Below are 72,089 nucleotides of genomic sequence, written 5' to 3'. Positions count from 1 at the left end.
CCTGCACAGAAACTAAAGCTATTTGGAATTCCACGCAGAATTTAATCCGTTGAACCTGATTCCAACACGCACTCACTAATTTAGTTCACCCCCTCCTTCAATATACCGAGCCAACTCTGCCACCTATTGCTCAATGGATGTAAATACACTAGCACAGGACAAGATTAATGCTTCAGTTAAAGTTGTTTCACATAGAATGTAGAATGAAGGGCAATAGCTGACTGAATCAAGAGGGAATAAGTCACCAGGTGTACTTTAGATGGCTCTATGAATCATGCCAGGAATGAAACTATTTCAACTCATCTGAAGGTTACAATTTCTATTTTGGGGAACTGCTTGTTTGACAACCTCAAGAACTCTGTTTGCCTAACAGGCTCCAACTGAAGCTCCTGGGGTGTTTGGAAACATCAAAGATTCTATTTGCAAGTTATAGATCATAATGCCTTTCATCTGGAGACTGCCCACATCCTTAGCTAAGCTCAGAAGTTTAACAAAGATGATCAGGACCCAAGGTTTAACAACCTCACAATTATGACCAAAATTCTGCTGATTAAGGATAAGCCGAAGCCTTATAGTATACTATCAAAATTTGCAACTACATTTAACAGCGAATATATTTTCAGGTTTAATTTCACCATTTTGAGAGAATCCATCAATTTCTTGACACCTTCAAGGTTAAGAGGAGAGATTATACAAATTAGGCCTGTTTCCTTTAGAATTTAGAAGGCTATGGGTGATCTGATCAAAGTCTTCATGATGTGAACAGGAAAAGACAGGGTGGATAGAGATAAACAATTCCCATTGATTGGGTATGTAGAACTTGGGGCATAGTCTGAGAATTAGGACTAGACCATTCAGGAGAGATGTTAGGAAGCACTTTTACACACAAAGGGTGAGACAGGTTTGGAACTGTATTCCACACACAGCAGTGGATGCTGGATCAGTTGTTAGTTTTAAATCTGAAATGGGAACACTTTTGTTACACATAGGCATTAAGGAATATGGGCCAAAGGCAGGTATATGGAGATAGATCACATATCGTCTCATAGAATATTGGAACAAGTTTGAGAGGCTGGATGGCCCACTCCTGTTTTTATCTTCATCCTTCCAGTATTTCACAAGTAGAGATATTGTTAATTTTATACAAATTCATGTCCACAGCACTAAGCATCATTCACTGGGAATACATTCACAAAGTTTGGAAGTCTAAGGGCCAACAGATGAGTTTCCTGAAAAGCTCAGCAGGTCTGGCGGTATCTGTGAACGAAAAAACAGAGTTAGTGTTTCAGATTCAGTGATCCTTCCTCAGAACCCACAGAACCCCACAGTTCTGAGGAACGGTCACTGGACCCAAAACATTAACTCTGTTTATTCCTTCACAGATACTGCCAGGCCTACTGAGCTTTTCCAGCAACTTTGTTTTTGTTCCTGATTTACAGCATCTGCAGTTCTTTCATTTTTCGATGAGTTTGCTGTTAGTTTTAATGAAAGGAAAATTTTAATACCTCTATACCTTAATTCCACAGATGTACACTTTGCACCAATGTTCCAAGGCAGAAGTACAGCTTCATATAAAACAATCACTCTATTTGCAACATTCATAACGTTCACTCATTGTGGGTTATATTTCTTCAAATTACTTCGAAATTATAGGTAGACAGTAGCATACTCGTGGCTATCTCCCATAATCCATTCATCTTTACACTTCATTTGCAATGAAGAGACAATGGGCGCAAAAGTAAATCAGCTATGTGTCATTTTTGGTGAGTTTTATGCAGAGTTTATCTCCACAAATACTAGAGTATTTTCTCCTGCTATCTTTCTGAACCCATTGCACAACAATCTCCTATGATGCCCCATTTGTCATGTTTTCACATTCAACACAGATGGAGGTATTCACCAATGCCAAGGTCTCCCAGAATTCCTGGCAATTTTAAAGCCCAGATGTGCACCCAGTCAAGGGCTAAGGCTCCACAGTTGCCCTGCACAGTTTGTTTTATTTGCCTTTCACATGTCAGAAAGAGGGTAATTTGCACCCTGCATTTCCGACAGGGACCTGGAGGTTCTCTGGATGGATGATACATGCAGTTGTTGCCCCCTGATGGAGGTCTGGAACAGCAAGCAGTCAGCTGGAGTCACCAGATAATCACCCCATCATTTTGTTGGGAATTGACACTGTCTAGTTTCTATTGTGGCTTTTGGGAAACTGCATAATAATAATGGAGTTAATACATGTTAATTCAGGTAAGCACAACTTGTACTTACTCATTAGTGAGAATCTAAGGTTTGAAAGTTGAACTTCTTGAATAAATGATATTATTGTCTTGTGTACTTTGCAGTAAGAATACAAAAAAAATGAAAAGCTTTCATTTGTTGCTGCAGTACTGCATCATTTTGAATAATTTAAAAATAAGGGAAAAAATGGAAGATATAATGTAAGGAGAATCCGTCAGTCCTGAGTCAGCTCATCATCAATGATGCATGTGCTATCATCCCTCCTCCCTCCAGTGTCGCCGCTGCCTACATCAGGCCAACCAACACTGGAGTCACTGATTCTTAGGCACTATCTGTCACTGCTGGGCCAATATTTGCTCGCAACAGTCGGATGGTCCTTATGACCAACCTTATGATTTTCCCAGCTTTCTCAACAACTCCACATTATTAAGTGTCCAAAAGGTTTCCACGAAGAATCACTAAAATGATCACAACAGCAATTTAGTTCAAGGGCACTAAAGGCAAAAAAAGCACTGGCCAAGTCACTGATGCCTGTGTCCCATCTACTAACTTAATTAAACCTCTTCCCTTCAGTGAAACAGGAAAAATACAAGGGGTGAACTTCAGCAGTGACCTGACAATATAGCACGACAAATCTCTTTCATCAGATTTATCTGTTGAGCTCATCATCTGGCAAATCTGAATATCCAGACAAAATGAGCAAAGAAAACAACATTTTTAATAGGTGAAAAAATAGAAAATTTTACAAAAGTCTCAATGAATAGTTTCCTGGAGTCTTCAAATGTCCAATTTTAAAATCGACTGGACTTAAAAATTGTGAAGACTCATTATCACTAATCTATACCCGATTCACAATTAGTTATGCCTGTTTTTATGCCTGAAAATTGGCATAGCTGATGTTAAAACCATCTCAACTAGATGCCATTGATCATCCTTTGATAAAATTGTTCATTAGTGGTATCATTGAGTATTAACAAGGTTTAAAGTAGAGTGGCTTGATGGGCCTGCATGATCACTCATGTAGAATTATTAGGGCCATTATCACACTAGTTGCTGTTGAACCAAAAATGAAAATGATTACCTCCGGCTTGTATCAAGCCAGTGTAAATAGATTTCCTATATTAGTTCTAATCAATATTCACCTGCTGCCTATTTCTTCTGATTGGTACCACATTCATAAACATTCACTCCCTCCAATGCTCGGGAGTAACAGTGTGTACTATCTACAAGATGCACTACAAAAATTGATCAAAAACCTTTAGGCAGCACCTTCCAAACCCATGACAACTCCCATCTAGAAGAACAAAGGCAGCAAATGTATGGGAACACCAAGATCTGCAAGTTCCCCTCCAAGCCACTCACCATCCTGTCTTGGAAATATATTGCCATTGCTTCAGTGTTACTGGGTCAGCATCCTGGAATTCCCTCCTTAATAGCTTTTTGTGACTACCTACAGTGTGTGCAATGCAGTAGATCAAGAAGGCAGCTCACCATCATCTTCTTAGGGGAAACTAGGGATGGGTGATAAATTTGGCCAAGCCAGTGATGCCCACATCCCATGAGTGAAGTAAATCATGCCCAAATGCAGGACAATGTGTGCAATGTTTAGATTTGGGCTGATAATTGGCAAGTAACACTCACACAACACAGTGCCAGCCTATGACTTTCTCCAACAACTCACTGCCCACCCATTGCTATCACTTAATTTCCCACAATCTACATCCTGGGGTTACTGTTGACCAGGAATTGAACCGCATCATGCATATAGTAGAGACAGCAGGAACTGCAGATACTGGAGAATCTGAGATAACAAGGTGTAGAGCTGGATGAAGACAGCAGGCCAAGCAGCATCAGAGAAGCAGGAAAGCTGACGTTTCAGGCCTAGACCCTTCTGAGGCCTAGACCCAAAATGTCAGCTTTCCTGCTCCGCAGATGCTACTTGGCCTGCTGTGTTCATCTAGCTCTACATCTTGTTATCTCATGTATACAGCAATTGATTTAAAACCAGAATTCGGACTTAAAGAAGAAAAGCTGAAGATAAAGCTTTCAGGAATTAAAATTAGCAATTTAGTTTAAACAATGACATTGAGGGAATTATTACTTCTCTGTGCAGATTCAACATTCAGGATACTGTCGGCAGAGAAGTAAATTGGTCAGCATTGAAGAAACAATTCATGAGATACTGAACAGCTTCAGGTCTATGTACTAAATCACAAGCAAAACACATTTTGCTTTATCTTGTGGGCACCTTCCACAGAACATGTCATTAACGCACAAAAAAGTTAGAGAAAATGCTAATATGTTTGTTACAAAAATAGAAATTGCTGGAAATGTTCAATAGGTCTGGCAACATCTATGAAGAGAAATCAAAGTTCACGTTTTGGGTCGAGTGACCTCCCACAGAACTCAATATGTTTGATAACGCCTATCAAAGAAAAGCACATTTGTCAATTATTTTCATTTAAGACTCAATTGTATTGTAAGAAGAGCAATATTCACTATAATGTTTCAAAGAAAAATTGTTTACAATCTCATCAGTATTTTTTATATGTTGCCTGAATCTTATGAATTTGGAACATTACAACCGAACTAATTAGAGACAGAATCATGGTCAGAATTTCTGATTCATCTCTTTAAGATTGTATACAACTGAAGGAAGCTATTACAGTGGAACATTTTATCCAGATTGTTAGAAGCGAAGGTTCAGAAAAAGTATAGAAAAATATGGGAGACAGAAGGACAAATTTACTCCAGCTGACCATCAGAATCTACCAAATTCATAAAGTATAAGACTTCAAATGCTGTTTCAAAAGATCATACAAAGAATGTTTAAATTTTTGATGCTCAGAGTCACTGTCCAAAGTGTGCAGCAAAACAAAGTAATGTTCAGCACTTTCACAAAAATGTGTCATTTGCAAGAAAGTGGAACAATTTTGAAAAATGCATAAAAACAAGTAACAATCTTTCAAACTAAAATCATTATTTTATAAAAGTGCCATTAAGAAATTTCAAACTCCTAAAATATATTTCCTTTAAGACACATATCCCCCAATGACAGGATTACCCTTTTGAAGAATTCCCACCTACATTCCTACTGGAAATAAGTGAGTCGATACAGTGTGGAGCTGGAGGAGCACAGCAGGTCAGGTAGCATCAGAGGAGTAGGAAAGATAATGTTTCAGATAAATGACTGTTTTAGTAAAAGTTAGTCAATTCCTCCAATTTGTTGCCCCATTAGGAGTTCTACAACTATACAGGATAGAATTAGTTACTACGTCACACGAGCTAATAATCCCACAGTTCCACTTATTACTCATCCCTAATGTCCCAGAGGGCAGTTAAGAGTCAACTACATTGTTGGGACTAGAGTCACAAGTAGGTCAGACCAGGTGAGAAAAGCATATTTCCTTTCTCAAAGGACATAGGTTAACTGTATGGATTTTTACAAAAACAGTCACTATCCGATTATAGATAACACGGTGTGAAGCTGGATGAACACAGCAGACCAAGCAGCATCAGAGGAACAGGAAAGTTTGACGTTTCGGGTCGAGACCCTTCTTCAGAAATGGGGGAGGGGAAGGGGATTCTGAAATAAATAGGGAGACGGGGGAGGCAGATAAAAGATGGATAAAGGAGAAGATAGGATGAGAGGATAGGGTGACGGGTCAAAGAGGCGGGGTAGATCCAGTGAAGGTGAATGTAGGTGGGGAGTTAGGGAGGGAATAAGTCAGTCCAGGGAGGACGGACAGGTCAAGGAGGTGGGATGAGGTTAGTGGGTTGGAGATGGGGGTGGGGCTAGAGGTGGGAGGAATGGTTAGGGAGGCGGAGACTAGCTGGGGTGGTTTTGGGATGTGATTGAGGGAGGGGAGATTTTAAAGATTTTGAAGTCCACATCCCAGGCCGTAAGAAGACTTTCCACATAAAACAGATGTTCACCTGCACATCTGTTAATGTGATATACTGTATCTGCTGTTCCCGTTGTGGACTCCTCTACATCGGGGAAACCAAACGGAGGCTTGGGGACCACTTTGCAGAACACCTACGCTCAGTTCGCAACAAACAACTACATCTCCTAGTCACGAACCATTTCAGCTCACCCCCCAACTCCTCGGACGACATGTCCATCCTGGGCCTCCTGCATTGTCACAATGACGCCACCCGAAAGATGCAGGAACAGCATCTCATATTTTGTTTGGGAACCCTGCAGCCCAATGGTATCAATGTGGACTTCACAAGCTTGAAAATCTCCCCTACCCCAACCACATCCCAAAACCAGCCCAGCCCATCCCCGCCTCCCTAACCATTCCTCCCACCTCAAGCCCCACCCCATCTCCTACGCACTAACCTCATCTCGCCCCCTTGACATGTCTGTCCTCCCTAGACGGATATATCCACTCCCTAGCTCCCCACCCTACATTCACCTTCACTGGCTCTAACCCCGCCTCTTTGACCTGTCATTCTCCTCTCACCCTATCTTCTCCTTTATCCATCTTCTATCCACCACCCCCTGTCTCCCTATTTATTTCAGCATCCCCTTCTCCTCCCCCATTTCTGAAGAAGGGTCTTGACCCGAAACATCAAACTTTCCTGCTCCTCTGATGCTGCTTGGACTGCTGTGTTCATCCAGCTTCACACCGTGTTATTTCAGATTCTCCAGCATCAGCAGTTCCCACTATCTCTCACTAACCGTTTATATTTTAATTATAGATATTATATTCTATCGTATTCAAATCTCATCAATTTTTATCATGGGATACAAACTCTTCGCCCCAGAACATAAGCCTAGTGTTCAGAAGAACTTGTCCAGTGACATTACCACTAGGGCTCCACATCCTCCTCAGTGGAACAGATTGTCCTGTAAGGACAGAAGGTAGGCTGGGACCATATTCCTTAGATATAGAAGAATGAGAGGTAATCTCATTGAATACACCAGACATGGAAGGTTGTTTCTTCTGGCTGGAGTTACAGGAAAATAGTGATTGGTGGGCCACTTAGAGCTGAAATAAAAAGAAATTTCTTTACTGAAAAGGTTGTGAATTTTTGGAGATGGAAGAGAAACTGTGAATCTATTGAATGGTGGAGCAAGCTCAAAAGACTGAATAGCTGTTCTTGCTCTGTATTATATCTGATGTTTTTATACTAATTAAATTATACAGAAAGTTTCTAATGCAATTCGTACAATGTCTCATTGTGATGTTTCATACAGGTTAAAGCAGGTTATGCTGGCAATGATCAGAATATCTCTCTTCAGTGGCCGCACACACATCCACTGTGTTAGCAATACTAAATCATAAGAAAAAAGGCAGAGTTCATTGGATAACATGGGCTATGCACTGATCACATGACTCATGAGTCTCGGTCTAAGTCCACACCGACATGAAGAATACACGTTCCTTTAACTTGTGGTACCCATTGCATGACACTTTAGTGCAGCAAATGAATAACAGCAAATGCTTTTTATCTATAAAGAGGTTCATTTATAAAATTTGCTTGTGTTGACGCCTCTAACTTCTAAGCCACTTGCTAGTCAGGTAGTCATATTTTTGCCCCAGCTCGAGGAAGTGTGATATTAAAACCAAAGGGTTAATTCTGTGACAGTTTCATCCAGTTTTCTCAGTAGTTTTATCTGTATTCTGGAGACAAATGTGAAGAGAGACTCAGTGACATTGGGCTGAAAGAGGAAAAGATGGTCGAACTCAATTAATATCTGCAGTTCTCCCATCACCTCCCCCTGACTTTTATCTTTTATCTGCCCCCACGCTGCAGGCATCTTTCACAACATATGTTAAGGAGACAAAAATGGCAGAAGCAAACTGCTCCCATGTAGTTGATGGGCACAATGTTGCAGTTTGAACATATTTTTGCCATTCAGCATTCGATAACCTCTCCCCTTGCCTGAGGCATTGTTATCCTCAGATTAAACCATTGCCAGTCACCTCTCTCTCATGACTCTTTATATTTACACAGTGAGACAAGCTTCAGAAAACACTGAATGTTGCTCCAGTAGCTTGGCTTACAAAATAAAATGTTTAATTTCTGACTGTTTCAGGGTGATACCAAGAGCTTGAAAATATCTCGGTATTTTGCTGCTGTGGAGGATACAAATGATCATTTAAACAATCACAGTCCCTTTTTAAATCTAACACCTCCAGGGCTCAAACAATTTTTTAACCTTTTTGATATCATCCTTTTTGTACCAGATGGTTTGTTCTTCTACTAGGTGTTAGATGTTTGATGACATGTTTTACTATTATTCTCGGGGTTAGTGAGCAATATTACTTTCACTCAAGGAAGCCAAGCAATTAGATCCTTTGAACAGACAAACCACTTTTTAATTGAGAGATAATGGGAACTGCAGATGCTGGAGATTTCCAAGATAATAAAATGTGAGGCTGGATGAACACAGCAGGCCAAGCAGCATCTCAGGAGCACAAAAGCTGACGTTTCGGGCCTGGACCCTTCATCAGAGAGGGGGATGGGGAGAGGGAACTGGAATAAATAGGGAGAGAGGGGGAGGCGGACCGAAGATGGAGAGTAAAGAAGATAGGTGGAGAGAGTATAGGTGGGGAGGTAGGGAGGGGATAGGTCAGTCCAGGGAAGACGGACAGGTCAAGGAGGTGGGATGAGGTTAGTAGGTAGATGGGGGTGCGGCTTGGGGTGGGAGGAAGGGATGGGTGAGAGGAAGAACCGGTTAGGGAGGCCGAGACAGGTTGGACTGGTATTGGGATGCAGTGGTGGGGGGGAAGAGCTGGGCTGGTTGTGTGGTGCAGTGGGGGGAGGGGACGAACTGGGCTGGTTTAGGGATGCAGTAGGGGAAGGGGAGATTTTGAAACTGGTGAAGTCCACATTGATACCATTAGGCTGCAGGGTTCCCAGGCGGAATATGAGTTGCTGTTCCTGCAACCTTCGGGTGGCATCATTGTGGCAGTGCAGGAGGCCCATGATGGACATGTCATCTAGAGAATGGGAGGGGGAGTGGAAATGATTTGCGACTGGAAGGTGCAGTTGTTTGTTGCGAACTGAGCGGAGGTGTTCTGCAAAGCGGTCTCCAAGCCTCCACTTGGTTTCCCCAATGTAGAGGAAGCCACACCGGGTACAGTGGATGCAGTATACCAGATTGGCAGATGTGCAGGTGAACCTCTGCTTAATGTGGAATGTCATCTTGGGGCCTGGGATAGTGGTGAGGGAGGAGGTGTGGGGGCAAGTGTAGCATTTCCTGCGGTTGCAGGGGAAGGTGCCGGGTGTGGTGGGGTTGGAGGACTGTCCTCCAACCCCACCACACCCGATACCTTCCCCTGCAACCGCAGGAAATGCTACACTTGCCCCCACACCTCCTCCCTCACCACTATCCCAGGCCCCAAGATGACATTCCACATTAAGCAGAGGTTCACCTGCACATCTGCCAATCTGGTATACTGCATCCACTGTACCCGGTGTGGCTTCCTCTACATTGGGGAAACCAAGTGGAGGCTTGGAGACCGCTTTGCAGAACACCTCCGCTCAGTTCGCAACAAACAACTGCACCTTCCAGTCGCAAATCATTTCCACTCCCCCTCCCATTCTCTAGATGACATGTCCATCATGGGCCTCCTGCACTGCCACAATGATGCCACCCGAAGGTTGCAGGAACAGCAACTCATATTCCGCCTGGGAACCCTGCAGCCTAATGGTATCAATGTGGACTTCACCAGTTTCAGAATCTCCCCTTCCCCTACTGCATCTCTTAACCAGCCCAGTTCGTCCCCTCCCCCCACTGCACCACACAACCAGCCCAGCTCTTCCCCCCCACCACTGCATCCCAATACCAGTCCAACCTGTCTCTGCCTCCCTAACCGGTTCTTCCTCTCACCCATCCCTTCCTCCCACCCCAAGCCGCACCCCCATCTACCTACTAACCTCATCCCACCTCCTTGACCTGTCCGGCTTCCCTGGACTGACCTATCCCCTCCCTAACTCCCCACCTATACTCTCTCCACCTATCTTCTTTACTCTCCATCTTCGGTCCGCCTCCCCCTCTCTCCCTATTTATTCCAGTTCCCTCTCCCCATCCCCCTCTCTGATGAAGGGTCCAGGCCCGAAACGTCAGCTTTTGTGCTCCTGAGATGCTGCTTGGCCTGCTGTGTTCATCCAGCCACACTTTTTAATGGAAGTGTGATATAGCTATGTGCTAAAATTAACTAAAAATATCTGTTGCTACCAACCAAGGGTGTTAAAAAGAGGGGAGCTGATTCACCCTCTTCACCTCTTTGCAACACCTTCATTCTGCACAGCAGCTTATTATCCATGAAATGAGACAGTGGCTTGCCTAGTTTTAAAGAAGATTACAATGATAGGCTTATAGATTCCAGGGGGCCAGCTCGACAGATTTTGCTATGTTATTTGTTGATCTCTCTGTGGATATGCAATTGTTGTTAAAATATGTTTCATCTGAAATAATGGCTTCACACTCCCTTACATCATGAACATTGATTCCTGACAAAAAAAAATCCAAAGTTGAGAAAAACAAACCAATAATTTTGTGCTTTAAAGTGTCAAAATGCCTCTTGGGGAAAGAATCAATCCTAATTCTGCATTGTCCTGTTTAATTTGTAAATAATATTAAACATTGAGATGCTCAGCTACACTGGTTTGTTAAACCCCATATGAGAATTTGTTATTCTACAGAAGAAGTACCACTGTAATTTCTCATTAACACACGTTTAAGGCAAACAATCACAACGTAATTTAACACTTTACTGAGCACGGCACAGTTACAAGATTGTTCCCGATTTCTTTGTCAGACACTAGTATGTCATTTGTGTGTGCAAAGTATTTCACAGGTAATGCAATGACTAACAGTGAATAACTATTCACGGGCAAGCCCCACTTGTACAACCTTCTGATTTACAATATTCAACCTCACACTGGTGAGCTATCAAAGTTGAAATTGTACGGCTGCTAGGGATGGCACTCGCATTCTTGAAACAAATATGATCATCAGAGCTTATTGGTGCATTAAAAATGTGAACTTCCCATTGTACAGGCACTTGAGTAGATTGTAGCTCGGGTTGTAGATGCCATGGTTGGTTCACTCACTGAGCTGATTCATTAGTTCTCGGAGTTTCATTACCCTGCTGGGTAACATCTTCAGTGCAGCCTCCGATGAAACACTGTTGTGTTTTCCTGCCTGGTATTTAAATTCTGGTGTCTGTTGAGCTGGGTTACCTCACTTCATCCATGAGGTGCTGTGGACCATTAGCAGCAACAGAATGATATTCCAACACAAACTGCAATCTCATGATTGAGCATATTCCCCAGTTGACCATTACTATCAAGACAGGGAGAGTAATCTTGTTTCAGGAGGACATGCCAGGAGCATCAGGCATAGCAGAAACTGAGTTATCAACCTGGTGAAGCTACCAAACAGAATTAATTGCATGCCTTAGCAACACAAACAGCAAATAATAGACAGAGCTAAGCAATCCTACAGACAATGGATCACATCTCAGCTCTGCAGCCGTGCCACATCCAGCCGGGAATGGTCGCGGACAATTAAACAACTTGTTGGAGGACGAGGCCCCAAAAATATCCCCACCCTCAATGATGGAAGGGCCCCACACATCTGTGCAAAAGATAAAGTTGAAGCATTGGCAGCAATCTTCAGCCAAACATGGAGAGTGAATGATCCATCTCAGTCTCCTCCAGTGGTCCCCAGCATCACAGATATCAGTCTTGAGCCAATGTGATTTACACTACGTGATTATAGGAAACGGCTGAAGGCACTGGTTACTACAAAGGCTAAGGGACCTGGCAACGGTCTGTAAGTAGTACTGAAGATTTGTGCTCCAGAGCACACCATAGCTGTAGCTAGGCTCTTTCTATACAGTTACAACACTGGCACTGACCCAACAATGTGGAAAAATATTGCTCAGGTATGCCCTGTATATGAAAAACAGGACAAATCTAATCCAGCTAATTAGTGGTACCTCAGTTGAAAAACTGTAAAATGATGTACTGAATTCCAGGGGTGAAGTGTGAGTGAAAACCTTTGACAAAAAGGCTGCATTTGATAGAGCATGGTATCAAAGATCCCTGGCAAAATTGGGATCAATGGGTAGCAGGGGGAAATCTGTCTGCTGGATGGAGTCATAGCCTACACATAGGAAGATGGTTGTGGTTGTCGGAGGTCGGTCAGCCCCAGGACATCTCTGCAGGAGTTGTTCAGGGTAGCGTCCTAGGCCCAACCATCTTCAGCTACTTCAACAATGACCTTCTGGCAATCATCAGGTCAGACGTAGGGATGTTCATTGATGATTGCACAATGTTCAGCACCAATCTCAGCTCCTCAGATAGTGATAAAGACATCCACGTTCAAATGCAACAAGAGCTGGACACAATCCAGGCTCGGGCTAACAAGTGGCAAGTAAACTTCGTGCCACACAAATGCCAGGCAATGACCTTCAGTGGGAGACAATCTGACCACCACTCCTTGACATTCATGTTACTATCACCATCAACATCATTGGCTTTACCATTGACATGAAACTGAACTGGACTCGCCACGTAAAAACAGTGCCCATAAGAGCAGATCAGATCCTGGGAATACTATGGTGACTAATTCAGCTCCTGATTCCCAAAAGCCTGTCCACTATCTATAAGGCACAAGTCAGGAGTGTGAGGCAATACTCTCCACTTGCCTTGATGTGTAGTGTTTCAGCAGCACTCAAGGAACTTGACACCATCAAAGACAAAGCAGACTGCTTGATTGGCACTACGTCCACGAGCATTCACTCCCTCCACCACCGACGCTCAGTCCCAGCAGTGTGTACTATCTACAAGATGCACTGCAGAAATTCACCACAGATCCTCAGACCGCACCTTCCAAATCCATGACCACTTCCATCTAGAAGAACAAGGGCAGCAGGTACATGGGAACACCACCACCTCCAAGTTCACCTCCAAGCTATTCACCATCCTGACATGGAAATATATCACCTTTCCTTCACTGTCACTGGGTCAAAGTCCTGGAATTTCCTCCCTCATGGCTTTGTGGATCTATCTATAGCACGTGGACCACAACAGTTCAAGAACACAGATCTCCAGCATTTTCTCAAGAGCAGTTAGGGACAGGCAATAAATGCTGGCCAGCCAGAGCTGCCCACACCCTAAAGATAAATAGATAAAACAAGAGCTTTCTTGCTGTTGAGGTGCAGAGAATTCACCTTCCCTGAAATCATCTACTCCCACTCTGAGTGCATAGAGCATTCAATCCCAGCCTGAGACTGTGAACCTGACTGCCATTGCCAGAATCTTGCTGAAGTTTGATGAAGTTGCCCCTCCAGCTCAGGAAAAGAACTGCCTTATATATTGTAAAATGTCTTTCGGTGACTTTCACAGCTGTGGCCTGATTGCAGACCATCTTCCACAACAGCTTTGTTCAAAATTTAAAATGTTTGGCATGGGTTTTGTTGTTTTTTAGGCTTCCAACAAATATGCCTTGAAGGTCAATTTCTGGTTTCATGCCATACCTCCAGTGACAAGAGATTTTCCTTAGTTTTAGAATGTAATCTAAAACAGTCTTAGAATGCCAATGCTTCCCCTCACAGAATGTAACTCTCAGTGCAATCCCATTTCTAATTGTGCAATTGTATGAGTCCAGAGTTTCAGGATATTCCATTGTAATGGGCAACACTAATTGGAAACTATAAAACCATGGTGAGGAAAAGATTTTCCCTATCCCCTTCTGTTTTGTTCGCTTAGTCCTCTTCATCATAGTTAAATTCCACTCTGCTCTCAAATGCACTTTCAGGGACATTTCTTTTGATTATACAATGAATACAATGTGCACAATGGGTCAATCATTCCAAATTACTCAAACATCCTTAAAGTCAACTTTGGGAGTTTTCAAAAATGTGACACAATGTTCTTCAATCCTCAATTTTGCAAATGAAATGTGAAAGACAGTTCTTTATTATCACCTTTATCTTGAGCACTGCAATAAGACAAACACATGCTCACCTGCAGGCAGCCATGATCTCTTTATTTACAACTTTATTTACAACTTCCCAACAGAGATGGGGCAGAGTAACAAAATGCTTTGATCTTATAAAATATAAGATGCCACTATTAGAAAGCATGGAGATTTAAATATGTACCAAATGAAGAAAGATTTGATAATCTTATTCTTTGGAAGATAACCTTTGATAATCTTATGGTAGCTTGTGCCCATTTTAATGTTGCAGGTCAGTAATACACGTTATGGACAGAATTTTCCGATACTGTATTAGCGAAAGCTTGGTGTTAAATGTGATTCACGTTGCCTGGTCTGCCATGCCTCAGGGTGGCTTTCTCAAATAGCCTCCCACTCTTTACCTCATTAATTATAAACTGGGCTTTTCACTGCCTTTCAGTGTGGTAGGTGAGGCAGAAATGTCCACTACAGCGGGGAACATGTGGCATTTATCCTTTTGGCAACACTTCAGATGCCCCAAACTAGGAATGACCACTTCACATTATGGAGATCGACCAATGACTGGCCCAGGAGAAAGGAAAGCTCACTCTCCACGAGACAGAAACTGGCCTGGAAGTTTAGGTAAATGTGCTGGAGGACAGGGCAATCCATTTTCCTGTGTACTAGTGCAGAAGGCCACACCACAAAACCAAAATACAAAGCTGGATACAAAATTAGCTTGGTCATAGAGACAAAGGATAGTTGTGGGGGTGGCTAAGAAAAAGGTCACCAAAGGGCCTCCGGGCCCAAAAAATTAACTCTGATTTTTTCTTCACAGATGCTGCCAGACTGGCTGGGCTTTTCCAGCAACTTCTGTTTTTGTTCATGATTTACAACATCTGCTGTTCTTTCAGATTTTTTTTAGTTGTGGAGGGTGTTTTTCTGACTGGTGGTATGTGATCAGTGGTGTTTTGCAAAGATCAGTGCTGGGCCTTCTGCTGTTAGTAATATATATAAATGATTTGGATGATTAGTAAGTTTGCAGACAGCATGAAAATTGGTGGAGTTGTGGATAGTGAGGCAGGTTGGCAATTGATACAGCGGGATATACATCAGTTGAGAAGTTAGATGGAGAAATGACAGGTGGAGTTTAATCCAGATTTGTGTCAGGTTTTTGAGCAGTCTAAAGTAAGAGAAAAGTATACAGCAAATGAGAGGACCGTTAGAACCCTGATTTAGAGAGGGAACTTGAGGTACAGGACCGTAGCTCACAAAAAGTGGCATCACAAGACAATAAGGCGGTAAAGAGGACCTATGACATTCTTGCCTTCATCAGCTGGAGCATTGAGTATAAGAGTTGGCAAGTCATGTTGTAGCCATATAAAATTGTATTTAGGCCACATTTGGAGTATTGTGTGCAGTTCTGGTCACCACACTACTTGAAAGATATGGAGGCTTTGAAGAGGGTGCAGAAACTTTTACCAGAGTGTTGCCGTTTTCTGAAGAAAGTTCTGGGCCCAAAACAACAGCTTTCCTGCTCCTCTGAAGATGCTTGACCTGCTGTGTTCATCCAGCTCTACACCATGCTATCTCTTATTACCAGCGTCTTACCTGGTTTGGAGTTTATTAACTATGAGAAAAGGTTGGGCAAAGTTGGTTTGTTTTCACTTGAGCCGTAGAGGTTGAGGGGCTACCTGGTAGAGGTTTACAAAATTATGAGAGGCACAGGAAGGATGGTAGGTGCCTGGAAAATGTTGCAGCTGAGGCGGTATATGCAGATAGGATTACAAAGTTTAAGAGGTATTTACATAGACTCATGAATAAGCAGGGAATAGAGGGTTGTGGACCATGCGCAAGCACATGGGCAGATGGGATGAAAAACCAGCCTGGACCAGATTGCAGCCTGGATCAGTACTGTGTCCTGGGTGAAAAGTGACTTTCAGCAGTGCTGGAAGGAGGTCAATGATTTTCTGGGCTCCACAAGGTAAGTACCAGCATCTTCTCTTCCCTTGGAAAAGCAGCCAAAAAAAACCAAAGACCCTCTCTATCCCCGTATACTCTCTTCCACCCTCTTCCATAAGGCAGAAGATACAAGAGTTTGAAAACTCGGACCAAAATATTTAAGATCAACTTCTTCCCTGCTGTATTCAGACTTATGAACAGACCTCTCATATATTAGAGTTGATCTTTCTCTGCACCTTCTTTGTAGCTGTAATACTGTATTCTGAATTCCGTTCTATTCCCCTGATGTGCTTTATGTAAGGTATGATTTGTTTGGACAGCACATAAGACAATACATTTCACTTGATTTGGTACACATGACAACAATAAATCCAATCAAATTAAATCACATCCTGTGTGTGAATTAAAAATCATTGGTGTTGGTGCCCGATGTCACCCAGTGACATGTCTTGGATTGTTCGGTGTTCCCCAGGGCCACAAGCTGCAATGGAATGTGAATTGCACCAATGGCAAGCATGATGCTGTGGTGAGGCTAGTTGTTTGCTGATGCCACTTTACAAGGGTGAAAGGCTGATGAGGTCTGTAATCTTGGTATGTTTTTGTGAGGATACAGTTGGGTGATGGTTGGGGCGGTTATACAGTGATGCCTTTAAAAGAAAGAAAGGATTGAATTGAGAGCCACTAATGCAGAGAATGGTGAGATTTCACTCTGAAAGGTCAACAGTGATTGAGTTTTGTTAACTCTCCCCAATGCCTCAGTAGGTATCTGCATCATCAAACACATCAGTAGGCCACACAGATACCTGCTACCTGATGTTGTGCACATGTAGATATTAGAAAGCTACTACACTGAGTTGGATTGTGCCCTCATAGTTTAATTACATGTCAATATTCACACTCTTGGTTCACAGAGATAAAAGATGTTTGGACATATAGCTGGAACGGTACTAGGACCAAATAAACCATCTCCTACGTCCCTGCTCTGCTGGAAGAATATTTACAATATTTGTCTTTACCAAAAAGATTTTTTGTTTTACTTTAATCTAAAACTGATGAAGTTTTTTGAGTAATGATAAAAACCACGTAATAACACATAAGTGTTTCCATCTTTTAACCTCACTTCTCCAGCTCTGTTTTGGCTGCTGGCTGATGGCATAGTGTCTATTCTGTCTTGACTGAAATATCCTCAGAAACTTCTGGGCGGTGAGTTTTTGTTTTAAATAAGCATAAAGACACTTAAGAAACTTACAAGTTAGTACACATTTGTGGTTCCTATGTAACACAAGTTTTTCTTTAAGTTTGCATCCCACTCACTCCCACCACCATGAAAAATTCTCCAGGTCCTTTCTGTCTTCGTCAACTTCAAAACGGGTTATTTTATAAAACATCTGTTCTCATTATATTTAATTCAGGCTGCGGAATTATGCTACATGATATGTAATAAAAACCTTGAAGTAATACTGCAATTTATCCTTTGATCAGGAAAACATTGATGTGTAATGATGTCATGTAGATAGACTGATGGAGAACTCACATCTGGTCTTTGGTACTTTGTCTGGAAAAGAAGTAAAATAAAAACATTCAATCTATTTATTTGGGGGTTTTGTTTCTCCAGAAAATATCATCAGCAACTTCTGCAATTAATGATCCTGAACAAACACAACTCATCATCTTTATTAAACAGACGAGGATATTTTCTCATAAATGGTTTGTTTTAAGTTGAAGGAGTTTGTCTTGTCCTGACACCAGAAGGCTATAAAACATTTAGGGGATATTACATTGGCAGTCCACTTTTTGAATAAGAACGAATGATGGTAATTGAGTTTGAGTATCTTCCTTCTCTCTGAGCCTACAATCTCACTGAGACGCTGTTCTCTAATCTGCAGAGTACAGATAAAATTACAGATAAACCAGAAGGAATCTGTTAGAAAATTAATTCTAAGGATTTAATATCCTATTTAGTCAAACTGGGGCTAAAACATGTCAGCCTAACAGGCAAGGGGCTTAAAAGCTAAATGTGTCAACACATCAATGTTGAAAGTGATAATGGGAACTGTAGATGCTGGAGAATCCAAGATAACAAAGTGTGGAGCTGGATGAACACAGCAGGCCAAGCAGCATCTCAGGAGCACAAAAGCTGATGTTTCGGGCCTAGACCCTGTGATAGGGTTTAAGCCGGAAACATCAGCTTTTGTTCTCCTGAGATGCTGCTTTGCCTGCTCTGTTCATCCAGCTCCACACTTTCTTATCTAACATCAATGTTGAAAGTTGCTTGTAATTGAAAAGTAATGGCCTAGTAATTAATTTATACTTACCCCAGTTTTTCAGTCATAACTGAACATCTCAGGTGAAAAGATCAGAGGGCTGAATCTTAGATAATAAGGTGTAGAGCTGGCTGAATCTTGTCGTATTTTAGCTAAGTACAAGTGATGTCTAGCTTTATGGAGTAGTTCTCACTCGAGGCTGAATGTGTTTTCTTTCTGTATCTTACCAAACTCGTTGCATTAATTGGCATTGTATTTTAAATATTCTGCCTGAGGCAGAGAGTTCCAAAATCCAACGACCATCTGAGAGAAAATAAAATTCTATTTGTCCAACTGAATTTCTCTCCACAAAGCCTTGCAGGTTCCTTGCATTATCATTCAGACTCGCTTAATTAACTGTGCACCAATAGCACCTCTTTTGTTCCAATCTCCCACTCACTGTTAAGTGGAAGATCTCTCCATTGTAAAGAGATCCTGGGATCCTGGAGCCAGTTGCATCTGCAATTGACAATTATGTATCAGGTCAAGCAGTGTCAGCCCCAAACTGCTCTGCATGTTTGGATTTCTTTGTGCTAGACATGGCAAATAAGGGGAAATCAGTCCACACTTTGTGGACAGGGACCTGAAGGGCCTGGTGCTTGGGGTGGGTACAGAGGAGGGGCATCCTTACCGCTAGGGCCAGCAGAGGAAGCCATCCCCTCTGGACTGTGCCAGCCTTGTTCCAGGGTTAACCGGCTATGTCAGTGTGATCTCCACACTCCAGACAAATGCCAACAATGAAGGTAGATGGTGGCAAGTGCTGGCACCTTCCCTCTCCTACATCATACTCACTGTAACTCTGCTGCTGCATCCATCTCCTTCCAAGGCTGAGGGTTTCCCCCTCTCACTATTCAATACAGCATTGCCCTAACCTACCCCAATTCCCCAGCACTAGTAATCCTGTATGGTCATCACACTTTCTACTCACTCACCCAGGACATCTCATCACCTTTCCCTCACTAACAATTGCACCATCTTCTTTCATCCCATTCAATCTCTCATTTTGCCACATTATGAGGGAAAAGAGCGTATAATTGGGCAGAGTGAGCCAAAATTCCGGCTGAGCTGCTCACCATTTCATTCCTGGCCCTCTATGAAGAGATAATCCCGGAGCTTGCTTATAAGGACTAGGACTAATCTGATAGAGATGCTTAAGACATTGTCCCAGCAATGAAGTAAGAAGCATTGTTCATTACTGTGCTCATTTTATTCTACCCGCATGGTTAGTGCATTGTGAGCAGACCAAAAATCAACCCCTTGTTCATGGCACATTTCACTCTTTGTATCCTGCAGGTACTACCATTGAAATCACAATAGTGTCAAGGTTATGGAGCAGACCAGACCCCAATTCTACTGTCAAAACATTGTAAGGAGATAAAGTAGGCCCTAACTTTTATGTTAAGTTAAAGGCCAGTGTAAGGCGCTGTATTCCAGGTGTGATTTGATTGGTCCACGACTGGGGTTTAATGAAAACACACTTTATTCTCACAACACAGTCAAAATATGAAAAAAAAATCAATTGGCATAACTTCATCAAAATGCCTAACAACATATTGTATTATTTAACCACAAATCATTGATTGTTCCAATACAATCAGCGTCCCATTAACACACCCTTTGGTAAAAATGCAATTCAGCAAAACGGTTGTGGTTCTCACTTCACTGTCTCTCCAGTCCATCAGAAAGAAACAATCTATCCCTTTTGAATTTTAAGAGGAAGCTGCACTGCCTGAGACTAAGCCAGAAGAAACATTCTCACTAACTGACAGCAAAGCTAAAAACCTTCCTGGGTCAGTGTGAGCCTGGACCCTGCATACTCATGATTCTTTTTTCTCATTTTTAAAAAGAACCACCCAGGGAGAAATCAAATGGTGTTTATCAACTGCCAGTCTGAAGGAGGCATTATAGCACCATAGTGACCACACTTCCCTGCAGAGGAAACAGCACAGAACACCTCTCTTAAAGATCTCTTCACACAACAGTCAGTCAATCCCACTAGACATTTCTTCCACCCCTGAGGAAGACAGCACGAGTGCCTCACAGGATGCGATGGTAAAACACCTGTCCCTTCAATAGCTTGGGGCCTGACATATTGGTGGGTATTTTAGTGTTGGGAGCACAGGCTGGTTGGTGAGCACGTCACTGCCACATCTCCACAGCTGGCTGAGGCAGAAGCACCCCAAGTACTCAGAGGGCTCCCAGGCATGAGGCAACTCCTCAGCCCCAGGCAGAAGAGGACCTTGTGATGTTGATGAAACAAAACTTCATTCAAGCCGACACACAAAGAGTGGGCAAGTTTGATCGGAGAGTTGAGTAAGCTGACTCACAAGTTGCAGGACTGAAGCAGTGCAGTTAGGATCTTGCAGCCTCAGATATGTGAGCATCTGGTTGCCTCCATGGACAGGTTGGTTACTGTTGCAGGAGGCCAAGTCCTTGCAGTCTCAGTGTCTGTTCAATGGGTACTCAGAACTGCATGCCATCACTCTGTTTATGCTCAGCTCAACAATGACACAATAGACCTTGGCCTCATTCCAGATGACCCTTCACTAGAAGAAGACAGGGTTGAGCCAGGAGGCACCAGGTCAAAGGAGGAACCATATACTCAGGCCCCTCAAAAGTTTCCTCTCAGGACACTCTAGATGTAGGTGGGGAGGAGGCAGGGGAAGGTGCGGGGTGTGGTGGGGTTGGAGGGCAGTGTGGAGCGAACAAGGGAGTCACGGAGAGAGTGGTCTCTCCAGAAAGCAGACAGGGGTGGGGATGGAAAAATGTCTTGGGTGGTGGGGCCCTCAGATGGAGTTTGTTTTGTGAGCAGATATGTGAGCATCTGGTTGCCTCCATGGACATGGAGGCAACCAGATGCTCACACTGCCCTCCAACCCCACCACACCCCGCACCTTCCCCTGCCACCTTCCCCAACTCCACCCTGCCTGGCCCCCTCAATAGTGGGTGAGTTCAGGCTGAGAAGGGTGTTCCTGCCATCGGACAGGACACACTCAGCCCATGTGGACCCTCAACACGAATGCCCTCAAGACCACCTGTTCAAAGCTCCAGAGCCAAGGGACTTCACCGTACAGCAGGCTCCCTCTGTCCAAAGCTCCAGAGCCAAGGGGCTTCACCATATAGCAGGCTCCCTCTGTCCAAAGCTCCAGAGCCCAGGGTCTTCACTGTAGAGCAGGCTCCCTCTGTCCAAAGCTCCAGAGCCAAGGGACTTCACCATACAGCAGACTCCCTCTGTCCAAAGCTCCAGAGCCAGTACTGCACTGAGACACAGGGAAGGCAAAGGAAGAGAAAAACCTTCGAGAGCACATGGGACACACGTAATACATTATTATAAAAACCTTCTCATATTTACAAATATTTGTTCACTTTTCATTAGCTGCTTTGTGAGCTAATGTCTGCCCAGCAGCAACCACACTGGTGAAGATATAAGAGGCTAACTATCCTCCATGTTATGCACAGTTCTATGGCCCAGATGTGAAATGAGCAGCTCCTTCACATGTACAACCTGAAGGAGCCTTGAAGGTAAGAGCTGCTCCTGTCAAATAGGTGTGATCTTTCCAGGCTGCAAAAGCACGGTTGTGTATCACAGCCATTAATGGGACTGATTCCTGATGCTGCATCATGTGGTCGGGAGTGATTTGGGCCAGGATTTGTACTATCCACAGTAGTTTAGTGCCCAAAGGCTCAGATAGCATGTGGTACTCACAGGTGTCTTTCACCTGTGTCAATGTAATGCTTTGGATCATAAGGAGCAGAATTAGGCCATTCAGCCCAACGGGAAAGTTCGTACATTGCTCTTATCTGAAGTCCTGTACTTCACAGGATGAAACGATTACCTTATAGACTTTGAGACTTGACCATTTTGCTTGCAACATTGTGTTTGTATCCTGCAGGGACATTGTGGAGGTCTGGGGCTTAATATAAGCATGGTGCTGTACAGGAATATGTTCGCCACCTCGACTGATCACAGCTGTCAAACACAACAAGCAGTCTGGAGATTTGTATCGGTGCTAAAAGACAAAACAAACTCCATCTGAGGGCCCCACCACCCAAGACATTTTTCCATCCCCACCCCTGTCTGCTTTCTGGAGAGACCACTCTCTCCGTGACTCCCTTGTTCGCTCCACACTGCCCTCCAACCCCACCACACCCGGCACCTTCCCCTGCAACCGCAGGAAATGCTACACTTGCCCCCACACCTCCCCCCTCACCCCTATCCCAGGCCCCAAGATGACATTCCACATTAAGCAGAGGTTCACCTGCACATCTGCCAATGTGGTATACTGCATCCACTGTACCCGGTGTAGCTTCCTCTACATTGGGGAAACCAAGCGGAGGCTTGGAGGCCGCTTTGCAGAACACCTCCGCTCAGTTCGCAACAAACTACTGCACCTCCCAGTCGCAAACCATTTCCACTCCCCCTCCCATTCTTTAGATGAAATGTCCATCATGGGCCTCCTGCACTGCCACAATGATGCCACCCGAAGGTTGCAGGAACAGCAACTCATATTCCGCCTGGGAACCCTGCAGCCTAATGGTATCAATGTGGACTTCACCAGTTTCAAAATCTCCCCTTCCCCAACTGCATCCCTAAACCAGCCCAGTTCGTCCCCTCCCCCCACTGCACCACACAACCAGCCCAGCTCTTCCCCTCCACCCACTGCATCCCAAAACCAGTCCAACCTGTCTCCGCCTCCCTAACCTGTTCTTCCTCTCACCCATCACTTCCTCCCACCCCAAGCCGCACCCCCATCTACCTACTAACCTCATCCCACCTCCTTGACCTGTCCGTCTTCCCTGAACTGACCTATCCCCTCCCTACCTCCCCACCTATACTCTCCTCTCCACCTATCTTCTTTTCTCCCCAGCTTCGGTCCGCCTCCCCCTCTCTCCCTATTTATTCCAGAACTCTCACCCCATCCCCCTCCCTGATGAAGGGTCTAGGCCCGAAACGTCAGCTTTTGTGCTCCTGAGATGCTGCTTGGCCTGCTGTGTTCATCCAGCCTCACATTTTGTTCTCTCTCTCTCCATCTGAGGGCCGACTAGTTCTGGGATGTGCCTTGATGATGCAATGAAGATGGTCATTGTTGGAGATCAATGCCTATGGTCTGTGCCCTCAAATATTGGTCACTGGTGTACAAGACCAAGGCCCTGAGGAGCTAGTTGCAAGCTAGAGACCCAGATAAATGTTCTTACTTTCGTGTCAGGTATTGTCACCATCTATTTTCTATCTAGTGTGTGGGAAAATGATAAACAGCATATCAATGAGGCAAGGTTGGGTAATAATGAGATGTTAATGCATGACAATGCAAGAAAATAGGCTTCCCTCCAATCACAAATGAAGATTTGTCTTGTCATTCAATATATGTTTGAGGAATGGGACCTTTTATTCCTAATGTTGATAGGCTTCTCACTGACCTCCTGAAGCCATTTCCCAATTTTCTCACCATGGCCCACACAAGCAGAGACTGGAAAGATTCCCTCTCTTTTTCTGGTTCCTGGCTGTAATCTCATGCTTCTCTCTCTGGCCCATTTCTGAGTTAGTGGAATCTGTCCAATATTTGGAACAGTTGTCAGAGAGATGGGAAATCAGGCAGCATCACATAAAATCACACTGAGCACTCAGTTTTTACACTGTTCCAAAAATGTACAAAAGCTTGATTAAATATTGGTAGGATTTTCTTCTCTTTGCATATTCCAAGTCCATAGATGTTGTATTTATATAATTATTTTAGTTTTTGTGAAAAAGTAGATGTTTTCAACCCTCATCGCAGTACAGAAGTCACAATTCAAATGCTATTGCTTCGGTAGGCATTTAAAAAATAACTATAATTTTGTTGCTATGGCCCTCATTTTTAAGTGTTTCAACTACTGGAAACCATGAGCTTTTATCTACCTGATAAAATTTCCTTTACACGTAACCTTTAATCATTTTAAAATAATTCTACCACATTGTGTCATGGCTTGCAATGCACCAATGAAAAAAAAAAATCAAAAGGTGTGTATTATTCATCAGTGACTGCAGTCCCTGGTTAGTTCATTCGCTATTGAAAAGGAGCTCTGGAGACAGATAATGTTTCAACTATCGACCTAAATGTTCAATAATTTATTAATAATTCACAAGAGTGTATTTCTCATCAGTGCCAGTGTGTGCCTGGAGAAGGGCACGAAAGAAACATGGACCTATCAGTCTTGCCAAATAACAATCATCCTGACAAATTTCTGCAGTTAGATGTGAAAGCATTAGGTACAAATCCTGGTTTAAGCCACATTGGTTTTACAGGTCTCTCTGGAGCAGCTCTGAGTGGTCGTCAGTGGCACAATCAAGTCTATTCGCCAGTAAGTGGCTCAAACATCTTCACATTGTGCATTTGCTCTGAGAATTGAAAATACATTGAAAATGCTTTTATGTACATTTTTTAAAAATCTTAAATTCGCTGACCTAGATAAAAAGGTATGCAACTTTCATACAGATGACTCTGGAAATAAGCCTGGATTTTAATTAGTTAAGAGCAGTTTTGTAATTATTCTTTACATTTTAGGAAATAACTTGTGTTAAAATGTTATTTTTGTGCATTCAAATGGATATTTGCAACAACTACTTAAAAAAAATTGAATCAGGCTTAGCAGAGTCATCACAAACTGATTCTGATAATAATCCTAAGAATTTCATCATTGTCACTGCACTGTATTAAATGTCTTCTAGACGAAAGACCAAGATACATCAGAGAAATTCAGATTACAATTATATGGTAATGGCCCTATGCTCATTGATAATGTGCTCAGCAAACATATCACGCCTCAAACCTTAAAGTCCACCATCAAGAGGAATCCCTTGTATGCAGACATAAGGACAGAAAACAGCTGGCAACTGAACAAAGCTCATCCATCGTGGACAATTCAGGATTATGACAGGCAGACAGAACAAACAAATCTAGCTGATCATTTAAGCAAGGTGATACAAGATAGAAATTACTGCTGTTAATAGATACTGTTTATGTTGATAATGGATACTGCAATTTATGTAACATTATTTTGCACCTAGGGGCTTATTAAATGTTACAGTTTTGTTCACAGAGACTATAAATAAATAAGTATTGAGTTAAAAAGCACCAGGGATCTTTAGTAAAGGTGGAATTAAACATTAAGTAATCATGATGGGCAACTTTTTTTTCCAGAGAGTGGTTCGTGTGTGGAATGAAATTCCAGAGAAAGCGTTGGGTGCAGATACGGTTACAACATTTAAAAGACATTTGGATTAGTACGTTAATAAGAAATGTTTGGACTGGTATGTGCCAAGCACTTACAGGTGGGATTAGTTTGGGATTACATTCAACATGGACTGGTTAGAACAAAGGGTCTGTTTCCTTGTTTTATGACTCTATGACTTCATGACTCAGTAAATATTCTGAATTAAAGGAGAGGGACCACAATATAGCAGAGATTTTTATAAAGACTATTTCAGTGTGCAAGGCCAAAGCACCTGAAGAATATGTGATCAATGTAGCGCAGATACAAAGGTCCCAGTCAGAGGACAGGGGTGCCCAGAGGAACATAGTACTAAGCAAATGGTGTCTGGAGAAAATGGCCATGAATACACTTGTATGCGCGGACAGTATGAGTACTACAGGTCGATCAGTTTAACATCAGTGGTGGGGAAACAATTGGAAGCAATTCTGAGGGACAGTATTAATGTGCACTTGGAGAGACAGGGATTAACCAGCATGGGTTTGCTAAGGGGAGGTAACGTGCGACCAATTTGATTGAGTTTTTAGAAGAAGTGGCCAGGTGTGCAGATGAAGGCTATAACATTTGATGGAGTTTACTTGCACTTCAGCAAGGCATTTAATAAGGTCACAAATGGGAGTCTTATAGCAAAGGTGCAAGCTATGAGATCCAGGGAAATCTGGAAGATTGGATACACATTTGGGTGAGTGGTAAGAAGAAGAGGATGATGGTCATGACTTGCAGCTGTGTCCAGAGGGCTCCCATGGGGGTCAGTGTTGGGGCATTTGCCGTTTGTGCTTTATGGAAATGATTTAGACCTCAATGTGGGAAGCTTAATTTCACAGATGACACAAAAACTAGTATAGTAGTAAATGGTGAGGAGGATAGCCTTCGATTCGAAGAAGATATAGACAGGTTGGGCAGATGGAGTGATCAGTAACAAATGGAATTCAATTTGGATTAATGTAAGGTAATGCACTTGCATGAGACAAATAAGGCAAGGGAACATACGATGAACAGTAGGAGGCTGGACAACAACCTAGGAAGTGAGGAATTTTGCTGAACATGGCTACCAGTCCTTTAAAATATTAGTATAGTTGGATAAAGTGGTTATTTTCTCCTGAAGCTGGGCATCACTGGCTGGGCTTTATTTAATACTCATCCGTAGTTTCCGTTATTAGCTGAGGCATAGAGTTGGAGGTTATGCTGGAACTAACTACTGGTTAGGCCAGAGCTACAGTATTGTGCACAGTCTGGTATCCACATTTTTGGAGAGATTTGATAGCACTGCAGTGGAAATTTACCAGGGATGTGTCCTGGGCTGGAGAGTTTCAGTTATGAAGAGAGATTTGTTAGACTGGGGTTGTTTTCCTTACAGCAGAGCAGATTGGGACGGGACATGGTCATGATGTATAAAATGATGAGGGGCGTAGATTGAGTAGACAGGAAGGAACTTTCCCTCTGACGGAAGGATCAATGGCCAGGAAGCACAGATTTAAGGTAAAAGGCAAGAGGTTTAGAGAAGATGTGAAGAGAAGCCTTTTACTCAAATGGTGGTGGGAATCTGGAACTTGGTGCCTGTCAAGGCAGAATCACTCATAACATTTAAGAAGCATTCGATTCTGGTCTCCCTGAGGTAGCAGGATGTTGTGAAACTTGAAAGATCAAAAAAGATTTACCAGGATTTTGCTGGTTTTGGAGGGTTTGAGCTATAGGCAGAGGCTGGATAGGCTGGGACTATTTTCCCTGGAACATTGGAGTCTGGAGGCTGGCCTTAAGGAGTTTATAAAATCATGAGGGGCATTGATAGGTTGAGTATTCAAGATCTTTTCCCCAGGGTAGGGGAGTCCAAAGCTAGAGGGACATAAGTTTAAGGTGAGAGGGGAAAATATAAAAAGGACCCCGAGTATATGAAATGAATTGTTGGAGGAAGTGGTGAAGGCTGGTACAATTACAGCATTTAAAAGGCATCTGGAAGGGTACATGAAGAGGAAGGATTTAGAGGGATATGGGACAAATGCTGCCAAATTGGGCTAGATTAATTTAGGATATCTGGTCAACATGGGTGAGTCGGACCGAAGCATATTTCCATGCTGTACAGCTCTATGACTCTATGGCCGTAAGAATTTAGATGTGCACTTGCATAGCTAAAGCAAAGAAGGCTATGAGCCAAGTGGTATAAAAGAATTACAGTAGTTCAGTCTTGTTATTTTTGACTAGCTGTGATGTATGAGGCTGAAAGACATTTTTCTGTGCTGTAAATATCTATGAATATTCAGGAAGTTACTGAGGGTTGAATGATTTGGACAGCAGCCCCGAATAATGCCATAGGTGTTGGATCACAGCTGTGATTGCTAAATGTCCGGTGACAGGGTATGCCCTCTCTGAAGTCCAGCTGACCTTTATAAAGTTAAATATTTTTAAGTCTCTTTACAGGCAACCTCCACCTTAAGGTACATGCTTTCTCTTCTATCTGCATCAGCTGCTCCTAACTGGGAAGATGGAGCTGCTGGTGTCCTGGATGGAGACAATCTTTTTGATCCTCTGATAGCTTTGACAGACTGTCTGCCATTCTCAATTGATACCAAATGCACTCTCTGGCTAACAATAGTCTCCTTGTCAAAAATCAGGCCAGGTGACTGGCATTGACATGATTTCAGGCCAAGACCCAGAAATGTGCCCAACTTCGGGACCCCGATCCCACATTAATAATTCAATCCAGTCACTACATGTTGATTGCTGAGGACATGAGGTAAAGAAAATAAGATAGGCTACAGATAGATGAGTTTCAGATGAGCCCTCATGAGCAGAGGGCTGAAGCCAGAATGCTCTGAGGTGATCATTGGAACAATCACATTTTGAGAGCACAAAAATTTCAATGAGAGCTTCTGCATTCATTGTGATAAGGTAGGGGTGTAGGATGGAAATATTGTAGCATGGACAGTTTCAATTGCAGCTAGTACTTAGAGTTTAAACCTCAGCTCAGAGTTCACTAAGTTATTAACTTTGTGCTGCTGCCGCTTTCTTCCATCATCCTCTTGTATGATGATGGACGAAAGCGGCAGCAGCAACAAATATGATGCCAGTGCTCAGGATTTAGGAGTTGGCTCCAATCTTGCTGACAACAAGTTGATGAAATTTCTTGTTCACTGAAGAACTGATGTAAGCTAAGCTGTTGTACATCATAATAAACAAGTAGTTAAAGATGATCAATTATTTACAATATTTATTTGTGTTTGGAGAATGGATGTGAATATAATATTGCCCAGTTTGACAGTGGCACAAAAACAGTTGGGAAGGCAAGTGGTGAGAATGGCACAGTCCACAAAGGGATATAGACTAGTTAAAAGAGTTTGCAAAAACTAGGCAAATTAAATAAAATGTGGGAAATTATGAGGTTATCCATTTTGGGAGGAAGAGAAGTAGGAAACCCTTCAGAAAGCTGCAGCACAGAGGGATATAGAGGTCCTTATAAATGAATCACACAAAGTTAACATCCAAATTCAGCAGCTAATGAGGACTGCATCAGCTGCTCCTAACTGACTGTTGGACTTTACTTCAAAAGAATTGGATAATGAAATTAGGGAGGTCTTATATGCATACATCAATACAAGGTGCTAGTCAGGCCACAGCTGCAATACTGTAACCTGTTTTGGTTCTCTTATCCACAGAAAGATACATGGGTATTTGAGGCAATCTGCAGAAGATTCATTAGGTTGATCCCAGGTATGGAATGCCATTCTTGTGAGGAGGGGTTGAATAGATTTGGCTTGTACTGAATGGATTTTATAAGAACGAATGGAGACTTTTTTGAAACATATAAGATTGTTAAAAGATTTGATAGGGTAAGTGCAGAGACATTAAAACAGAGATGAGGATCTTTATTCCCAGAGGGAAATGAACCTGTAGAATTCTTTACTGCAGAGTGTTATAGAGGTTGTGTCATTAAGTATATTGAAGGCTGAGATAGAGAGATTTTAACCAGTAAGGGAATCAAGGGGTATGGAAATAAGCCAGGAAAGTGTTGTGTAATATCAGATCAGCTGTGATCAATTGAAAGATGGAGCATACTCTATGCATTCAATAGACCAAATGGCCTACTTCTCCTCCAACATCTTATGGCCTTAAGATTGAGAGGTGAACCCACATATAACCATGAGAACAACGTGTAGAGCTAGATGAACACAGCAGGCCAAGCAGCATCAGAGGAGCAGGAAGGCTGATGTTTTGGGCCTAGACCATTCTTCAGAAATTTCTGAAGAAAAATCTAGGGCCGAAACGTCAGCCTTCCTGCTCCTCTGATGCTTCTTGGCCTGCTGTGTTCATCCAGCTCTACACCTTGTTATCTCAGATCCTCCAGCATCCACAGTTCCTATTATCTCTGAAACCATATATAACCATGTCTGACACAATATACAATAAATACGCGAATCTATTAATGTCAACTTCCTTGTCATGCTAATTTAAAAAGAGTTTACTCAATTGAAATGAGTATATCTGTTAATAATATTGCACCCTGTGATTGTAACATAGGAACATGGGAATTAGGAGCAGGAGTGGGCAGCCTTATCTTCCTTTGAGCCACTCTGCCATTTAAAATGATGCTGGCTGTTCTTATCCTGATGGCGATTTCACTTTCCTGCCTATTCCCCATAGCCCTTTAACCCACTTTTCATCAGAAACATTACTATTTCTTTCTTGAATCTGTTGATTGATTCTGCCTCCAGTACACTCTGGGGCAGGGTGTTCCAACGATTCACAACTCTCTGACAGAAGTAGTTTCTCCTCATCTCTGTTTTGAACCTACCTCCTCTCTCTCTATATCTTTGCTGTGCCACAATGAGGACCATCTGTTCAACATCCACCTACAATCCCTTTTAACATTTTATAAACCTCTACCAGATCCCCCTCATTCACCTGAACTCCAGTCAGTACAAGACCAAGCGATTCAATCACTCCTCATCCAACAGCCCTTTCATCCTGGAATCAACCTGGTGAACCTCCTCTGAACTGCCTCCAGTACCACTACATCCCTCCTCAGTAAGGAGACCAAAACTGGACACAGTACTCCAGGTGTGGTCTAACTGACACTTTATATAACAGTAACAATACTTTTTTACTCTTATAATCCAGTCCTTTTGCAATAAATGCCTAGATTCCAATTGCCTTTCTTATTAAATGCTGAACCATCATACCCACTGTCTGTGATTCATGCACAAGGACACCCAAATCCCTCTGCACTGATACACTTTGACTCTACTTCCTATTTAAATAATAATTTGCCCTTTTACTTTCCCAACCACAATGGAAAACCTCACGGTTATACACATTAAATTCATCTGCCAGATTCTGGCCCATTCTCCGAGCCTATCAATATTCATCTGTAAACCCTTTATCTCCTCATCACTGCCTGCTTAGCCACCTATTTTAGTATTATCCGTGAACTTCACTATGTTACACTCTGTTCCTGCTTGCAAATCATTTATACAAATTGTAAATAGTTGAGATCTGAGAACTGAACCCAATGGCATCCCACGAGTTACAGTTCACCATCCAGAGAAATATGCATTTATCCCAATCCTCCACTTTCAGTAATTCAGCCAATCCTCTATCCAAGCCAATACTCTACCTTTAACCCCCTGGCATCTAACTTTCCGGATCAGCCTTTTATGTGGCATCTTATCAAAAGCCTTCTTGAAGTGTAGATAGTCCAAATCCATTGGATCTTGGAACATCCACTTCACTGATTACATCCTCAAAGAACTCGATCAAGTTTGTCAAACATGACCTGCTCTTCATTAAACCATGCTGCCACTGATGAATTGAAGCATAATTTAGTTTTCTTCATTGCTACATCATTGTCTTTCTTTTATTTATTACTTGTTTTTGTATTTCTATACATTAAAACCATATTCATTTGTTCTTCTGATCTAATTTTAATCAACCATTTGAAAGGCTTAGCTAATATTTATGTAGGACAACAGATATAAACATAAACAAAGCAACAATTAAACCTTAGCTTCTGGCTGAAAGAAAATGTATAACCTACTTGTAAGAAAAGTATGTAACAGATCAGTAAACATATGGCCTTCCATTCAAATCTCTGCATTTCACAAATGTTCACAGAAAATTGACCATTGGTGGGACTGGCAACCATTTTATGAACCAAACTTTTATATATTGTCAATACTTTTGAGTGCTACTAAGGTTGTCTGTCTAACTGCTTCCCTTTCCTTCAAACATATCAAGGCCTGTCACCACTTTTCTAAAATGAAATTCTGTTTGACATCGCACATGGATTTGCATCAATCCTGAATTTTCCAAAGGCCAGACAATCGTTATTCCAGCGTAGATGGAAGTTGGACATGGGATCACTGTGGAATCACTGTTGTAACACACTCTGAATGGATTGCCTGGGAAATTGAGTATTGTTCTGGGTAATTCCCCAATGCCCAAAATAGTTACTGAAGAGACATTAAGCTATTAAATACATAATCTAACTCCAGACTAACTGTTAAACCGGTGCTATACATACCTCACACACATACCCAACTGTACCTCTCCGAGACAACATACACCTGCCAGGTCCACACCTGACACCCCTCCAGGACCACAACACCTGATCAGCACCCCAATTCCCACTCCAACAGGATTTGATCCTCCCACCCTTACCAGACATAACCCAAAGCTCCCTGACACCCACTGGACCTGATTTTCCCATCACTCCTACCAAACCCCCTCCCCTGCCACTGCATCCCCACTGCCCTCCCCTCTCTGACATACCCTAAACGTTATATCACCTTTCTTGCTATCTTACACTGTGATAGCTTTGGTACCTTATCTCCTTCCCTGTTGGGATCCAACCTACATGGTGCCAAACCCCCTACTCAACTGGCACCCTACTTATCTGGCACCCTACCCCTATGTATCTTGCTTCTTATCCAGCTAGAACCCAATGCCCTCCCCAGTTGGTACCTTATTTACTTGCTTCCCCTAAAACCATTCCCCTACACAAATGGAACCCTACTCAACTCTCAGAAATGTGGAGCTCCCATTTTTCAAAAAAGAAAGGCCATCCACTCATCAGAAAATCCAACTAATTATTTTTAATTATAAGTCATGTTTTGTGAGGTAAGTGTTTACATGTTTTGGCAAAGATACATGATTTAATAATTTGGACTTTAGAACTTTCTAATTCATGTGATTCAAGCATTTTAAGTTTATTTGGATTCATTTTATGTTTTTACTCTTCAGGATGTCACAATCTTATTCAGTTTAGAATCTATTTTTGTTTTAGCATTTCTTATACTTTTTTTCTCTGTGAAGGGCTGTCATCTACATTATGACTTTCAATTAATTAAGTGATTTAGACTGCCTTGGAGTGCAATGTTTAGGAACTTCTAATGTCCTGAATTCACTTAACTGCCCATTAAAAGCTGGAGAGAATGGCGTTCAGCATCAAAAATTATCCGTGGTGTGGGGAGGGGAGATTATCGCTCCTCTGCCAGAGACTATTAGAAAGAGGCTCTGCCTGGGTATAGGAAGGTTGGAAAGTCTGTGTCAGTGGCAGCAAGGTGCAATGGTGGAGAAACTGGGGCAAGGGGTCTTTTAACATTCTTTTGGGGCTTGAATGCGTGCATAATATAACCCATGTATCAACAGAGCTGATTGGCCTAGATCTTGTGGTCATAATAGCACTACAATGTGGAGGTGCCAGTATTGGACATTAGACCATAAGACCATAAGAAACAGGAGCAGAAATTAGGCCATTAGGTCCATCGAGTCTGCTCCACCATTCAATCATGGCTAATTAGTTCCTCAACCCCATTCTCCTGCTTTCTCCCTGTAACCCTTGATCCCCTTGATAATCAAAAACAAATCTACAGGGATAGACAAGGTCAGAAATCACACAACACTAGGTTATAATCCAACAGGTTTATTTGAAATCACAAGCTTTCAGAGCGTAACCCCTTTGTCAGGTGAAGTGAGAAAGAAGCATACAGAACACAGAATTTATAAAAGGATCAAATAGCACCACAACTACATCACTTGCACTTACTCTGCAAACTGGAAGTCGTTGTACACCTGAAAGAATTCTGGGTTGTTCTGGAACCTGTCAGTGTGTAAACCTGGGCTGATTGCTCTGCACATAGCCCTGTATTACTAATGGGCATAAACCCTGCTTGGCAGCATAGCCCTTTAAATCAGCTGAACTGCCAATACATCACCAGCAGTGCAGTACAAACAAAGTCACAAATCCTGCCCTTTGCATGAGAGGTAATTTGAGGCCAATCAAGTCATAAAATATCTCATGCTATTGTTTAAGGAAAGGCAAGAAATTTACTTGGTCAACATTTCTCCTTCAGTTAAAACCATCAGAATCCCTGATTCCCTTTCCATACACTGAAGGCTATCAACTCTGCTCGCCCCCCTCTTACTCTCCAGCTGTCAGCGGTGTGGTTCCCTGTCTTCTCCCATCACTTTTCCCAGGCAATAGATATAGGAGAAGAATCAGGCCATTCAGCCAATTGAGTCTAGTCTGCCACTCAGTAATGGCTCAGATATGTTTCTCAACTCATTTTCCTGCCTTTTCCTCCCTAACTTTTGGTCCTACATCCCTTGGCTCTGTTTCCTCCATATCACAATGTCCTTCCACTGGGATTTTTCTCAGCTTTTCCAGGTTAACAATGAAGTAGTAAAAAGGCTCAGTTCATCAAACACCTCAGAATGTTGAAACTGGAGAGCTTTGGAAGGCACAAAAATAATTTGACTTTTCAGGAGCAATGTTTCCTTCTTTTGCATTTCAAACCCGAAGTAAAAGCACTCATATGGTCACGTATTTCATACACAAGTACAATTCAGGACAACATTCTCCTCCATAAACACTTTAAATGAGGGACGGCACAAACATCCTTCCAGTTGTTTGCTGCTCTTTTACTTTAAGAGGCAAAATTTTCATTTCTGCGTCTAAGTGTGAAGATGGCTTTGTAAAGATGGAGGGACTTCCACTTAGGGCAAGGAGGGATCTCTCGCATATTTACATTCTCATAAGTTCATTGTAGATTAATGCCTGGGCAAAACACCAAACTTTAATGGCAGGCAAATCAGGGAGCTCTTTAACCACAATGCTCCATCCTTTACTCAGAGCCTTTTAACTGCTACATTTAGATTTAGATATTAGATATTAGATTTATTTGTTTGTCGTGCATTCTAGCTGTAGAAATACATAAATTCGGTGAAAGTGCACAAAGTTGCTATTCACAAGCACCCACTTGATTACAAAAGCCAGAAGGAAAAGTCTCAAATGAGCCAAAAGGTAAGTAAAAAAATAAAAGCTCAGATATCAGAATGCCAAAACATATCTCCCCACGGTGCAGGCACTGCTCCTATCGCTAGGACAACCAGAAGACCACAGCCACCACCATGCAAAAGGTCCACCGTCACCGTCACTGCCTCACGGTCCCCACTCTCATCATCCCCACTATCACCGTCACTGCCTCACTGTTCCCATTCTCACTGCCACTTCCTCACCGTCACTGCCTCACCGTCTCCACTCTCATCATCCCCACCCTCACCGCCACTGCCTCACTGTCACTGCCTCACCGTCCCCACTCTCATCATCCCCACTATCACCGTCACTGCCTCACCGTCCCCACTCTCATCATCCCCACTATCACCATCACTGCCTCACCGTCCACACTCTCATCATCCCCACCCTCACCGTCACTGCCTCACCGTCCCCACTCTCATCATCCCCACTATCACCGGCACTGCCTCACCATCCCCACTCTCATCATTCCCACTATCACCGTCACTGCCTCACCGTCCACACTTTCATCATCCCCACTATCACCGTCACTGCCTCACCGTCCCCACTCTCATCATCCCCACTCTCACCATCACTGCCTCACCTGCCCCACTCTTGCCATCACTGCCTCATCAGCCCCTATCTCACCATCACTGCCTCACTGTTCCCATTCTCACTGCCACTTCCTCACTGTTACTGCCTCACCATCACTGCCTCACCGTCCCCACTCTCATCATCCCCACTCTCACCATCACTGCCTCACCTGCCCCACTCTTGCCATCACTGCCTCATCAGCCCCTATCTCACCATCACTGCCTCACTGTTCCCATTCTCACTGCCACTTCCTCACTGTTACTGCCTCACCATCACTGCCTCACCGTCCCCACTCTCATCATCCCCACTCTCACCATCACTGCCTCACCGTCCCCACTCTCATCATCCCCACTCTCACCGTCACTGCCTCACCGTCCCCACTCTCATCATCCCCACTATCACCGTCACTGCCTCACCGTCCCCACTCTCATCATCCCCACTCTCACCGTCACTGCCTCACCGTCCCCACTCTCATCATCCCCACTCTCACCGTCACTGCCTCACCGTCCCCACTCTCATCATCCCCACTATCACCGTCACTGCCTCACCGGCCCCACTCTCATCATCCCCACTATCACTGCCACTGCCTCACCGTCCCCACTCTCATCATCCCCACTCTCACCGTCACTGCCTCACCGTCCCCACTCTCATCATCCCCACTATCACCGTCACTGCCTCACCGTCCCCACTCTCATCATCCCCACTCTCACCGTCACTGCCTCACCGGCCCCACTCTCATCATCCTCACTATCACCGTCACTGCCTCACCGTCCCCACTCTCATCATCCCCACTCTCACCGTCACTGCCTCACCGTCCCCACTCTCATCATCCCCACTATCACCGTCACTGCCTCACCGTCTCCACTCTCTTCATCCCCACTATCACCGTCACGGCCTCACCGTCCACACTCCCATCATCCCCACTCTCACCATCACTGCCTCATCGTCTCCACTCTCATCATCCCCACTCTCACCGTCACTGCCTCACCGTCCCCACTCTCATCATCCCCACTCACACCATCACTGCCTCACCGTCTCACTCTCGCCGCCACTGCCTCATCAGCCCCTATCTCACTATCACTGCCTCACTGCCCCCACTATCACCATCACTGCCTCACTGTTCCCATTCTCACTGCCACTTCCTCACTGTTACTGCCTCACCATCACTGCCTCACCATCCCCATTCTCATCATCCCCACTATCACCATCACTGCCTCACTGTCCCCACTCTCATCATCCCCACTCTCACCGTCACTGCCTCACCGTCCCCACTCTCATCATCCCCACTCTCACCATCACTGCCTCACCGTCCCCACTCTCATCATCCCCACTATCACCGTCACTGCCTCACCGTCCCCACTCTCATCATCCCCACTCTCACCGTCACTGCCTCACCGGCCCCACTCTCATCATCCCCACTCTCACCGTCACTGCCTCACCATCCCCACTCTCATCATCCCCACTCTCACCGTCACTGCCTCACCGTCCCCACTCTCATCATCCCCACTCTCACCGTCACTGCCTCACTGGCCCCACTCTCATCATCCCCACTCTCACCGTCACTGCCTCACCGTCCCCACTCTCACCGTCACTGCCTCATCAGCCCCTATCTCACCATCACTGCCTCACTGTCCCCACTATCACCATCACTGCCTCACCGGCCTCGTTCTCACCATCATTGTCTCACCGGCCCTGTTCTTACCGTCACTGCCTCAGAAATTCCATCCCAGATGTTGGATCCTCTGAGCTTCTATGATATTCAGGCAGAAGGGAACTGCTCTCAGAGTCAAATGGGCAAGGTATTAAATGAGTACTTTGCATCAGCATTCACCTTAGGGAAGAACTCAGTGAATGGTGAGTCTGGGGAAGGATGTCTAGATAGTTAGGGTCATGTTGGGATCAAAAGGAAGGAGGTATTGGGGGTCTTGAAAAACATGAAGACAGACAAGCCCCCAGGGCCTGGTGGGATACACCCCACACTACAGAGAGAGGCAAGGGAGGAAATTGCTGGGGCCTTGAGGGAAGTCTTTGTATCCTCACTGGCTACAGGGCAGGTCCCCATGGATTGGAGAATAGACAATGTTGTTCCTTTGTTTAAGAAGGGTAGCAAGGATAAGGCAGCCAATTACAGACTGGTGAGCCTTATGTCAGTGGTGAGGAATTTATTGGAGAGGATTCTTTGAGACAGGATTTACTCGCACTTGGAAATAAGTAAGTAGCAACATGGTTTTGTGAAGGGGATGTTGTTTCTCACTAACTTAGGTGAGTTTTTTGAGGAAGTGACAAAGATGATTGATGAGGGTAGGGCAGTGGATGTTGTCCTCTGACAAATTCCCTCATGGCAGGCTGATACAGAAGGTAATGTCGCACGAGGTTAGAAGTGAATTTTCAAAATGGATAAAAAAACTGGTTCGGTCATAGAAGACAGAGGGTAGCAGTGGAAGAGTGTGTTTTTAAATGGAGGGCTTTGGCTAGTGGTGTTCCTCAGGGATCAGTGTTGGGACCTTTGCTGTTTGTAATACATATAAATGATTTGGAGGAGAATGTAACTGGCCTGATCAGTAAGTTTGTCGATGACACAAAAGTTGGTGGAATTGTGGATAGTGATGAGGACCGTCTAATCCAGATGGAAAATGTAGAGTATTTGGCAGAACTCTTAAGAGTACTGATAGGCAGAGAGATCTGGTGTACAGGTACACACATCCTGAAAGTGGCAGCACAGGTGGAAAAGGTAGTCAACAAGGCATACAGCATGCTTGCCTTCATCAGCAGTGGCATTGGGTTTAAAAATTAGCAGGTAATGTTGTAGTTTTATAGAACCTTAGGCCGCATTTGGACTATTGTGTTCAGTGCTGGTTGCCATGTGGATGTGGTGACTTTGAAGAAGGTACAGGAGAGATTTACCAGGATGTTGCCTGGTATGGAAGGTATTAGCTATGACGAGAGGCTGGAGAAACATGGTCTGTTCTCACTGGAACAACGGAGGTTGTGGGGTGACCTGATAGAGGTCTACAAGATTATGAAGGGCATGGAAAGAATGGACAGTCAGGAGTTATTTCCCCAGGGTGGAAGAGTCAGTTACCAGGGGCCATGGGTTTAAGGTGCGAGGGGCAAAGCTTAAAGGTGATGTACGAGGCAAGTTTTTACATGGAGGATGGTGGGTGCCTGGAACTCACTGCTGGGGGACTTAGTGGAAGCAGATACTATCGTGACTTTTAAAAGGTGTCTTGACAAATATGTGAAGTAAGAAAATAGAGGAATATTGCCTCCGAAAGGTTAGGGAGTTTTAGTTGTGATGAGCAGCATGTCGGTGCAGGGTTGGAGGGTCGAAGGGCCTAACCATGTGCTGTAATTTTTCTTGTCCTTTGTAATATCAGTAAGAGTGACCATCGCACAGTTCTTGTGGAGAAGTAGTCCTGCCTTCTCATTAAGAATAACACTCCATCCTCACTGTCACTGTGCTGAATGGGACAAACTTTGAACAGATCTAACAACTCCAGACTCGATATCCATGAGATGATATGGCCCATCAACAGTAGCAGAATTGTGCTCCAGCACAATCTTAACCGCATGGCTTGGCGTATCTCCCACTCAAAAATTACCATCAAGCCAGGGGATTAACCCTGGTTCAATGGAGAGTGCAGGAGGGTATGCCAGGAGCAGCACCAGGCATAGCTAAAAATGACACCTCAACCTGGTGAAGCTGGAAAACAAAACTACTTGTGTATCAAATAGCATGAGAAGCAAGTGATAGAGAGAACTCGGACAGAAAATATCAGATCTAAGCTCTGCAGTCCTGCCTCATCCAGTCGTTAATGGTGGTGACAATTAAACAACTCACTGGAGGAGGAAGCATCACAACTATCTCCATCCTCAATGATGGAACAGCCCAGCACTTCAGTGCAAAAGATAAGGCTGAAGCTTTCGCAGCAAGATTCAGCACAACATGCTAAGTGGATAATCTATCACAGCCTCCTCCAGCAGCCCCCAGCATTACAGATACCTGTCTTCAGCCAATTCAATTCACTCCACATGATAGCAAGAAAAAAATAGTTGGGGGCATGATATGTTGCAAAGGTTATGGGCCCTGGCAACATTCTGGCAATAGTACTGAAGCCCTGTATTCCAGAACTTGCTGCTTCCCTAGACAAGATGTTCCAGTACAGTTACAGCACTGGTATCTACTTGACAATGTGGAAAATTGCCCAAGTATGTCCTGTACACAAAAAGCAGAAGAAATCCAACCTGGTCAATTACCGCCCATCAGTCTCCTCTTGATCATCAGTAAAGTGATGGAAGGATTAATCAACAATGCTATCAAGTAGCATCTGCTCAGAATTAACCTGCTCACTGTGCACAGATGTAGGAGGTGTTCTGTTGTTAATATGCTATGGCTATTGATTTTCAAGCTTATGTTTCAAGCACATGCTTAGAAATTCGACATATTCCCTTCCCTTAGCAGTTATGCAGTCATAGTCAGATCTTTAATGGCTAAGATAACTTTATCTATCAGATGCCTGAATTCTCTAGGTTCTGAAAGCAATGAAAATGCAGCCAATTCTGATCGATGAAATCTGTTTTTCATGCAGGGTCTTACAATTGAACACATAGCACTCATAAGTTACATTAATTTAGGGTTCAAAGTATGCCATCAAAGCTTTCAAAATTTCTTCAGGCTGTTTCTTTTTTCTGTTCTTTGCCGAGATTTAAAATGGAACATATTTTTACAATCTCTCCTCAGCAATGATAAAAGAATGGATACTCATGGCAGTTTTTGGTTGTTAATTAAATCTGTCACAATCTCAAAGTTTTGCCATTGTGAGTAGAAAAATGACAATATCTGTTATATGCCATCTTTCATTTTGATGGGAGCCACGGGAGGAAAGTTTACAACCATTATGTGACTCACCCTGTGTTTCAGCTGCAGCTTGCTTCCTTCTTTACTTTGCCTTTTCAGCATCTCTGAACATTTCTGTGTTCCGCTTTTTGTAAACTTGCTTCCATTATAACTGTTCAATTCTCTCTCAGTCAAATGAAATTGAAGCAGAATGTGACTTATAATCTGTCTTTATTAGAGCTGTTTGCAAGGTGACTGCCAACAGTGAGTGCATTGTGGCAGAGGTGAAATGAATATGGCAAGCCAAGAAGCACATTAGTGCAATTTTCATCAAATCACAGTAAATCCCAAAGCCCTTTAGAATCAATAGATTCAATCATTATTAATGTGTAAAAGTACGCAGAGCCCAATAAGCACAGAGTAAAATCTCACACAGAGTGATTGAAATGAACAATCAATAGTCCAGTTTAATTCCTTTCCTTACTTTGAAGAATACCTTGGATTACTTTACTGAAAATAGGCCTCAGTTTGACTACCATCAAAAAGACAAGATTTCTGACTCACTTGGTACTGAATTGAAGAATCAAATGTGTTCTTACAACCTCAAAAGCAAGAAAATTGCCACTGAGTAGAGATAACACTGTGGAGATTAATTCAGATAAGACTCATAGAATAGGCTCTTAGGTGATTGGATTCTCTGGTTTCACATTTTCCAGTGATTCTTTATTCTTAATTCTTTCTGCCTAAATGCAGTGAGCATGGGTGGGTGGACTCTGTATGATATGAGTTTCACATCAATTTATACCCTTTTCTCCCGAAGCATAAACTGTTGTCATTGTTTGAACTCTGGTATTATTGTGTTTGTACTGATGAATGCAAAATGAAAAGTCTCAGCAATTTTTATTTATATTCATTTAGGAGGATCCAAATGATCTGAAATTTTGGTTGGATGACATTTATACACCAGGGTATGATTCTTTACTGAAGAAGAAAGAGTCGGAACTGAAAAGAGTTAAATGCTGTAAATTAGTAACACTGTCCATATTAGCAGTCTGCACTTTAGTTACTGTAGTCACTATATTAGTAGTTTTTATTGGATACTAAATGATTGAGCCAACAAAGATTTATATAATGAAATGTAATAGTCATGTTTATGTTAGTCGATATGGAAATGTCATGCTTATGCCAGTCTTTTAGTAGAACAATCTATTAGTTCAATATCCCCGTTCTTTACCACGAGACCTGCAAACATTTTTTGTCTTCACATATAGAACATAGAACATTACAGCACAGTACAGGCCCTTCGGCCCTCGATGTTGTGCCGACCTGTCATACCAATCTGAAGCCCATCTAACCTACACTATTCCATGTACGTCCATATGTTTGTCCAATGATGACTTAAATGTACCTAAAGTTGGTGAATCTACTACGGTTGCAGGCAAAGCGTTCCATAGATAAATACATATCCACTTCCTTCTTGAAAGTTCCTATTGAATCTGTTTTCACCAGTCTTTCAGGAAATGCATTCCAAATCATACCAGCTTGCAACTTAAAGCTATTTTTCCGAATTGACCCTTTGGTTCCTTTGTCAATTACTTTCCTGCAAATATTTCTTCTCATTCACTCTTTCAAAACTTTTCCTAATTTTGAAGTATTCAAAACTCAACTTACTCTTATCCAATCTGAAACTGATTGAAAGGCCATCAGAGGCTAATTTTCAATTAATGCTGAAATCATGTTCAATTTTTTCTCTTGTAAAGTGATTTTCTTCAGCAAATTTATACAATGTAATTTTATGAACTGAAAATGTAAATTGTTCAAGAAAATAAAGGTCAACAGCAATACTGGTTACGTGATCATTATTCTTCAGTGTTTTACTTTGATTTTAATCTTCACACCAATATTGATGAACATGGAAATGAAGAAAAGTTAGCACAAGTATATTTGCATAATTCTTTGACATCGCTACAAATAAAGGGTACTATTTTCACCATCATCAGGTCCTTTTGAAATGTGTGGTTCCTGATGAAGTCAGAAGTCACATGACACCAGGTTATAGTTCAACAGGCTTATTCAGAATCACAAGCTTTCCAAGCGCAGCCCCTTTGTCAGGTGTTGTTCTCCAAAAGCTTGTGTGATTACAAGTAAACCAATTGGAACATATTGGAACAATAGGGTGGGTAGGGAGAGCCTTTTTCCTAGGATGGTGACAGCGAGCACGAGGGAGCATAGCTTTAAATTGAGGGGTGAAAGATATAGGACAGATGTCAGAGGTAGTTTCTTTGCTCAGAGAGTAGTAAGGGTATGGAATGTTTTGCCTGCAACGGTAGTAGATTTGCCAACTTTAGGTACATTTAAGTCGTCATTGGACAGGCATATGGATGGACATGGAATAGTGTAGGTTAGATGGGCTTGAGATCGGTATGACAGGTCGGCACAACATCGAGGGCCGAAGGGCCTGTACTGTGCTGTAATGTTCTATGTTCTATGTTCTATGTTGTACATAACCTGGTCTCCTGTAGCCTCTGACTTTACCCATCCCAATCCAACACCAGCACCTCCACGTTAGGGTTCCTGATGTGTGAGGTTATCGGGACCCTGAACCACAACACTGAGTGTGGGCAGAGTTAGAATACATTAGAAAGATACCTGCAAGATTCTACAAGGAGTTGTCTGGAAGAACTCCAAAAAGCAGAGGGAAATGAACACATAGAAAGTCAGCCGATACCGACTGTAACTATTAGTCATTGTCTCATACATCTAGGTCTTGTCTCACCTCATTTGCTCCTGAAACCCCCATTAATTTCTAAATTTCTTCAAGACTTCACTAACTGTCCTATGTTTTATCATCTGTAAACTTGATATCACTGCTGTCTGTCTCCTAAATTATACTAAATCTTAGAACATAGAACATTACAGCACAGTACGGGCCCTTTGGCCCTTGATGTTGTGCCAACCTGTCATACTGATCACAAGCCCATCTAACCTACACAATTCCATGTACATCCATATGCCTGTCCAATGACGACTTAAATGTACCTAAAGTTGGCAAATCTACTACCGTTGCAGGCAAAGCATTCCATTCCCTTACTACTCTCTGAGTAAAGAAACTACCTCTGACATCTGTCCTATATCTTTCACCCCTCAATTTAAAACTATGCCCCCTCGTGCTCGCCGTCACCATCCTAGGAAAAATGCTCTCCCTTTCCACCCTATCTAACCCTCTGATTATTTTATATGTTGCAATTAAGTCACCTCTCAACCTTCTTCTCTCTAACGAAAACAGCCTCAAGTCCCTCAGCCTTTCTTCGTAAGACCTTCCCTCCATACCAGGCAACATCCTAGTAAATCTCCTCTGCATCCTTTCCAAAGCTTCCACATCCTTCTTATAATGCGGTGACCAGAACTGTACACAATACTTCAAGTGTGGCCGCACCAGAGTTTTGTACAGCTTCACCATAACCTCTTGGTTCTGGAACTCGGTACCTCTATTAATAAAAGCTAAAACACTGTATGCCTTCTTAACAGCCCTGTCAACCTGGGTTGCAACTTTCAAGGATCTGTGTACATGGACACCAAGGTCTTTCTGCTCATCTAACTACTAAGAATCTTACCATTAGCCCTGTATTTTGCCTTCCAGTTACTCCTACCAAAGTGCATCACCTCACACTTGTCTGCATTAAACTCCATTTGCCACCTCTCAGCCCAGCTCTGCAGCTTATCTATGTCTCTCTGCAACCTACAGCATCCTTCGTCACTATTCACAACTTCACCGACCTTGGTGTCATCTGCAAATTTACTAACCTATCCTTCTACGCCCTCATCCAGGTCATTTATAAAAATGAAAAACAGCAGTGGACCCAACACCGACCCTTGCGGTACACCACTAGTAACTGGTCTCCAAGATGAACATTTCCCATCAACTACGACCCTCTGTCTTCTTTCAGCAAGCCAATTTCCGATCCAAACTGCTATATCTCCCACAATTCCATTCCTCCACATTTTGTACAATAGCCTATTGTGGGGAACCTTATCGAACGCCTTGCTGAAATCCATACACACCACATCAACCGATTTACTCTCATCTACCTGTTTGGTCACCTTCTCAAAGAACTCAATAATGTTTGTGAGGCACAACCTTCCCTTCACAAAACCGTGCTGGCTATCCCTAATCAATTTATTCTTTTCTAGATGATTATAAATCCTATCCCTTATAACCTTTTCCAACACTTTACCAACAACTGAGGTGAGGCTCACTGGTCTATAATTACCAGGGTTGTCTCTATTCCCCTTCTTGAACATGGGAACCACATTTGCTATCCTCCAGTCATCTGGCACTATTCCTGTAGACAATGACGAGTTAAAGATCAATGTCAAAGGCTCGGCAATCTCCTCCCTGGCTTCCCAGAAGATCCGAGGATAAATCCCATCTGGCCCAGGGGACTTATCTATCTTCACCCTCTGAAGGATTTCTAATACCTCTTCCTTGTGAACCTCAATCCCACCTAGTCTAGTAGCCTGTATCTCAGTATTCTCCTCGACAACATTGTCGTTTTCTAGAGTGAATACTGTTGAAAAATATTCATTTAGCGCTTCCCCTATCTCATCTGACTCCACACATAACTTATCACTACTATCCTTGATTGGCCCTAATCTTACTTTCGTCATTCTTTTATTCCTTAAATACCTATAGAAAGCCTTAGGGTTTACCCTGATCCTATCTGCCAATAACTTCTCATGTCTCTTCCTGGCTCTTCTGAGCTCTCTCTTTAGGTCTTTAGGTCTTTCCTGGCTACACTCTCTACCCCTGTACTCATTAACCTACATTGATACCCTCTCAAACAGCACTTCAATTTTAAAGCCCTTATGTTTGTTATCAATTAAATATGAAATGGCACACCTCTCAATCCCTGCATCCACCTACAATCTGGCAGCTCTCTAAGATATTTGTTCTCTTTCAGACATGGCATCTCATGCATCCTAGAATTGAATTGCACAAGCATTCAGAGTTAGAACATGGAACGTTACAGTGCAGTACAGGCCCTTCAGCCCTCGATGTTGTGCAAACCTGTGAAACCAAACTGAAGCCAATCTAACCTGCACTATTCCATCATTATCCATGTGTTTATCCAATGACCATTTAAATGCTCTTAAACTTGGCGAGTCTACTACTGTTGCAGGCAGGGCATTCCATGCCCTTAATACTCACTGTGTAAAGAATCTATCTCTGACATCTGTCCTATATCTACCATCCCTCAATTTAAAGCTATGTCCTCTTGTGCTAGCCATCTCCATCCGAGGAAAAAGGCTCTCACTGTCCACCCTATCTAATCCTCTGATCATCTTGCATGTCTCAATTAAGTCACCTCTTAACCTTCTTCTAATGTAAGCAGCCTCAAGTCCCTTGCCTTTCCATAAGGCCAGAAGACCAGAAGACATAGTAGTGGAAGTAAGGCCATTCGGCCCATTAAGTCCACTCCACTATTTAAATCATGGCTGATGGGCATTTCAACTCCACTTGCCTGCACTCTCCCCATAGCCCTTGATTCCTTCTGAGATCAAGAATTTGTCGATCTTTGCCTTGAAAGCATCCAATGTCCCGGCCTCCACTGCACTCTGCAGCAATGAATTCCACAAGCCCACCACTCTCTGGCTGAAGAATTGTCGTCTCATTTCAGTTTTAAATTTACCCCCTCTAATTTTAAGGCTGTGCCCACGGGTCCTAGTCTCCCCGCCTAACGGAAACAACTTCCGAGCGTCCACCCCTTCTAAGCCATACATTATCTTGTGAGTTTCTATTAGATCTCCCCTCAACCTTCTAAATTCTAATGAGTACAATCCCAAAATCCTTAGCCATTCGTCATACGCTAAACCTACCATTCCAGGGATCATCCGTGTGTATCTTCGCTGGACACGCTCCAGGGCTAGTATGTCCTTCCTGAGGTGTGGGGCCCAAAATTGGACAAAGTATTCTAAATGGGGCCTAACTAGAGCCTTATAAAGCCTCAGAAGCACATCGCTGCTTTCATATTCCAACCCTCTTGAGATAAACGACAACATTACATTTGCTTTCTTAATTACGGACTCTACCTGCAAGCTAACCTTTAGAGAATCCTGGACCAACACTACTAGATCCCTTTGCACTTCTGATTTATGAATTTTCTCACGTTTAGAAAATAGTCCATGCCTGTATTCTCTTTTCCAAAGTGCAAAACCTCACATTTACTCACATTGAATTTCATCAGCCATTTCCTGGACCACTCTCCTAAACTGTCTAAATCTTTCTGCAGCTTCCCCACCTCCTCAGTACTACCTGCCTGTCCACCTATCTTCGCATCATCGGCAAACTTCACCAGAATGCCCCCAGTCCCTTCATCCAGATCATTAATATATAAGGTGAACAGCTGTGGCCCCAACACTGAATGCTGCAGGATACCCCTCGTCACCGGTTGCCATTCTGAAACAGAGCCTTTTATCCCAACTCTCTGCCTTCTGTCAGACAGCCAATCCTCAATCCAAGCTAGTAGCTCACCTTGAACACCATGGGCCCTCACCTTGCTCAGCAGCCTCCCGTGAGGCACTCAAAGGCCTTTTGGAAGTCTAGATAGATAACATCTACTGGGTTTCCCTAGTCTAACATACTTGTTACCTCTTCAAAGAATTCTAACAGGTTTTTCAGGCACAACCTCCCCTGACTAAAACCATACTGACTTGTTTTAATCTGACCCTGCACTTCCAGGAATTTAGAAATTTCGTCCTTGACAATGGATTCTAAAATTTTACCAACTACCAAGGTTAGGCTAATCGGCCTATAATTTTCCATCTTTTGCCTTGATCCTTTCTTAAACAAGGGAGTTACAACAGCAATTTTCCAATCACCTGGGACTTTCCCTGACTCCTGTGACTTTTGAAATATCACAACCAAAGCCTCCGCTATTTCCTGAGCCACCTCGCTCAGAACTCTAGGATGTAGCCCATCAGGGCCAGGAGATTTATCAATTTTTAGACACTTTAGCTTTTCTAGCACTTTCTCTTTTGTAATGCCTACCATACTCAACTCTGCCCCCCGGCTCTCCCTAATTGTTGGCATGCTACTCATGTCTTCCACTGTGAAGACTGACACAAAGTACTTATTAAGTTCTTCAGCTATTTCCTCATCTCCCATCACTACCTTCCAGCATCAATTTGAAGCGGCCCAATATCTACTTTTGCCTTTCGTTTGTTTCTTATGTATTGAAAGAAGCTTTTACGATCATTTCTAATATTACTAGCTAGCTTACCTTCATATTTGATCCTCTCCTTCCTTGTTGCTCTCTTTGTTATCCTCTGTTTGTTTTTGTAGCCTTCCCAATCTTCGGATTTCCCACTGCTCTTGGCCACTTTATAGGCTGTCTCTTTTTCTTTGATACATTTCCTCACTTCCTTTGTCAGCCATGGCTGTCTAATCCCACCCCGGATAATCTTTCTTTTCTTTGGGATGAACATCTGTACTGTGTCCTCAATTACACCCAGAAACTCCTGCCATTGTTGGTCTACTGTCTTCCCCGCTATGCTCTGCTTCCAGTCGATTTTTGTCAATTCCTCTCTCATGCCCCTGTAATTACCTTTATTTAACTGTAACACCATTATATCCGATTTTGCCTTCTCTCTTTCAAACTGCAGACTGATCTCTACCATATTATGATCGCTGCCTTCTAAGTGTTCCCTTACTTTAAAGTCTTTTATAAAGTCTGGCTCATTACATAGCACTAAGTCCAGAATAGCCTGCTCCCTTGTGGGCTCCGTCACAAGCTGTTCCAAAAAGCCATCCTGCAAACATTCCATGAATTCTCTTTCTTTGGATCCACCAGCAACATTATTCACCCAACCCACCTGCCTATTGAAGTCTCCCAGGATCTCCGTGACCTTGCCTTTCTGATATGCCCTATTTATTTCTCGGTGCATCTTGCGCCCCTGGTCCTGATCACTGTTAGGAGGTTGGTACATAACTCCCATTATAGTTTTTTTTGCCTTTGTGGTTCCTTAATTCCACCCAAACAGACTCCACATCTTCTGACCCCTATGTCATTCAGTGCCGTAGATTTAATTCCACTCTTAACTAACAAGGCGACCCCACCCCCTCTGCCCACCTCCCTGTCTTTTCGATATGTTGCGAATCCTTGGATGTTTAACTGCCAGTCCTGAGCTCCCTGCAACCATGTCTCTGTGATGCCTACCACGTCGTAATCATTCAAGCGGATTTGTGCTGTTAATTCATCTACTTTGTTGCGAATACTACGAGCATTTAGATAAAGTGTCTTAATGCTAGGTTTCTTATCATTATTAGAGAGGTTGGAAATCCCAAGGTGTCTTAAGCTATCCTTCCTTTTTGCTGTATTCCTAGTTCCACATAAGACATTCCCTCCATACCAGGCAATGTCCCGGTAAATCTCTTCTATACCCTTTCCAATGCTTCCATATCCTTCCTATATATGTGGCGACCAGAACTGTACACGATACTCCAAGTGCGTCTGCACCAGAGTTTTGTACAGCTGCAACATGACCTCATGGCTCCGAAACTCAATCCCTCTACCAATAAAACCTAACACACTGTACGCCTTCTTCACAACCCTATCAACCTGAGTGGCAACAGTTAAGTCTTCAAGTGCCTGAACACCAGGCTCTGAATCTCCTTGCAAAACTCTCGGTTTCTCTTTCCTCCTTCAATTCCTGTAATATTCTACGTTCTATACGTGAAGACATGAAACTAAAAACTCCTTAAAATCTACTTACTGAACAAGCTTTCAATCATCTGCCTTAATACCTGCTAATATTATTCAGTGCGACTTTTGATCTCTGAAGTTGCTATGATAGTTCATGGGAGTTTTTTTTACATTCAAGATGCTATAACAGTTTAAGTAGCTGTTGGCATTGCCTATCAGAAATTAGAGCAAATTTTAAAAAATCAAATGTATAGTTGTCAGACAATGGGCTGTATTTTGGCTTCAGGTTCTAATTGTGATGGTTTGGGGTTAGGGTTAGAGTAAAATGGGGTAAGTCCTCATTTGAAAAACTGGAAGTGATCAGGAATGAACTTTGGAGGAGATTTGGGAACAGGCAGATACTTACAGGCTACTGCAATGACTGTCATTAAAGAATGGGTACTGATCAGGCACTGCGGTTGGCTGTGTCCATTGGGTAAGGTTCTGTCTGGGCAGCAGCCCACCAGAATTATCATAGTAGTGGCATCTGCCAAAGGATCCTGAAGAATTATCAATGGACTCAAAACATTTAGTCTGCTTTCTCTCTCCAGATGCTGCCAGACCTGCTGAGTTTCCCCAGCAGATAGAGCAAAGTGTGGAGCTGGATGAACACAGCAGGCCAAGCAGCATCTTAGGAGCAAAAAAGCTGTCGTTTTGGGCCTAGACCCTTCATCATCCTTTTCCGATGAAGAGTCTAGGCCCGAAATGTCAGCTTTTGTGCTCCTAAGATGCTGCTTGGCCTGCTGTGTTCATCCAGCTAGATTACTGGTCACATCATCTGCTTTAACACCCTCTCAATAATAGCAATTTATTTATAAATTTTATTTTTTGGTTTGTGGAATTTGTCGGCTAAGTTATATTTGTTACTAATCTCAACTTGCCCTAAAGAAAGTTAAGATAGGTTAATTCTTTACATTTCCCTTCACAAAAGTTAAGCCTTGTAATTCATAGTGTAAATACCTTTTTATTTATGTGTTAATTATTATAGCCTGGGTCATATTTCACCTTGATCTGAAAGTTTATATTTTCAAAGACGTCAAACGTATTAATATTAGTCCAATATTTCATGCTATCCTTCCTTCTCAATGACATCCTCATCAGCTCCTCTCTTGTGAGAACAGCTGCAAAGTATTCATTACGAGCCTCACTCAGATCCTTTGCTTCTGCATATAGGTTCCCAATGGGACCTCCTCGTTCGATAGTTATCCTCTTACACTTTATACACTTATAAGGCATTTTCAGACAATACATTGATTCACTTCCTAATGTTTACTCATTCCCTTACTATGCATTTTAAAATTCCTTTCAATTTCACCTCTACACTTCTTGTGCTCTTCTTGGTGTCAGATATGAATATCCCCTTAAAACCTCTACTCCATTCTCCCAGGTCCTCTGTCTCCATTGCACATGTTCCAATGATGCCAACTTCGACTAAGGTGCCTCCAAAATGTCTGCCTTCTCCCTCAACTGAGGATCCCCCAGCACCATCATCAACAAGGGCCCTCAACCGGTTCTAATTCATCTCCCGCACTTCTGCCCTCAACCCCTCTCTTAAGTCCAACAACAGCGATAGGGTTTCCCTTATCCTCACCTAGCATCCGACCAGCATCCACATCTAGATCATCAGCTGCCATTTCCACCACCTCCAGCAAGATGCCACCACCAGACACGTATACCCCTCCCCTCCCTTGTCCACCTTCCACAGGGACCACTCTCTCCAAGACAATCTGGTCGACTCTTCATTTACTCTCAGCAGCCCCCCACAGCCCCATGGCACTTCCTCTGCTCCCACTGAGATTGTAACACCTGCCCATTTACATCCTCCGTCCCCAGTGTTCAAGGGCCCAAACATACATTCTAGGTGAAGCAGAACTTCTGCTCACAAAAAAAACCCTGAACTTTCAGTTGCCTGCCACATTAACAGAGCGCCCTGTTCCCTGACCAACATCTCTGTCTTAGGTTTGTTGCAGTGTTTCAGTGAACCTCTACCCAAGCTGGAAGAACAACACCTCATTTTCCACTTGGGGACCCTGCAGCACTCCGGACTCAATATCGAGTTCAATAATTTCAGAGCCTGAACTTTCCCGTGCCCTAGACCCCACCCCCACACACCAGGCTTTGTGATCACATGAGATAATGTGAATGGCAGATGCTGGAGAATCCAAGATAACAAAATGTGAAGCTGGGTGAGTACAGCAGGCCAAGCAACATCTCAGGAGCACAAAAGCTGACATTTCCGGCCTAGACCCTTCATCAGAGATGTGTCTGATGAAGGGTCTAGGCCTGAAACGTCAGCTTTTGTGCTCCTGAGATGCTGCTTGGCCTGCTGTGTTCATCCAGCTTCACACTTTATGATCACATTGTCTGCCATTAAACTCCGCCCATTGACAGCTGCTAACAGTTTTCATTAATAGCTGGTCACACTCCTAATGGGATCATTATCAACTCCTTTGTATGCCCAACTGTTCTTCTCTCCCTTTGGGCTCTATCCCCCACACCCCTCATTGTTTGCTCCTTACCCTCTCCCCCACCTGTATTTAAAGATAGTGGAATCAAGGATTATGGGGATAAGGCAGGAACAGGATACCGATTGTGGATGATCAGCCATGATCATAATGAATGGTGGTGCTGGCTCGAAGGGCAGAATGGCCTACTCCAGCACCTATTGTGTATAGTGTATTGTATTGTTTAGTCAATGTATTTGTTAACTCTTCTAATATTTCTTTCTTCAGGGCAGTCATTATTCTTTAATCAACACTATTTGAGCACTGATAATGCAAACTGCAAATGCTGGAGAATCCAAGACAACAAAGTGTGAAGCTGGATGAGCATAGCAGGCCAAGCAGCATCTTAGGAGCACAAAAGCTGACGTTTCGGGCCTAGACCTCTCTGTTGAAGGATCTAAGCCCGAAACGTCCGCTTTTGTGCTTCTAAGATGCTGCTTGGCCTGCTGTGTTCACCCAACTCCACACTATTTGAGCACCCCGCCTCTATTTTTACCCTCTTCTCTATCTTATCTGAGAATCCAATAACTAGAAACATTAAGCTATAATTCTCACTCATCTCTAAGTCATGTTTCAGTAACTGCTAAAATAGAGATTAAAAAAGCAATTGTACTTCCATGTCCCAATCTCACCTGTCTTATTAATCATACTCCTTGCATATGCCATCACTGAAACCTTCTTTTAAATATCTTTTCCACTATTTGTTTGTTCCAATTCCAAACTTTCTGCCTTTGATTTCCAGCTCTGCTTTCCCATCTTTTGATTCTAAGCACATTTTCTGCAGTTCATTCAGAGATAATGAGAACTGCAGATGCTGGAGAATCTGAGACAACAAAGTGTGGAGCTGGATGAACACAGCAGGCCAAGCAGCATCTTAGGAGCACAAAAGCTGGTATTTCAGGCCTAGGCCCTTGCTGAAACGTCAGCTTTTGTGCTGCTAAGATGCTGCTTTGCCTGCTATGTTCATCCAGCTCCACACTTTGTTTTCTTTACTTCCTAGCTGGTTTAAATCTTGCCAACAACACAAGCAAACTTGCCGGTAGACAGTGTTGAGGTGCAACCCACCCAACATGTACAGCACAGCACTTTGCACAGAATCTGTTAAAATACCCCAAGAACCTGAAACCTTCCCTCCTGCACCATGTTTCGAGCCACATTTTCACCTGCTTATTGTCACATTTCTATAGTCACTACCACAAGGGACTATTACTCCCTTTTTACTGCTCCTCAGTTACTTTCTGAACTCTTCAAATCCATCTTTTTTAAAACTGTGTGATTGGTACCATTTGGAGCAGGATCTCTGGCTGCTAGCGATCCCGCTCCAGAATGTTTTTCAGCAGCCCAGTGAGATCCTTGACCCTAGCATGAGAAAAATGATATACCATTTTGGAATCATGTCCACTACCACTGAAATTCCACTTTGCTCCAATGTACTATATTGAATATTGTATTGTGCATTTTCTCAACTTAAGGCCACCATGCACATATCGACCAACAGAAGGAACCTGGAATGGAGAATAAAAGAATCCAATAATTTAACAGCATTTTCAACTCTGTTTCTAAATACTTTTCACTGAATATCTTACTGACCTTTCCTGCAATATATTCACCTTAACTCTGGAATGCGCAATAACTATCATTCCCTTCACATTTCTCTTCCCTAACTATGCAGCTGCATCACCATGAGTGCTATGGTCTTAGCTCTAGCTGGCTTCCCATCAGAATTCATTTCCCAATACCAGTCTGAGACTGAGATACTTCTAGATGACTTCTGAAATTTATCCCTATTATTTTTCTCCGTCTGATAGTCACCTAGAATTTCCCTCTCTGCAGTTTCAAAGGCTGCAGGCTAATCATCTCTTGAAAAGTGCTATCCAAAAACACTCAAGTCTCTGGATGGACCACAATACTGTCAATTGTTGTTCAAGCTCCAAAAGCTGGAACTGCTCCAGCTGATACTTCATGCACCCATGATTATCTGGGATATAGAATGCCTCCTAGAGTTTCCGCCTGGGACAGGTAGACCACTTCAGTTCTGAGGAAGGGTCGTCAGATCTGAAACATAACTCTGTTTTCTCCTTCTCAGATACCACCAGACCTGCTGAGCTTTTCCATAATAACAAAATGTGAGGCTGGATGAACACAGCAGGCCAAGCAGCATCTCAGGAGCACTGTGCTCCTGAGATGCTGCTTGGCCTGCTGTGTTCATCCAGCCTCACATTTTGTTATCTTGGAATCTCCAGCATCTGCAGTTCCCATTATCTCTGAGCTTTTCCATAAACTTTGTTTGTTCCTGATTTACAGCATCTGCAGTTCTTTTGGTTTTTATTTAGACCACTTCAGGGGTTGAAGGTGTCCTGCACTATTTATTAATAAAAGTAATAACAAGTTCCAGATTTCTAGCTTGGAGAGGGAAGAAGAAAACTCAACAACTACTGTGGGTAGAACAAGAAGAACTAAAAAACTCAACTGCTCTTCCTCCACTCCAAAATCCCATTTGCACCAAATTCCTGATTTTAGCACTCAGTTGAATGAAGCTCTATGTTCTGCAATCAATTAGTACAATATTAACCTGTACATATTAATTTTTTTTAAAATTACAAATGTGCTATCCAGCACCTTTTATTCCATCTGTGCAAAGTAGATCTATGTATAAATTCCAGGAAACTAAGAAATAGGAACAATGGTCTCCACTGATGGTTTCTGAGCACAAATACATTTAAATATCCACAGATGGATTAAAAGCTGCTGGATTGGCATAATTATAAATTGGCTCTTTATTTAAAACGCGTAGGCTGACAAAAAGATGACAGCTATTTCCATTGCCATAGCAACCATGCAAAAAAAGGTGAAAGCATAGAAATATGTTGTGAAAACACAGATCAGGATTTATTTAATGATCTCATTTTAACCCAATTTTAACCAGCACTAAATGTGGACAAAAGTGCATCAGAGAAGGTTTCACATTCCATTCAATACTTAAAACCATGAGACCACAAGATATAGGAACAGAATTCGGCCATTTGGCTGATAAAATCTGTTCTGTCAATAAATCATGGATGATATGTTTCTTACCTCCATTCTTCTGCCTTCTCCACATAAAACTTGTTTCCCAGTTGATCAGAAGCCTATCTGTCTCTGTCTTAAATACATTCAATGACTTGACCTTCACAGCCCTCTGATGGACCACCCACTGGCTGAGGAAATTCTTCCTCATTTCTCCACTTATACGAAATCCAGGCCTCTCAGTATTCTATAAGTTTCAATCAGGTACCCTTCATCCTTCTAAGCAACATTGAGTACAGGCCCAGAGTCCTCAACCACTCCTCATATGACAAGCCCTTCATCCCTGGGATCATTCTTATAAACCTCCTCTGGGCATCATCCACTACCAGCACATCGTTCCCTTAGATACAGGGCCCAAAACTGCCCACAATATTCCAAATGTAACATGATCAGAGCCTTATACAGCCTCAGCAGTACATCGCTGCTCTTCTACTCTAGCCCATTTGAAGTGAATGCAAACATTGCATTTGCCTTCCTAACCACTAACTCAACCTAAATGTTAACTGTTGTCTCCTCAAAGAATTCTAACAGGTTTGTCAGGAATGATCTCCCCTTAATTGGGGGACGCAATGGTGTAGCGTTATTATCGGTGGACTATTAATCCAGAGACCCAGGTAATGTTCTGGGAACCTTGGTTCAAATCCTGCCATGCGGATGGCGAAATTTGAACCCAATAAGCATTTGGAATTAAGAATCTAATGATGACCATGAATCCATTGCCAATTGTCGGAAAAACCCGTCTGGTTCACTAATGTCCTTTAAGGAAGGGCACTGTCATCCTTACCAGGTCTGGCCTACATATGACTCCAGGCCCACAGCAACATGGTTGACTCAACTGCCCTCTGGGCAATTAGGGATTGTCAATAAAAGCTGCCTTGGCCAGCGATGCCCTCAGCCCATGAATGAATAAAGAAAAAAGACAAAGCCATGCTGACTCACCTCTATTTTATCATGCACTTCCAAGTATGCTACAATCTCACCTTTAATAACACTCTCTAAGGTTTTGCCACAATCTTTGACCGACATGTTTACATATTTAATTTTGTTGACCGTATGCTAATCAGCTTCTTGCTCAGGTAGTTATCCAGACATTATTAATTTTTTATGTTCTGTTGTTTAATTTAGCCCCTAACTGCTCATAATCCTTCCACAGAACCTCTTTCCTCATGTCCCTGTATCATTGGTACCTACTTGGACCACAACAACTAACTCTTTCCTGTTCAGTTTGCTTATCCTCCTACAAACTCCACTCTCATCCACACAGGGAGCAAGAATCTCAAACCTGTTAGACACGCTCAAGGGCCAAGCCTCCTCTAGCATTACCTCCACCTGCCCTCACTCATAGTCACATTTTCACATCCCTGACCACTGCCTGAATTCAAGGGACTTAATTTTAGGGGTGTGACTGCTTACAAAACAGGTAACTCTCCCCCTCTCTGATGTGTCGCAGTGTTTGAAGCTCAGACTCCAGCTCATCAACTCTGAGTCAGAGTTGCTCGAGCAAACAACAACTGTTGCAGATGTGGCCACTATGAACCACGATGGGGTCCACCGGCTGCCACATTGTGCAGTTACAACACATTGTCTATCCTGACAACTCGAATTTAATTACTTAACATAGAACATAGAACATAGAACATTACAGCACAGTACAGGCCCTTCCGCCCTCGATGTTGTGCCGACCTGTCATACCAATCTGAAGCCCATCTAACCTACACTATTCCATGTACGTCCATATGCTTATCCAATGACGACTTAAATGTACCGAAAGTTGGCGAATCTACTACCGTTGCAGGCAAAGCGTTCGATTCCCTTACTACTCTCTGAGTAAAGAAACTACCTCTGACATCTGTCCTATATCTTTCACCCCTCAATTTAAAGCTATGCCCCCTCGTGCTCGCCGTCACCATCCTAGGAAAAAGGGTCTCCCTATCCACCCTATCTAACCCTCTGATTATTTTGTTTGTTTCAATTAAGTCTTAGTTTGATTTTTTTTTAAATTGAATTGGTCTTTTAGCGCATAGCCTGCAAATATATCTCCTATTTACCTTCAGTTTGAAAATAGCTGAGAATAGAAAGTCAAATTAGTAACAATTACCAACCTGAACTTACTGTTTACCCATGATGCTACTTTTGGGGCAGGGTCTCTGATGCTGTTAAAAAAAGACTTTACAAACTGTGAGCCAAAGAATCTCCTCTTCCCCTCTACCCCAATTTCCCATGCTGTCTCCAAATTCCCTGAACTATTTCTCGCTCCTGATGTGATCTCTTCTTCCTGACCCTGAAAGGCTTATTGGTTGTGTACTTTCAGCAGGACCTTTCTTCATTTATCTTTCTCTTTATTCCAAGAAATGTTATCACACACAACTGAGTGACTTTCCCAGCTCAAGGGCTGCACAAGGGCACGGAGCTGATTATCTCTGGCCTTCAAGTGTAAATATGCAATGCAACCTTTCTCTGGTGATCAGAGGTGTGGGATTTGGGGATTTCAGTAATCCTATGGTGGTGTCTGTGTGTGACGGGTCTTGTGTGTGTTTGTTGGAATAAGGCCCCACCTGCCAAAGGTTGAAGTAAGTGTACTCAATGGTTTTCCTTGTCAGCATGCTCCATGCCCGGCTGAATGAAGGAATATCCTAAACCATCATTAGTGAGGAATGTGAATGTTGACCACTCACATTACTGAGGAGCCGTTCTGGTTTTGCTCTTCCCCGCACCCGTTCATTGGAAACCATGAGCAATGCATCCAGCCACTAGCAGGAGTTAGCATTGCTGTTACTGCAGTGCTTTGAAAGAACAGACAAACGGAGAAGGATCAGGCAAACCAGCAAACTTCATACCAATAGCAGCCTTCAGTGGTTGCTAAACATCCTCACAGGAGGAAGTCACAGCTGAAGATCTCTTCAGAATGAAAAGGTGCTTCAGCAAGTCCACAATCTTTCATCCTCAGTGCTCTTTCCTTCAGATGCACAGGGCTGCTGTGGACTGAAGATGTCTGAGCTTCTGTCACTGCCAAGTACTGAAACAGGACTAACAACTTGAAAGAGTGCCCTTCAAATCCGGATGGATATCAAGGTGACAACTGGACAAGATTTCTGTGTAACCAGCTACTTCCAAGGTTACACCAGGGACGTGTGTGGGATCTCTCAATCTTCAACACAAAAGTATTAAGGCTATTACTGATGCAATTAGTGCTAGCTTGCATGCTTTCTCTCAATTGCTTGTGACATGGTCAGTGCCAGAAACTGTGCATGTGTCACATTGCAATTGCCATATTATAACACAGCTGGCTTCACCTATCGAAATAGTTTCCATTCCAACAGTACACAAGGCTTCTCTGATCATTATCATCGTATCTTAGAAGTCTGTGCCAAGTACCCCAGAGGCTGCCATAAAGCGTATGTCCTTGAGAACGCTCGTGTCCCTTTCAAGGATGGTTACTTGGGGACATAGGGTGCCCTCTCAACTATGACTGTTGATGCCATTACACTAATGCCTGGTTAAGGCCAAATGTAGATTCAGTGCAAGCCATTCTTCAAACAGGGCCATTGATACTTGCGTTGGTCAGGGAAGAGTTTTGCTGTACACTCCAGACAAAGTTTTGCTGGATCGTTCTGGCTTGCTGTGCTCTGTATTACACGTGCAGGCCCACAGGGAATGTAATGGACTCTGAAGAGCTGGGAGAGCTGCAGCAATTTTCCAGGGAGGAAGAAAAGGACATTGAGCAAGAAGAACATCACATTCTGTATGATAGGTTCTGAGGAAAGATCACTGGACCCGAAACATTGACTCTGTTTTTCCCTTCACAGATGCTGCCAGACCTGCTGAGTCTCTCCAGCAACTTTGTTTTTGTACCTTCTGTATAATACAGCACTGCAGCGTAGGGTGTAACAAGCAGGCTGGGCTTCATCAACATCCTTTTCCTGTAGATGAGAGCTGTGTACAGTGATCACTCATTAACTTCATTTCTATTGTTGGTTGAAAGGCAAGTGGACTCTGTCTATCCTGGAAGAATGCACAGCTTTTTATTTGACTTTTCTTTGCTGTTGCTTAAAACAAGAGAATGGTGTCAACAGCTTGAAGCTTTCTATGCGTGATGCCCCAATATTACACTGGAAGAAGATACAATGCCACAGAGAGCATTAGGGAAAGAATAGCACTCCTTTAGAAAAGGGCTGACACTACTTCACCCCGCAGTGGTCAAGAATGCCCTCGGCCGTGTCTCCCGCATTTCCTGCACCTCATCCCTCACACCCTGCCCTCGCAATAACCGCCCAAAGAGAATCTCCCTAGTCCTCACATACCACCCCACCAACCTCTGGATACAACATATCATCCTCCAATGCTTCCGCCATCTACAATCCGACCCCACCACCAAAGACATTTTTCCCATCCCACCCTCGTCTGCCTTCTGGAGAGACCACTCTCTCCGTGACTCCCTTGTCCACTCCACACTCCCCTCCAACCCCACCACACCCGGCACCTTCCCCTGCAACCGCAGGAAGTGCTACACCTGCCCCCACACCACCTCCCTCACCCCCATCCAAGGCCCCAAGATGATTTTCCACATCAAGCAGATGTTTACCTGCACATTCGCCAATGTGGTATACTGCATCTGCTGTACACGGTGTGGCTTCCTCTACATTGGGGAAACCAAGCGGAGGCTTGGGGACTGTTTTGCAGAACACCTCCACTCGGTTCGCAATAAACAACTGCACCTCCCAGTCGCGAACCATTTTAACTCCCCCTCCCATTCCTTAGATGACATGTCCATCCTGGGCCTACTGCAGTGCCACAATGATGCCACCTGTAGGTTGCAGGAACAGCAACTCATATTCCGCTTGGGAACCCTGCAGCCCAATGGTATCAATGTGGATTTCACCAGCTTCAAAATCTCCCCTTCCACCATTGCATCCCAAAACCAGCCCAGCTCGTCCCCACCTGCCTAACCTGTTCTTCCTCTCACCTATTCCCCCCCACCACCTCAAGCCACACCTCCATTTCCTACCTACTAAACTCATCCCGCCTCCTTGACCTGTCCGGACTGACCTATCCCCTCCCTACCTCCCCACCCATACTCTCCTCTGCACCTATCTTCTCCTCTATCTATCTTCAGTCTGCCTCCCCCTCTCTCCCTACTTATTTCAGAATCCTCTCCCTGTCCCCCATTTCTGATGAAGGGTCTCGGCCCAAAACATCAGCTTTTGTGCTCCTGTGATGCTGCTTAGCCTGCTGTGTTCATCCAGCCCCACACTTTGTTATCTTGGATTCTCCAGCATCTGCAGTTCCCATTATCTCTGACACTAAGGACTGGTGACTTGTACAATTTGGTTCTTTAATAGCAATACATTTCCCAGTGTGACCTGTATTTGCAATGACGTGCCAGTGGTGCCAGCTTTGTGCCCTCAGGGCTTCCTTTCATTCTTCTCTTTCATTATGTCTTGTGACTCCTGGCTCGCTGCACATGAACTGGCACTTGGCTGGAGTTTAAAAATTTTGCTGGGATCCTAGGAGATCCTGATAGTAGTGAATACTTCCACCATTCCTGTGTGGAAGATAGTGTGAGTGAGATACTTCTGTGCCACAATGCATAGCTAATGGGGGGGGGGGGGGTTCAGACAATTTTGTGAGAAATCTCAATAGGGGTCAAAAAGAGAAACCCTCCATGAAACTGAAAAAAATTCAGATTTAACACATTTCTGGTAAAATTCAGACCTCGTCTCCTTTTCGCAATGTTTACACATCCTCCCAAAATGATTGACCAGTATTATAGCTTTCCAATTTCAATCTAAGAATTCACAGAACTTGTTTTTCCAGTGTAGTTGTATTTCCGTATTAAAATTAAACCATGAATCCCACATATTGGCTTTTATAGATACATTTCCTCAGGTTTCCCGCAGATTGCTCTAGTTCATTGAATGATGTTGTGAGGTACCTTCATACTCATAGTTGTGATTGGGTTAATTTAGTTTCTGCTATTGATACTCAATTGCTTTTAACTTGCAATAGAGATGTGGAACAAAAACAGGAATTGCTGGAAAAGCTCAGCACTCTGGCAGAATCTGTAGAGAGAAATCAGAGTCAACATTTTGGGTTGAGTGACCCTTCCTCAGAATGAAATAGAGATTTGGATAATGTTATATAATTGGCACGTTTTATGAATAGAGAGGAATCTAGTGGAGGAAATAATTTTTATTTCAGATACTGTGTACTATTTTGTCATTGCACAGTGATCACCTTTAAGTGGTGCTAATGAGTCAAATTGGCTGCAGCTGAAAGACTTTGACCCTGACCTTGACCTACAAGCTGATCTTTTCCAATTTTCATTGCTCCTATTCATGAGCCCTCTAGGGTAACACCATAGCTTAGGCTCAAAGGTTTCCTCAGAAAGATCTAAGTGAAAGTGTTAGATTTAAGCATACATCAGTAAGGATGTACTTATAAATATTTTACTTATATCCAGATTTGGCTCTGTTCCTTCAATCGTCTTCAATGTTCTCAATATATTATGATCAGCAAAATAACAACATGTTTCCTTAAAGCTTCTTGCATTTTAGCAAAGTTCAATTCACCAGACAGGGAACAACACTTTCACATTTTCTATCGTGTCCCCACGCTCATCTGCGAGGTGTTGGCTAATCCAATGATTGACAGGTAGAAACATTAATCTCTTCAGGAATCGCCTTTAACATGCTGTGCTCAGTTTCAGCTTCCCATCCTAGATTATGATTTCCTCCTAACTGTCCCATCTGTCTTTGTGTAGCAACTTGGTTTTCTTTGTAAAATTTCTTTTGGTCAGCATTTCTATCCAATTTCTTATTTGTTTTCAATTTGTCATGGTTCAGTTTTCGTTTCTCTAAGTTGTGTTATGACTGCATTACAAATATTTATCTCGAACAATGACAATATTGATGTTATGGCCCTGAAACAATTCCATGTGGGCTAACAGTCACATTTATGTTTAGTTCTGTTAGCTCCTCAAGCAATCTGAATCATTTTCTAAATCAAAGAAATTGTAATTTAATTGGCACATGAAAGAAGTAATTTTGCAGAGCTCTTGGGATAGTGTGGTGAATAGGATTGATTCATTTGGTCTATTATTGGCATGGGCTAGATGGGCTGAACAGCTCGCCTCTTTTCTTTAGATTAGATTAGATTCCCTACAGTGTGGAAACAGGACTTTCGGCCCAACAAGCCCACACTGCCCCTTGAAGCATCCCACCCAGGCCCATCCCCCTATAACACACACACCCCTGAACATTATGGGCAATTTAGCATGGCCAATCCACCTAGCCTGCACATCGTTGGATTGTGGGAGGGAACCGGAGCACCCGGAGGAAACCCACGCAGACGCGTGGAGAATGTGCAAACTCCACACAGACCGCCTGAGGCTGGAATTGTACCTGGGTCCCTGGAGCAGCAATGCTAACCACTGAGCCACCATGCCTCCTCTTCTTTAGTGACTCTATGACTCTGTAAATGAATGGAAATACAAAACATTTTGCTTCTTAGCCTGGAATTGCTCATTTCTATTTATCAATAAATAGTTAAATTTATCAACAAATAAAATCATTAATTATTATTTTACGGTTTATATTTCAGCAATGCAAAGGGAAGGATTAAATTACTCATTCAAAAAACACACATTTCCTTTCAGAATTGTTGCCAATGATATGATAATATTCATAGAATAGTGTGCCTTTTGTGAATACATCGACTGCAGCCTGGTAAAATAGGCAGTAAGTTCCGTAAGTTTTACAATACTCATGGGCAGGGATGGGAGTGGCGTGAAAGGAAGAGTACTAAACTGGGGGAAGGCTGACTATACCAAGATTTGGCAGGATCTGAGGATCGGGAGAATCTGTTTGAAGGTAAATCCACATTTGACATGTGGAAGGTTTTTAAGGAGAGGTTGATTAGCGTGCAGGAGAGATGTGTTCCTGTGAAAATGAGGAATAGAAATGGCAAGATTAAGGAACCATGGATGACAGGTGAAATTGTGAGACTAGCCAAGAGGAAAAAGGAAGCATACATGAGGTCTAGGTGACTGAAGACAGATGAAGCTTTGCAAGAATATCGGGAATGTAGAGCGAATCTGAAACGAGGGATTAAGAGGGCAAAGAGAGCACATGAGATATTGCTGGCAAACATGGTTAAGGAAAATCCCAAAGCCTTTTATTCATATATAAAGAGCAAGAGGGTAACTAGAGAAAGGATTGGCCCATGAAAGGACAAAGAAGGAAAGTTATGCGCTGAGTCAAAGAAAATGGGTGACATTCTTAACGAGTACTTTGCATTGGTATTCACCAAGGAGAGGGACATGACAGATGTTGAGGTTAGGGATAGATGTTTGCTTACTCTCGGTCAAGTTGTCATAAGAAAGGAGGAAGTGTTGGGTATCCTAAAAGACATTAAGGTGGACAAATCCCCAGGTCCGGATGGGATCTATCCCAGGTTTCTGAGGGAAGCGAGAAAGGAAATAGCGAGGGCTTTAACAGATATCTTTGCAGCATCCTTAGACTCGGGCGTGGTCCCGGAGGACTGGAGACATGCTAATGTTGTCCCCTTGTCTAAGAAGGGCAGCAAGGATAATCCAGGTAATTATCGACCAGTGAGCCTGACGTCAGTGGTAGGGAAGCTACTGGAGAAGGTACTGAGGGATAGGATCTATTCCCATTTGGAAGAGAAAGGGCTTATCAGTGATAGGCAACATGGTTTTGTGCAGGGAAGGTCATATCTTACCAACTTAGTAGAATTCTTTGAGGACATGACAAAGTTGGTTGATGAGGGAAATGTAGATGTCATATACATGGACTTCAGTAAGGCATTTGATAAGGTTCCCCATAGCAGGCTGATGGAGAAAGTGAAGTCACATGGGGTCCAGGGTGTGCTAGCTTGATGGATAAAAAGACTGGCTAGGCAACAGGAGACAGAGAGTAGTAGTAGAAGGGAGTTTCTTAAATTGGAGACCTGTGACCAGTGGTGTTCCACAGGGATCTGTTCTGGGACCACTGTTGTTTGTGACAGATGTAAATGATTTGGAGGAAGGTGTAGGTGGTCTGATCAGCAAGTTTGCTGATGACACTAAGATTGGTGGAGGAGCAGATAGTGAAGGGGACTGTCAGAGATTACAGCAGAATATAGATAGGCTAGAGAGTTGGTCAGATAAATGGCAGATGGAGTTTAATCTGGGCAAATGTGAGGTGATGCATTTTGGAAGATCTAATTCAAGAGCAAACTATACAGTAAATAGAAAAGTCCTAGGGAAAATTGATGAACAGAGAGATCTGGGTGTTCAGGTCCATTGTTCCCTGAAGGTGACAACGCAGGTCAATAGGGTGGTCAAAAAGGCATATTGCATGCTTTCCTTCATTGGATGGGGTATTGAGTACAAGAGTTGGCAGGTCATGTTGCAGTTGTATAGGACTTTGGTTCAGCCACATTTGGAGTACTGTGTACAGTTCTGGTCGCCACATTACAAAAAGGATGTGGATGCTTTGGAGATGGTGCAGAGGAGGTTCACCAGAAAGTTGTCTGGTATGGAGGGTGCCAGCTATGAAGAGAGGTTGAGTAGATTAGGATTATTTTCATTCGAAAGATGGAGATTGGGCGGGGGACCTAATTGATGTCTACAAAATCATGAGGGGTATAGACAGGGTGGAGAGCAAAAAGCTTTTTCCCAGAGTGGAGGACTCAAGTACTAGGGGTCATGAGTTCAAAGTGAGAGGAGGAAAGTTTAGGGGAGATATGCGTGGAATGTTCTTTATGCAGAGGGTGGTGGGCGCCTGGAACGCGTTGCCAGCGGAGGTGGTAGAAGCAGACACTTTAGCTTCTTTTAAGATATATCTGGATAGGTACATGGATGGGCAGAGAGCAAATGGACACAGACCGTTAGAAAATAGATGACAGGTTAGACAGAGGATCTTGATCGGCGCAGGCTTGGAGGGCCGAAGGGCCTGTTCCTGTGCTGTAATTTTCTTTGTTCTTTGTTCTTTAACACTGAATTATTGCATCACAAAAGTAATAGCGAATGGTCTTTCTTCTTTCAATCATTGCTGCTTCAGTTAGTAGATCTCAACCAGCCTGCAAGATGGAGTCAACATGTGGAAGTAAGGGAATTCTTAACAGGAAAAAAAGGAAAGTCTCTCCACAGATGCTGCCACATCTGCTCAGTTTTCCCAGCAATTTCTGTTTTTATTTCTGATTTCCAGCATCCACAGTTCTTTGAGGTTATGGTTATGGAGATTCTAAAATAAATTTACACTGAATTGGTTTTTCCTCCTGAATCTCCTGGTAATGCTGCACCACCAAAAGATCATAAACACATGAACATAAGAACTAGGAGCAGGAGTAGGCCATTTGGCCCCTTGAGCCTGATCTGCCATCGTTCGTCTCATCTCAGCCTCAACTGCACTTTCCTGCCTGATCTGCATAACCATGTCGATCTCCTCAAATTTACTCAATGTCCCACCATCCACCACACTTTGCAGTAATGAATTCCACACATTCACAATCTTTGAGACAAGGGATCTCCTCTCATCTGTTTTACATCTGCTACACCTTTATTCTAAAATTATGACCTCTCATTCCAGATTGCCCGACATGAGGAAACTTTTTCTTCTAACATCTATTTTGTCAATCCCCTTTAATATCTTATATGCATCAATTAGATCTCCTCTCATTCTTCTAAACTCCAGAAAGTGTAGACCTGAACTGCTCAATCTCTCTTCATAAGAAAACATCATACCTCTGAAATCAATTGTGTGAACCTCTTTGGTACAGGCCCCCCACTTACTCAATTTCAGATTGATAGGAATATGATATTGGCAGCCTTACAGTGCAGAGAATGTAACTAAAAAGAATGCAAGGGGTACAAGGGACATGTTTTGAAGTCTCTATTTACTCCTATACGAAACATACGTACTCATTAATCTTCCATAACACTGCACTGAAGTCATTGAAGTAGGAGTGGACAAATTAGTTTCTCGATCCTCTTCTATTCAATCAGATCATGGCTGACTTGTACTTTAACTCCATCTGCTTGCCCTGGATCTGTAATTTGATGTGCCCTATCTAACAAAATCGTAACAGTTTTAGGCTTGAAGTGTTTAATTGACCAAGCCTCAACAGCCTTTTGGGGAAGATGGCTCAGATTTCCAACAGCCTTCATTTGAAAAAAAAACGCTCACATACATTATCCATCAACTGCCAAGCTCTAATTATCTAAAGATATGCCTCGTCGGTTTGGAGTGTCTTACCAGAGGAACTAGCTTCACTCCAACAGCTTTATGAAATTTTATTTTAATCATCTTAATCATCACCATTTGTTCACCACCTTCTAACATAAGGGAATATCAGCCTAATATCTGCAACCTGCCTGAGTTGTAGTGGAAATGCTTGTGTGTACCAAGGAACCCGAGAGCTAAACTGCCTGGAGTGTAGTGTAAAGGTAAGGGGATGGTTCCAGACAAAGCCCAATTCATGAAGACCTCAAAAGCAGAGGAGGGGGAGGCTGATAGCCAAGCTTACATTAGAGCATCACAATGGTTGTGAAGGCAGATGAAGGCTACAACAGAGAAGGCTCACCTGTTGCCTTTGTCTCCATGTCATTGGTCTTTGACTGGTATCTACTAATGTCCGTGTGGTCACTGTCTGTGCACCAGCCTCCCCATATTAAAAGATGTCATCAAAGACATTCTACCAAGGAGTAGCAGTCTTACTTACTTGCCTGACAAAAGTCCTGTTGTGATCAGCTGGTGGTGGAGGGGCAGGACTGTGATACCTGGAAGTCCCAAGAGACAAACTGACCCATTAGGTGATTGGTGCCAGACTCAATTGTTTTGCTCCTGGACCAGGCAGGTAAAGCATTTCCACAGCTGCACCTATGACTGAGCAGTCCTGTTTAACACAGTGAGCTCTGCTCAACCCAGTAAGGCAGGGAGTTGGAAAAGGTGTGCTAAAAATAGCCTGCTCCAAAACTCCTGACTGGATTACCATGTCCAGAGGAATCACCTGCATGTGGTCAGAAACAAGGAATAATAAACTTTGGAGCCTGGAATGTAAGAACCCTGATGGACCCAGCTCTTATTGACCAACCTGAGAGAAGAACTGCAATCACAGCCAAGGAACTGGTGAGATGCCTGATCAATCTAGCTGCTTTTTCCAAAAGCCGCCTTGCAGGCATATGGCAACTGAAGAAGGTGATTACACCTTTCTTATGGAAAGGGAAGACTGATGATGAGCCAGAATTCATGGTATAAGAGCCAGCCTATCGATTGCCTCTCTGAACTTCTGTGGGGATCATTGACTGGTTCATGGCTATTTGCCTGATGCCCCCCAACAACCAGATGGTTACAATTGTGAATGCCTATGCCCCACCCTTGTGCCAGAGGAGAAAGAAAAGGAGACTTTCCAAGCTAAACTTGACACACTATTGTCAGGCATTCCCAAGGAGGACAAGATAATTCTTCTTGGAGACTTCAATGCCAAGGTTGGTTGAGACCATAACCTTCGGAATGGGACCGTTGGAAGGGAAGACATTAGCAACACAAAATCCAATAGAGCCCTTCTTCTCACAAAATGGACTCCGTAAAACATTACCATCAAGAACACACTCTTCTATCAGAAAAACAAATGCAAAGCATCTTGGAGGCACCCATGCTCGAAACAATGGCATCTCATTGATTGTGTCATTATTCGCTCCAGGGATTGTTGGGATGTGAATGTCACCAGGGCTATGAATGGCTCAGATGACTGCATGATTGACCACTGCCTTATCTATTTCACAATGTTCATTAGACTACACAGAAAGAAGAAGGTTCAGAAGAATCAGTCCTGACCAAGATTCAATATTGAGAGCCTGGATGACACAGTCACTATGCAACATGTACACTCCTCAGTTAGTTCCACTAGAGATCCTAAAGTAGGGTGGTCCACAGCTCCATGAACACATACATGCTTTGCTCTTAAAGATTTTATTCAAAGAATAATTCCTCTCCTTATTACGATCTGAAGTCCTACCTGCTTCAAAAGGACCACCACCATCCTGGTGTCAAAGAAAAATCACACAGTGTGCCTCAATCACTCTCGCACAGTGGCTCTGAACTCCATAATTATGAAGTTCTCTGAGAGGTTAGTCATGGTTCCCATCGACTCTAACCTTTCAGATTGCCTTGGTCTTTTGCAATTTGCCAACTGGCGCAACAGGTCCACAGCAGACACATTCTCCTGGTCCTACACTTATCCCTGGAACATCTGGACAACAAGGGTATTTACGTCAGGCTCCTATTTGTTGACTACAGCTCTGCCTTCAACACCATAATTTCAAACAAATTCATCTCTAAACTTTGAGACCTTGGCCTCTCGGCTCCTCGACTTTGTAATGGATTCCCGACTTCCTGACCCATAAACTGCAAATAGTAAGAATAGGCTATAACATCTCGTCCACCATAATCCTCAATGCTGGTGCCCTAAAACGCTGTGCACCCACCCTACAGTACTCCTTATACTCCCACAATTGTGTGGCCAGATTCCACCCCAACTCCAGTTACAAGTTTGCTGTGTATGCTACTGCTGTAGATCGGATCTCAAACATTGGCGAGACGGGATACAGGAAAGAGATTGAGTGATCAGCAGCATAGTGCAAAGCCAACAATCTCTCTATCAATGTCAGCAAAATAAAGGAGCTGCTCATTGACTTCAGGAAGCAGAGTGGAGGGCACAGCCCTGTCTGTATCAATGGTACTGTGGTGGAAATGGTTGAGAGAGTCAAGTTCCTGGGAGTGATGGTCACTAACAATCTGCATTGGTCCACTCATGTCAATGCAATGGTCAAGAAAGCACAACAATGCCTTGACTTCCTCAATGAGCTAAGGAAATTCAGCATGCCCCCAAGGGCTCTTACCAATTTTTACAGATGCACCATAGATAGCATCCTGTCTGGATGTGTCACAGTGTGGCATGTCAACTGCTTTTCCCAAGACCCCAAGAAACTACAGACAGTTGTGAACACAGGCTAGTCATTGGCCAAGATCTGCACAAGGGAATTCAAAGCATTTACCATACGGATGGTAGGCTGCTCAACTTTAATAGGTTCAAAGCCAAGTGCCCCATCTTGAAGCTTCAATATGCTGACCATAATGCCATAGCAGCACACTCTGCAAAGACTTGAGGTGCATCTTGGATGTCTTTGCCAAGGCATAGAGGTCTCCTAGGCCTTATCCTTAATATAAAAAAGGCTGTAGTACTCCATCAATCACCACCCAACAATCCCTCCACCCATCCACCCATCAACCACCACCTAACAATCGCCCCACTCCTCCTACAATAATGATCAACAACTACCCCCTTGAAAAATGTGGATCACTTCCCATACCTCGGCAGCCTTCTCTCCGACAAGGCCAACATTGGTGCAGAAATACAGCACTGTCTGAGCTATGCCAGTGGGGCCTATGTCCGACTGGGTTTTTGAACTCAATCACTTATTGGTCCAGATTAAACTTCTGGTCTACAAAGCGGCTGTTGTTCCCACACTGCTATATGGAGGGGAAATGTGGACTACCAACAGTAAACACCTTAAAGCACTGCAATAACATTGCCAGAAATCCCTAAGAGAAACCCTGTGGATCACCCAGGAAGGCAAACGCACTAACACCAGCGTCTTGGAGGCGGCCAACATGGCCAGTGTCACCATAATTCAATAGCAGCTCCAATGTCATCCCAACGCTCAACTCATGCCTCCCGAAACAAATCATGTCCAACAAGCTGGAGGGAGGTCAGCATGCCTCTCGTGGCCAAAAGAAATGTTTTAAAGATAATGTACAGACCAAGCTCAAGAAATTCCACATCAACATCAACAACTGGGAAGACATGGCTACTAACCAAATTCACTGGAGAAAATTTATGGAGCAGAGAGCTATAAGCCACGAAAATTATCTCCATCATGCAGCTGAACAAAAGCATCTCTTGCACAAGGAGAGTCAGAAGTCAGGAAGGCCCACCCACTACCACCTCCAACCACCATTACACCTACCAATGCCTGCATTTCAATAGAATTTGTGGATTGGCCTCTTCAGCCATCTGAAGACCCACAGATAGACTCCCTCATGGAGGGTAATCATGCTCAAACTGAGTGATCATCTGAGCGAATGGATGGATGGAGTATCTATTACCTTATACTCAAGTTGAAGCCAAGAAGCATTAGGGAACAGGGGAATTATTTGGCCACACTCCAAGGTGGAGGTAAAAGAAAACTGGGAAACAACCTCAATGTGGAGAATCCCAGTAAAGTGTCCTGGGGAAGGAGGAAGTGAATCTCCCTAAATAGGGTCAGGGTGTTCCAGTTATGGCTTCAAAAGTCGTAATTTTCCTAAATTTGATGAAGTTTCTCTTTTCCAATCTCGAGATGCCTGACTTCTTTCTGAGTGTTACAGGTTTACAGACATGTCGAACTGACCTGGGCCAAATGATTGATAAATTCTTGATCTCACAAGGAATCAAGGCCTACGGGGAGAGTGCAGGGAAGTGGAGTTGAAATGCCCATCAGCCATAATTAAATGGCAGAGTGGACTCGATGGGCTGAATGGCCTTACTTCCACTCTTACGTATTATGGTCTTATGGTCTTAAATATTTCGACATTGAATAAACGTGACTTTTTGTTATGATTATTGAACACAAGTTTCTCATGTTTGTTAGGGCCTATATTTTTCATCTTTCTCGAGATAACCTGGCTTGTTCCTGGTTAGTGCTCGAGAAATGTGACAATACCGTGGGTTTAAGTGGTTATTTTCTCCTTTTTTGCTGAAAGGGAGATTGAACGAGAGGTGCTGAGCAATCTGTAAGAAAGTAAACAGCTTGTGAGGTGCTTGGATTTTTTTGAAAGTTGGAAAAATAGAAGCAGCCAGAACAGATGTTGTCAAGCTCCCACCCACAGACCTAAGATTTTTAGTTTCTCAGGTTTTCAGTTGCATTTGCTGTTGTGGTCTTGAAGAAGTGAAAGCTATTATTTTCCTCTCTTAGTTACAGCCAAAAGCTGGGGATCTCTTCCAGTTATGGGAATTGCATCTGAGACAATCTGTTTTCTGAATTTGCCTTTTGCCAAGGCTGTGTTTATGAGATGTTACTATACTGGAACAGTTAATTAGTATTAGCTATTTTGTTAAGTTTTCCAATAGAGCTGTTATTCCAAATTGTTCTTTCTTTTGTTGTATTTTATCGCTAGTGGATGAATAAAGTGTGTTTTGTTTTAAATCTGGTAGTTTGACCAATTGAATTGCATCATGGAGCACAATGCTTTACATTTACCTTTAAAATAAGAAAAAGTCTAGACTAGCTTCTGAACACTTCGAAGGGGCTCGGTCTGGTCCATAAGATGTAAGGCGTTTGGTGTTAATCAACGATAACAAATTCAGTTTTTCAACACTTAGCTGATACATGTATTGCAGGTAAATGTGGACATATTTAAAATAAAAAATAAATAAATCAGCTATAGAAACACTCAAACAGACACAACTGACTGAGACAAAGCTCCAGTGAGAAGAGGCACAATTCTTTGAGAACACTTATCTGCAACAGGAAGTATGGAAAAGAAACTGGAGAAAGGAATACCAGCGATCCTGAGACCAAGGACCAATTCCACCTCCCGACAACACCTGCCAGTTGTGTGGTGGGAGTTGAGGATCAGCCACATAAGGACCCACAGAACCCAGGACCAGTGACTTGGAATTTCCGAGGTGGACAGCATCCCTGTTGGCCAGTGATTGCTGATGTCAAACTGCAGGCACTGAAATGGAATGCAATATAAAGAGAAGTATGGAGAAAAAATAATTTTATAAACCTGAGGTAACAAAAATATTAATAACAAACACGCATGTTCTTGATAACAAAGTGTGGAGCTGGATAAACACAGTAGGCCAAGCAGCATCTCAGCAGCACAAAAGCTGATGTTTCGGGCCTAGTCCCTTCATCAGAGAGAGGGATGGGGTGAGGGTTCTAGAATAAATAGGGAGAGAGGGGGAGGTGGACCGAAGATGGAGAGAAAACAAGATAGGTGGAGGGGAGAGTATAGGTGGGGAGGTAGGGAGGGGATAGGTCAGTCCAGGGAAGACGGACAGGTCAAGGAAGTGGGATGAGGTGGTAGGTAGGAAATGGAAGTGCGGCTTGAGGTGGGAGGAAGGGATGGGTGAGAGGAAGAACAGGTTAGGGAAGCAGAGACAGGCTGGGCTGGTTTTGGGATGCAGTGGGGGGAGGGGTGATTTTGAAGCTTGTGAAGTCCACATTGATAACATTGGGCTGCAGGGTTCCCAAGCGGAATATGAGTTGCTGTTCCTGCGACCTGCGGGTGGCATCATTGTGGCACTGCAGGAGGCCCAGGATGGACATATCATCC

At 43.2% G+C, this 72,089-nt stretch overlaps 1 protein-coding gene across 1 annotated transcript; it reads left to right on the top strand.

Annotated features, from left to right (window-relative positions):
- Positions 1-24,503: 24,503 nt before the first annotated feature.
- Positions 24,504-42,082, top strand: LOC125450347 (major intrinsically disordered NOTCH2-binding receptor 1-like). Its single transcript, XM_048526333.2, has 3 exons — positions 24,504-24,768; positions 25,136-25,384; positions 41,313-42,082. Exons 1-3 carry the CDS (start codon positions 24,607-24,609, stop codon positions 41,496-41,498), a joined length of 597 nt encoding a protein of 198 aa, XP_048382290.1. The 5' UTR covers positions 24,504-24,606; the 3' UTR covers positions 41,499-42,082.
- Positions 42,083-72,089: the final 30,007 nt, after the last annotated feature.

This window comes from Stegostoma tigrinum, chromosome 3 (genome assembly GCF_030684315.1).
Source record: "Stegostoma tigrinum isolate sSteTig4 chromosome 3, sSteTig4.hap1, whole genome shotgun sequence".
Classification (NCBI taxonomy): Eukaryota; Metazoa; Chordata; class Chondrichthyes; order Orectolobiformes; family Stegostomatidae; genus Stegostoma; species Stegostoma tigrinum.
Note: the sequence above shows the minus strand (reverse complement) of the source record. Positions and strands in the feature narration are given on the sequence as shown.

Excerpts from the sequence above, each read along its gene's own strand:
- LOC125450347 (XM_048526333.2), top strand. The coding sequence starts at position 24,607 with ATGGACCTATCAGTCTTGCCAAATAACAATCATCCTGACAAATTTCTG. Across the intron at positions 24,769-25,135 it reads ACAATCAAGTCTATTCGCCA|ACGAAAGACCAAGATACATC; the intron begins GTAAGTGGCTCA and ends AATGTCTTCTAG. Across the intron at positions 25,385-41,312 it reads TAGCTGATCATTTAAGCAAG|GAGGATCCAAATGATCTGAA; the intron begins GTGATACAAGAT and ends ATATTCATTTAG.